Source organism: Ovis aries, chromosome 1 (genome assembly GCF_016772045.2).
Source record: "Ovis aries strain OAR_USU_Benz2616 breed Rambouillet chromosome 1, ARS-UI_Ramb_v3.0, whole genome shotgun sequence".
In the NCBI taxonomy this organism is placed as follows: Eukaryota; Metazoa; Chordata; class Mammalia; order Artiodactyla; family Bovidae; genus Ovis; species Ovis aries.
The window spans coordinates 143,096,614-143,168,702 of NC_056054.1; the positions used below are offsets into that span (position 1 = coordinate 143,096,614).

General features: G+C 38.7%; 1 long non-coding RNA gene and 1 other non-coding gene across 5 annotated transcripts; one reads left to right on the plus strand and one right to left on the minus strand.

Moving 5' to 3' along the window:
• Positions 1 to 473: 473 nt before the first annotated feature.
• LOC106990868 (uncharacterized) lies at positions 474 to 35,368 on the plus strand. Of its 4 annotated transcripts, XR_009600820.1 has the most exons (5): positions 474 to 673; positions 1,964 to 2,037; positions 2,885 to 3,019; positions 3,463 to 9,765; positions 17,108 to 35,368. It is a non-coding gene; the product is annotated as an uncharacterized LOC106990868 (long non-coding RNA). The 4 variants fall into 4 exon arrangements; XR_009600818.1 differs by lacking the exon at positions 3,463 to 9,765; XR_006055728.2 differs by lacking the exon at positions 3,463 to 9,765 and having other exon boundaries at positions 1,964 to 3,019.
• Positions 35,369 to 48,319: 12,951 nt separating this feature from the next.
• Positions 48,320 to 48,391, minus strand: TRNAC-ACA (transfer RNA cysteine (anticodon ACA)). Its single transcript has one exon. It is a non-coding gene; the product is annotated as a tRNA-Cys (tRNA).
• Positions 48,392 to 72,089: the final 23,698 nt, after the last annotated feature.

Consider the following 72,089-nt stretch of genomic DNA (forward strand, 5'->3'; position numbering starts at 1 on the left):
TGTTTAAATGTGGATCAGAGAACAAGGGTTTCTGTTTTACAGTTCAACTTTTGACCTTGGGGGATGAATGGGTGGAGGCTAAGAGGAAAAGTCCACTGTGTTTTTACTGAACTTTTTACCCTTAAAAAAAATGAGCAAGTTTAAAGTTCACACAGTGTACAAGAGGTCTCCACTGGGGATTTCTGGTATTATTAACTTCCTGACCTCAGATAATTAAAAAGAAAGAGCAGAGCCACCTCAGGCTATGACTCAACTTTGAACTTTTAACCTCCCAAGTAAAGGATTTAAATTGTAAATGGTAGACCCTGGAAGCTTTCTTATTGCTATTAACTTCTTTCATCCCTGGTCATGAAGTTATAATTTAGGCCAAAAGCAGAACCCAATCTTTCCTTTTTATTTACTTAACCTCCTTTAGCAGAAAGACTGAGAACACCACTTACCTAGAAATGACAGGTATCCTGGTGAAAGAAGTTAAACTCAAAGGGTCATTGGATTTTGGAACTAGAAGCCACCCTAGATGGTCTATCCGGGCTCCTCAGCTGTGAAGAGAATAGAGGACCAGGGAGGCCAGCAAATTCCTTACGGTCAGGCGCTTCACAGGAGAACAAAAGAGCTTCCCTCATTCAGTAGATGTGTTTGCTTCTGCTGCAGAGGGATTCCAGCCTGACTGGGGGTAAGAAATATTTCCCTAGGTAGCATAGGGGTCTAGAGAATCTGTGGCTTTTATTTTTCTGTTAAAATTCATAAAGTGATATGGTTGCCTGCTCAGGGAGAGGGAAGGATGGGGGGAAAGGATAGTTAGGGAGTTTGGGATGGTCGTGTACACACTGATATATTTAAAATGCATAACCAGTAAGGACCTACTGTATAGCGCAGGGAATTGTGCTCAATGTTATGTGGCAGCCTGGATGGGAGGGGGTTTGGGAGAATGGATGCATGTATGTGTATGGCGAGTCCCTTTGCTGTCCACCTGAAACTATCAAAACATAGCTAACTGGCTATGCCCCAATGAGAATCCCAGGGACAGGGGAGCCTGGTGGGCTGCTGTCTATGGGGTCGCATAGAGCTGGACACGATTGAAGTGGCTTAGCAGCAGCAGCAGAAATACAAAATAAAAAAGTTAAAAAAGATAGATAAAAATCATAAAGTGGAAAAAAAAAAAAAGTACGCGCACACACTAGTTAGAGAGTCCAGAGGCCAGGGTTCTTCACTATTGTTTTGTGTAAGCTTGAAAACTTATTTAACTTTCCCAAGTCATGATTTGCTTTGCTGTCAGATGGAATGTAGTTGGGAGGAGGTAATAACTCCCCAAGACTCCTTTGTGTTATGACATTTTTTGGTTCAACGGCATCTTAGCCTTAAGAATTCCTGCTACGTTCATGTGTAAACACTGTATAGATACACAATTCTGAGCAACAGCTGGGTTTTCTTAACACAGAGGGCAGGGCCTACATGGTTGTGATTTTTGGGTGATTGGTTACATGATGCTGGGTTTGGCACTGAAGATGAGGCTCTCCTTGCTTTAAGAAAAGACAAAAATCCCATAGGAAAAGTGGGAATATCATGTAATGAGACATAAGGACCAGGGAAAAGAACAAAGGAACCAGGACAAAGAGGAGGGAAGACCTGAAGAATAGGCATTAGAAAGGAGGGCAACAAAGACATGGAGGCCCCCTCAGTTGGATGGGGGCTCAGCCAATGCTTGTGCTCCTGAGAAAGCCCACAAGGATGTTGCGAATCTGGGGGAGCCACATGCTCTTCACACCAAAGCTGAGACAGGCAGCTCTTGCTGGTGCCCATACAACACACCGCGTGTAGCAGAGCCAGTCATCCCGGGGGCCGCTCTTCCATCCTGCTATTTGCTAACACCTTTATTGCCTCCAGTTAGTTACTCACACCGCTCTCATTCCCATCTGTCAAGGAGAGCTCCCTTCCAACATTCTGTCTTTCTTTGCTTCTACAGAAGAGATCCTCCTGGTGTGACTGCAAAGCTCAGGGCTGATACAGAGCTTTGAGATGAGGCAAGTTTGGAGTGGGGTGAGCAATGATTTTCTCATTTCCTGGTTCCAAGAAGCAAGGGGGATGTGACTGTAAGAGCCTTCCTGAGGCCCTCATGCTGAGATAGCTCTAGTGGGAGAAGGGAATGAGAGCACCATGGCTGGCTGGCTAGAGGCCTGTCTGTTCAGCCTGGTTATAGAGGGCCTGGGGTCACTGCCTGGATAAAGTGTCAACAGCTGTAATTGACTCCGATCACGTCACAGACGTTTACCCACCCAGCTCTCCCGCTAGCCCTAACCTACTTCTGCTTCACGACTTCCTCTCTTCTCTCTCCTCCGAGGGCTGGACAAGGCAGGTGATTACTATTTGAGCAAGAGATGGCACTAATATGAATATCTCTGGTCAGGTGATTGACGTCACAGACCAGTGGGCTGCAAATAACTCTGCATCGGGGCTTTTGATGGGCAAAATAACCCAGTTGTTTTCCCTGCTCGGTAAGGCCCATACATTCACTTAATTCTTGCCACATTCCTGTGTAGACGTCCGGTGTGCCTTCATGTTAACCTCAAGATCCCCTGAGGAGGGAGGTCACAGGTCACCAAGCAGAGCAGGGACTGTCATCATGAAACAAGTCATATTGCCTCACTGACACTTTGATCAACATCTAGAAAGGAAAGAAATAAGGGCTGGGTTTTGTCTGCCACCTACTTCTGCCTACAATGGAAAACATCACAATGCAAAGAAGAAATGTTATACTTGTGAAATTTAAAAAAAAAAAGTTTATGCCACTATTCTCAGTGATGGGCTAAAGCAAATAACTGATGGCTCAATTCAGGGTGATGATGATAATGTTTGTTGAAATTTACTTATTTTTCTTTTTTAAAAGTATCTGTACCTTAAGGCAACAGAAGAAAAACAAGAGAGTCAAGCACAACCCAGAGATCCAGTGCCAAATGAATCAGTATGTAAATTATCTGCAGTGACGACTCACCTCAAGACAAGCCCAAAGATCCCCCTGCAGGTAGGAGAGTCTGAGTGCTGTGATGTGCAGTGCCCCACACCCCATTTCTGAGCTGCTGCAGCCACACTCAAGGTCAGTGGGAGGGCAATGGGCACTAAATACCTTTGCTGCCTCTCCCAACAATCCTAACTCAACTGACAAACGAAGACCTTGCTCCCAGAAGCAGTGGAAGCCTGATGGATTCTCTATAGCTGCCTATTGTCTCTGGCAATATGACCTCTTTTGGTATGATTTTTTGAATTGATGATAACAATTTTTTTTTAAGTTCTTACTGAACTTTTTACTCTTAAAAAAAAGAGCAAAAGTGAACAAGGGTAAAGTTCACACAGCACACAAGAGGTCTCCCCAAAAAGTCCTTGTTCTCTGTCTTCTTTCTCTATACATTTAGAAAAAAAAAAAAAAGATCTACATTTATTTGTCTGATATTTTTCCTTTGGTTGTAGGCACCCAAAGCTGGCAAGCAGAAGTCATCTTTGGTGATTAAGTAGAATATCTACCCAATTGCCAGGAGCTTCAGAAACCTTAATGGCACTTTGGCAAGCATGGCAGCAGTAATTGTACAGCAAGTACAATGGGTGGGGGACGTTGGGAGTGCAAAGAGCTGTAATCTTCTCCCTTCTTTCCCCCAGCAGCTCTGAAAAAAGTGGACTAGGATCTAAATTAGGTGTTATTTTAGATTACAACTTGTCACACCTAGTGCAAGTGACACCTTCAGACTGCCAGATTCCAGCTGGAAATTTGTTGGTGTTTAGAGATGGCAGTAGGCTCATTGATTCATTGGATTGGTCATCCAAATAACATGGATCATGCCCATCAAAAAGATCTGTCAGTCTGTGGACACAGGGATCGTTGGGTGATCCCTGAGATCTAAAAGAGTAAGCTTGGGATTATCACTGCTAAATGCCTGTTTATTAACGACTTCTAGGCAGAGGGCATCGGAAAAGGCAATGGCACCCCACTCCAGTACTCTTGCCTGGAAATCCCATGGATGAAGGAGCCTGGTAGGCTGCAGTCCATGGGGTCGCGAAGTCACACACAACTGAGGGACTTCACCTTCACTTTTCACGTTCATGCATTGGAGAAGGAAATGGCAACCCACTCCAGTGTTCTTGCCTGGAGAATCCCAGGGACGGAGGAGCCTGGTGGGCTGCCGTCTATGGGGTCGCACAGAGTCAGACACGACTGAGGCGACGCAGCAGCAGCAGCAGCAGCAGCAGCAGCAGCAGCAGCAGCAGGCAGAGGGCATGCCCTAGATGTTTTCCGACCTTTACCTTTGATAGAGTATTGAAAACTAGATTTGATGTTCCTTGTGAAGGATCAAAGAAACTGGTTCATTATACCCCCAAGAGGAAAATTAGGAGATCCCCCTACAAATTTATAGTAGCCATATAGATGGACCTTCGTCTCATCTCCCTCTCACTGCCTTGAGCTGAGGGAAATGGAGTTGGGCTAAAGTTGTGCTAATTTATGTACTGTGTGCATGCTAAGTGTCTGACTCTTTGTGACCCCTGGACTGTAGCCCTCCAGGCTCCTCCGTCCATGGGGTTCTCCCAGGCAAGAATACTGGAGTGGGTTGCCATGCCCTCCTCCAAGGGATCTTCCTGACCCAGAGATCGAACCCATGTCTTTTACACCTCCTGCATTGGCAAGTGGGTTCTTTACCACTAGCACCACCTACAGATGCAAGGCATCACAGGGATAAAAGATCAATTGAACATGGGCCATCCTTGACCTAAAGGGAGAAAAACCTTTTCACATGTAATTGCAATATAAGGATAATTCTGGTAAGAGTGGTATGAGAAAATGGAAGGTCTATGGTAAGTTGTTTATAAGATCCCAGAAAGAAAAATTATTTGCTGAATATAAAAAGACAGATATAAACATATATTAAAGATAATAATATAGATTTTTAAAAAATGTAGGCACTGCTTTATAAATGTTAGAAAGCAATTGAGACAAGAATTTTAAAAATCGAGCAAGCAAGATGGATTAAGCTAATATAGTAAATAGTAATTCCTTAGACTCTTAAAAATGGTAGTGTTTGAAGTTTGCTTTTTTTTTTTTTATTAAAGATTCCAGGAAATTAGAGGCTTTTGGGTAATGTTTAAATCATTGGGAATTGATCTGACATTTAATGGCAAAACGTTGACTGTCTAAGGTCAATGGGTCAGGGCACCTCCATTACCTAACCTTAGCTGGTCTTTCTTTCCATGACATATCAGAGTATTGATCTGGGTTATTATATGAGGTTGGGCGTGGAGTTCTCTATCTTTATTTTAAACTTCTTAAAATGCAGAGTCTAACTAGTATATTATATCCTGCCATGATTTGCATTTTTATGTGATCCCACTGAAGGGATGTGCTCTGTCTCTTATTTATCTTTCTACTTCGCCTGTACTCCCTGGACAAAACTTGAGTCTTCTTCTGACATTCTCTATCCAATGTCCATTCACTGGGAGTCTTTCTTAACATTCTGTAGGCTTTTATTTTATGTTTTGCCTTCAAACTTAATTGATCCTCCAAACTTCAGTGATGCTACAAGAAGTGAAGTCAGTTCTGGTGTTCACTGAGCTGTGATACTGACTCAGATAAAATCTGCTATCTATATTGATAAACCTGCCTTTACATTTCAGACCCATTTTCAACAAAAGTGTCCTAGCTTAACTGTGATAAATATTCGACCCTTACTTACATACTTTCTGTTTGGACTCTGTTTGAAGATTAATTGTTTTTTTCAGTCTACCTCTTAGTTGTATTTTATTTGAATGTGGAAATGTTGGGCACTGGCTTCATAGGTTCAAACTTATTCTTAGATTTAAACAATGAAGGAATGATATTTTTTATATTGAAGTATAGTTGATTTACAGTGTTTTGGTATACAGAAAACTGATTCATTTATGTGTACATATATATGTGTATGTGTGTGGCTGTGTGTATATATATGCATATATACTATTTTTCACATCCTTTTCCATTATAGGTTACTACAAGATATTGAACACAGTTCCCTATGATGTATAGTAGATCCTTGTAGCTTATTTATTTTATATACAGTAGTGCATATCTGTTAATCCCAAACTCCAAATCCATCCCTCCCTCCCACCCCTGCCATTTGAAAACCACAAGTGAGTTCTCTGTGTTTGTGCATCTGTTTCTGTTTCATGAATAAGTTCATTTGTATCATATTTTAGATTCCACATGTAAATGATATCATGTGGTATTTGTCTTTGTCTGACTTTACTTAGTATGATAATCTCTAGGTTCATCCATATGCTGAAAATTTTTTATAACTGAGTAATATTCCAATGAAAGAATAATTTAATTTAATTTCTAACACTAAAATATAGTGTTAGACTAAATAGAGACTAAAATATAGTGTGAGTATTAGACACTAAAAATATAAATATTTTTATCTTTTCCAAACAGCTTTCAGATATATTTTCTTACTTTACTATCATAACTCATCTAGGAAATAAGAGTATACACTAATTTATGAGATCAAGAAAATACATTCTCATTACAGATGAATAATATATAGGAATAGTTTGCTCTGCAAAGGGCCCCAAACAATTGATTGTTGAACCTGCATCTTACCCTGTGCTGTGCTCACACTCTCTGTTGTGTTCGAAGCCCTCTGGGCTCCTCTGTTCATGGGGTTTCCCAAGCAAGACTACTGAAGTGGTGCCTTTCCCTCTTCAGGGATCTTCCACACCCAGGGACTGAACCTACGTCTCTTACATCTCCTGCATTAGCAGGTGGGTTCTTTATCACTGGTGCCACCTAGAAAGGTATGGTAGAGATTACAAGTTGGCCACCCAAATCTGTGCCCTACTGCTTCTGAAGTAAGATAATGTCATAACTGGGATGAAGCTTTCCGGCCAATGACTGTATTTTCCTGTTCCCTCTGCAGCTAGTTGTGACCCTAACACTAAGCTCTCTCCGGTGAAGTGTGAGCAAAAGTGATAGACACCATTCAAGACTTGTCTTGATAACTTGCATGCTCACTTCTACAGCTTTTATTTTTCTTTCCCATGGGCTGAAATAGTCATGACAAGATGGACCTTAAGAACCACACGTTGAAGATGGAAGGATTAGCCTCATTCTGGGTGGGGTTCCTGCGTGACTGAGTGGAGCAGGGTCTCCCCGCTATCTCATTTCCCTCTCAGATTGTTAGTTAAAAGATAAATTTACTTGTATTTTATTTCAACCACTACATTTTCAGGGATATTTGTTTAGTAGTTTAAATAATATGGACAGCTACTTGATCTGACTGGGAAAACCTTCAAGAGCATTTAGATCAGGGCTGATGATGAGACTGAAAATGATCAAGTCCTGACTTTTCACCCTCTCTCCATCATATATTTGATGGGGAGGAAAAAGGTTAGGAGCACAAGAGAGAAGGATGAAAGATAGGTAGGTCAAAGGTGAGGAAGGCAGTGTACAGCAAGAGTTGAACTACCGAGATGTTTTCACTTCCTCAGAAATGAGTGGACTAAAAACGTTTAAAATTTGAACCAAAGAGGGAGGCAGCTGGGGGAAGTATGGAGCTGGAGATTGGGATTAGCAGATGTAAGTTTATAGAATGGATAAACAGCAAGGTCCTTCTGTATAGGCAACTATATTCAATATCCCATGATAAACCATAATGTCACTTTGCTGTATGACAGAAATTAATAAAGCATTATAAATCAGCTATAGTTCAATTTAAAAATTTAATTGAACAGAAACATCCCCCCTCCCTTTTTTAAAAAATACATATAGTCCTCATCGAGTATTCTAAACTTATGAGATGTTACCAGCTAATAAATTCTAAATTCCTTGTGTTTGATTCACTCTTTGTTCCAGTGAGTCAAACACCAAGAATTTAGCCAGGGTTCTAAAATAAGCACCACGAGAGCAGTTTCACCGGACTGCTAGTGCTGCAGAAAGTAACCTCCACGTTTGCTTCTTAAGTCTTTTCCAGTCAAATTGTGCCTTTTTTCTGTAACACGTGTCACTTAGATTTTATCTTAGTAGGTCATCTCAAAAGTCTCGCGTGCTAAAATCCAGAGAAATAGAGATAAGCATCACCAACACTTATTGTTGATAGAACTACTTAATATTGTCCAGAGATTGCTCACACATGAGAACAGGGCCAGACAGAGACTTTAAAGGGCTCTCACAGGTGAAACCATGGCAGGAGTATGTGCCATAACCCACAGTCATCACTGCCCTAATAGTATCTGACCTGAACCTGGCAGAGCTTCAGAAAAAGCCATGTGTTCAGGCTAAAAAGGAGAAGGTTGCTCTTTCCTAATGTGGTAAATAGGGCATGAAAGTTTTATAGTTTGCTAGTAGAACCAGTTTTACAACTTTCCTACTTACCCATAGGGCTTATTTAGCCTTAAGGGAGAAAAAGATGTTTTTAGCCAGAAAATGCCTGAAGATTTTTGGTAGAATGTTTGAATTCGGTATACAGAATGAAGAACTAGATTAAAGTTGTTATGTCTGCATTTACTGGGACAAAGTTGAAACTAGAACTATTGCATTAAAATTTTGTTCATGTGTGCCATGCTTCCCATGTCTGTTTTTGGCAAGGGGAAGTGATAAAGAAAGCTTCTTATGTGTCCCCTTAAACTGTGTAGAGTTAGGGGGGGTCTAAACCCTCTCCATTGAAAATCTGAATATAACTTCATAGCTGGCCTTCCATATTCAGGGCTCTACATCCACAAACTCAACCATCATGGATCATGCAGCACTGTGGCAGTGGTGTAGTTGCTAAGTCATGTCCTATTTCTTGTGAACCCCATGGACTGTAGCCCACCAGGCTTCTGTGTACTAAGGATTTTCTAGGCAAGAATACTGGAAAGGGTTGCCATTTCCTTCTCCAAGGATCTTCCCAACACAGGGATCAAACCTGGGTCTCCTGCATTGCAGGCAGATTATTCACCAACTGAGCTACCTTAGCACTGTAGTATGTATGTATTTATTTATTTTTTTTAAGATTCACTCATAAGTGGACCTGCACAGCTCAAACCTGTGTTGTTCAAGGGTCAAATGTATTACTTTGGTAGAATCCTCATATTCGTTTAAATTGCTCTCCCAGATTGTTCACTTTAAATATTAAGAAGTGATCATTCGTTTAATGGATCTGGGTCATTGACTTCTCTCAGTTTGGAGAAGAAATAACTTTAAGATATTCCCTTGCTGCTGCTCCTGCCAAGTCACTTCAGTTGTGTCCGACTCTGTGCGACCCCATAGACGGCAGCCCAATAGGCTCCCCCATCCTTGGGATTCTCCAGGCAAGAACACTGGAGCCAGTTGCCATTTCCTTCTCCAATGCATGAAAGAGAAAAGTGAAAGTGAAGTCGCTCAGTCGTGTCCGACTCCTAGCGACCCCATGGACTGCAGCCTACCAGGCTCCTCTGTCCATGGGATTTTCCAGGCAAGAGTACTGGAGTGGGGTGCCATTGCCTTCTCTGAGAAATTCCCCACCAGGTATCAATATGTGTGCCCCTCTGGGTGAGTCTGTGTGAGAAAGACAATGACAGAGAAATGACACAGAAAGAGGAGACAGAAACCGTGATGTCTTAAGGTAATAAAATCATCTGCAAAGCTATTGAACAATACTATATTTGCACATCTCAAGTTTCTTTTTCCTCTGAGTTTCAGTATCACTCAGCTGAGTTGACTTCTCAGTATGTCTGCTATTGCCGACGGTTCTGAGAGAGCAGTGCAAGAGACAGACGAGGAGAAAAGGACTCTATGTGAGTTTATATGTAAAGTTCATCTTATTCATTCCTCTGTGTTCATTCAGTTATTGGGAAGAACTCTATCAGTTCTTTCCTTTAACAACTTCTCTGTTTTGACGAAGATGAATCAACGTCAGCTTTTTGTGACCCTTAGGGAAATATTCTATATCTAGTGATGAAATTGATTTTATTAAAGCTAGTGTGAAATCTCTGATTCCCCAGGAAGAAAATTATATTTTTCCTCACTGAAGATTGAATCAGAAAAAAATAACCTGAATAAATATTATATTCAATTTCAAAAGATATAAATAGAGAGTATGCACAGATTATCTTTAAACTTCAAGTTGGGAACTAAATACACTTACGCATTGACCTAGTCCATGGCATTGCAGAGTCGGACACGACTAAGCCAGTATTTTATATATTCTTAATTGATAATAGTGATAAAATTTATAAAGATTCACTAATAGAGTGTTATCTGCTCAAAAATTTCATTACACTTAAACAACATTTTTTCTGAATCAAGAACAAAGTGTCTTTCTTCCTTCCTTCATTTGAGAAGCTAAAATAAGTTTTTGTCCTTAACTTTTACCTTAAAGCTCTGGCTATGCAGCTTATAGCCGGTTTTACAAGATATCTTTACATCTTCTTCCACAAGGACCTCTCTGATATTTAGAGCCAATCCTGGCAGGAGTTTTGAGGTTTTAAAACAATCACAAAGTTTTCTTGTTTCTAATGATTCTCCAGGACTGTGAGAACTCAGGTATGCTGGAAAGGTACTTGAAAAGAACAAGAAGTTCAAGATGGCTTTGTTCCATTCAAATTAGGGTAGCTGCTTTACTGCTACAAATATTTTCTCCCCCAGTAAAGCTGTTTCTCTGTGTTTTTCCCATCCCCCAAACTTAGCATTTTAGATCACATATGCACACAAGGAATGTAGCAGTATTATCAACAAGTAGTCCATATTTTTGTTAAGTAAACTGGGGAAATTAGAACTGATTTCTTATTACTGAAAAGATGCTGTTGTCAGAATAAATGACTGCTTGAGCAAGAAGGGGAAATTCAACCACTTGTCAACCCCCATCTCTCAGGGCAAGGTTGCATTCAGGCTAAAAATGAGAGGCTAACCAGTTGAAAATGAAGACTCTTTACATACTCTTTTGGACTCAATTCTTATTTCATTGTCTCCTAGGAAGGAGACTGGAGAAGGCAGTGGCACCCCACTCCAGTACTCTTGCCTGGAAAATCCCATGGACGGAGGAGCCTGGTGGGCTGCATTCCATGGGGTCGCTGGGAGTCGGACACAACTAAGCGACTTCATTTTCACTTTTCACTTTCATGCACTGGAGAAGGAAATGGCAACCCACTCCAGTGTTCTTGCCTGGAGAATCCCAGGGACAGAGGAGCCTGTTGGGCTGCCGTCTATGGGGTCGCACAGAGTCAGACACGACTGAAGCGACTTGGCAGCAGCAGCAGCAGTAGGAAGGAGACTGTGTTTTCCCTCCCAAGCAACTAGCAGCAGAGGGTATCTTTTCTTGGACAAGCTGAAATTTGTCTCCTTGTCAAAGGACATGGACGAGGTCAGAGAAGACGTCTGCCTCCCAGAACCAAAGTGCAGAAATGGTGATTCTGGTTCATGACAAGAATGACGAGTTCTTATCGGCAGAGCAATCAAGCAAGATGCCATCGTGCTCACTGGACCAAAATTGCAGCTTTGATTGAAAAATTATATAGAGGACTTTTTGAGCCATGCCAAGAACCCCTTTCCCATTTTAGTGTCACCAGTGGTTAGTTTGCTTATTACGTGTGACATCATTTTTTAAAAGCCACGAAACCATGCAAAGAATAGAAAGACCATAATATGAACCAAGGGGATACCACTGCTCAAAAAGCAAAAATGCTAGTGCATTAAACATGTCCTCTGCATGGGCAGAGGAGCCCAGTGGGCTACAGTCCGTGGGGTCGCAAAGAGTCAGACATGACTGAGCGGCTAACACACTGCAGGGATTAAAAAGAGTAAACTATTTGAAACCGAATGAATGTGATTGGAATATTTCTACATGTCTTTTCGCTCCAACTTTTTATTTTGAAAAATTGAAAATGTACAGAAAATTGCAAGTACATGCGTATGCCCTTAATGTTGGTGGTGTTGTTTAATTACTCAGTCATTTCCAACTCTTTTTACAACCCCATGGACTGTAACCTGCCAGGCTCCTCTGTCCACGGGATTCTCCAGGCAAGAATCCCACTGGAGTGGGTTGCCATGCCCTCCTCCAGGGGATCTTCCTGACCCAGGGATTGAACTGCATCTCCTGCACTGTCCCCTGCATTGCCAGGCAGGTTCTTTACCACTAAGCTACCAGCAAAGATACAAATAGGGTATCCTCTATCCATAGTGGCTATTTGGCACTTGGAAGCGACTAGTCCATTCTGAGCTGTGCTGTTCTATATGCCTTTCTAAAATTAAATACTTTTTAGAGTTTTCTGAAAAGTGAATAGAATCTTGGCCCCTAAACCAAGCAGATAAAAATTATATATATATGTACAACATATTATATATACACAAATATACATGGATTTATATTAATAAATATAAAGAACATGTATTTGTGTATCTCTGAGTACATATGTTTCTCCATGGATCTAGTCTTCATTTTCAGTAAATCACTGAGAAAAAGGTGATTGTTTAGAAAGGCAGGATGAAAGGGTAGTCATCCAGCTTTTAAAATGTTATTCATGTTTCTCCTAAGGAGTAGATAGAAGCTTGATGAGAATTTTATTTATTCTCACATGAAGTATATAATAAAGTAGAAATAACAGAATTTTTCCTTTTTGTAAAATAAAAACATATATCAAAAATGGAAAATTTAAACACCAAGACAATGGTGATAGTGATTTTACAAGAGTTTAGATCTAAAACTTATCTGTTTGAAATACTTTTTCTTCCTTCTCCTGCTCCAATGCAAGCTGAAACATAAATATAGAATTGTTAAATTCATTTGTAACGTGGTCTAAATCCAATATTCAATATTCAAAGATTCAATACACTGTTGGTAAAGGGGGCTTCCCAGGTGGCGCTAGTGGTAAAGAACCTGCTTGCCAATGCAAGAGATGGAGATTTAAGAGACATGGCTTTGACCTCTGGGTTGAGAAAATCCCTTGGAGAAAGGCACGGCAACCCACTCCAGTGTTCTTTCCTGGAGAAGCCCTTGGACAGAGGAGCTTGATGGGCTATGTTCCGTAGGGTCACTAAGAGTTAGATGTGACTTAGCAAGCATGCAGTTACATGCCCAAAGGAATGCTGTTTGCTTCTAATTAATCCCTCTCTTTGCAAGATGATTCTTTCACGCTTTTTTTTTAAAGCATACTTTTATTACTATCCACGGAAGTTTTATGTCATGCTTCTGGGTAAGTAGATTTGAACCTGACAAACTTGTTTAAAACCAAACAGGATGATAAGATTGATAAAACTGCCTGTATTAATCTGCTTAGGCTGCCATAATAAAATGTCATAGATTGAGTGGTTTACACAACAGAGATTTATTTCCCACAAATCTGGAGGCTGGAAGGCTCAAGATCGAGGTGCTGTCATGGTAGGTTTCTTTCTGAGGTCTCTTCTTTAGGTTGTAGGGGTCTGCCTCCTGGCTGTGTGCTCACTTGGCCTTTTGGTGTGTAAGCTTGAAGAGAAAAAGAGAGAGAGAGAGAGAGATTTCTCTTCTTATAAAGCTACTAGTCCTATCAGATTAGGGTCCCACCTAACATTTGAGTTTAATTTCCTCCTGAAGAGGATGAGATGGTAGGATGGCATCACTAACTCAATGGACTGAGTTTGAGTAATCTCTGGGAGTTGGTGATGGATAGGGAAGCCTGATGTGCATGACTGAGTGACTGAACTGACCTGAACTGAAGTCCTCCTGAAGACTTATCTCCAAACATAGCCAGTTTGGGGAATATGATTACAACATGTCAATTTTTGAATGATACAGTTCAGTCCACAGCACTATCTGAATTTTTGACCCTCCAAAAGGCACTAGTCATTAAAAAAACAAGGCCAGTTCCATGCATATGTTTGTTTATGGCAAAGCGAAAATATGTTATGATATGCCAGTGTTGTTTGAGAAAATATTCTAACCACTTCTCTTTTAGCTTTAAATCAATAAGGTAAGATATTTGTTTTGCGGGAAACTTGAAAAATGGAGAAAAAATGAAGAAAATTGAAACTATAGTATATTATCAAAACTCTCTGAGAAGCGTTTTTGAGAGTGAAAGAAAGTGAAAGCGAACGTGAAATCGTTCAGTTTTGTCTGACTCTATTGTAGCCCACCAGGCTCCTTCTCTGTCCATGGGATTTTCCAGGCAAGAATACTGGAGTGGGTTGCCATTTTCTTCTCCAGGAGATCTTCCCAACTCAGGGATCGAACTCAGGTCTCCTGCATTGCAGGGATACTCTTTACCCTCTATGCCACCAGGGAATTTTGACAGTACCTTTTCTAAATATATATAAAATATATACGTTTATTTCTAAATATATATAACACATATTTATATATCTTTCTCAAGCTTGGAATCATATATATGAGAAATATTACATCATGTTTTTTGTACTTAAAGTTTTATCGTGAAATTTTTTCAGAAAAATAATTTGGGAAATTACTGTTGTTTTCATTTTTCATTGTTTTACATGAGACCATGGGTTTATTCTTGTTTTCATTTACTCATCATTGTGCATAAATATTTGGTGCAAGTCTGATTATTTTCTCAGCATAATTCCCAAAGAGGAAAATTACTAGGTCAGAAGATGTCAATAATTTTTGATACTTGACTCATATTGCTGAATAGTTCTCCAGCAATATTGTATCACATGAAACTCTTACATGATATTTGAGAGGAACAACTTCATTTGCCAGCGCTAGTCATTATACTTAAAAACATCTTTCTCAATTTGTAAAGGAGTCTGAATCTGGTTTCATTTTGCAACTGAGAATTGACTCTGTGTGTGTGTGTGTATCAGACTTTTTCTCCATTTGGAATTGTCTATTCCCATTTTTGCCTGTTTTTCTTCTCATGGAGTCTAAGTTTTCTTAGTCATTTGTTTTTCCGTTGATTTATTATTATTCAACTGTTTGTCATATAACACCGCAGTTTATTTTTGCCAGGTTTTCTTTATATTTGGCTGTATCGGGTCTTAGTTGTGGCATGCCGATATTTGTTGAGTCATGTAAGATATTTTGTTGCCATGCACAGACACTAACTGTGGTGAGTGGGTTCAGCAGTTGCTGCGTGCAGACTTAGTTGTCGTGCAGCACGTGGGTGGAATCTTAGTTCCTCGACCAGGGATTGAACCTGTGTCGCTTGCATTACAATGTGGATTTTTAACTAGTGGACCACCAGGGAAGTCCCCTGCCAGGTTTTCTTTTGACACTTGATTTTGTGTATTTATTTTATAGAAATTTTCACAACTGTAGCAAATCTATCGATCTTATCCTGCCTGGAAATGATTCTCAAATTTAATGTGCATCACGATCTCTTAGTGTTTTCACTAAAACACGGATTTCTGGGCTCTACTATCAGGGAGTAGTTTTCAATAATCTTTTGGTATGGCCCTGGCAACCGTTTCAGCAGTAACCCAGCTAACTTTAAATGAAGTAGTTAATGAATCATACTGAGAAATACTGCCTTGCAATTTCTTACTTTGCATTAATACTTAGATAAGGCTTCTCATGATAATATCACATATAAATGAAAGTGTGAAAGTGTAGGTCACTAAGTTGTGTCCGACTCTTTGTGACCCATGGACTGTGGCCCACCAAGCTTCTCTGTCCATGGAGTTCTCCAGGCAAGAATACTGGAGTGGGTAGCCATTCCCTTCTCCAGGGGATCTTTCCAACCCAGGACAGAACTGGGGTCTTCTGCATTGCAGGCAGAGTCTTTACCATCTGAGCCACCAGGGAAGGCCAATAGCTATCTGTATTTTCTCCTGTTTTCTCATTTAGCCACTTTTCTGCATCAATCTACTTAGTACTGCTGGAATTTATGTTACTATGTGTTGTATCCCAAAACATTGAACCATTTTCCTAGCACAATTCATTGAACAGCAACACGTTTCCTCAATAATTTATAATTCCAATGTATCCTTTACTACAATTTTATAAATATTTGAGCCCTTTGCTGTGCATGTTTTTCTGTCCCACTGAAATGTCTATTCTGGATACTGTTTTCATTACTATATATTTTTAATGTAACTGTTACTATGAAAAATATCCTGTTCTCAGGATTCTTCTTACTCAGAACTATTTTGGCAATTCTTACCTGTATAATTTTAAAACAATCAGTTTGTCATATTAAAATAATTTTTGAAAGTTTATTGGAGCTATATTTAATATATAATATATATATATATATTTTATATCACATCTGTGCAGCATTATAGCTTCTCACCTAAAACTAAGCCCCAAAGGTCACACTTACTAATACTATCATCTTTGGGAATGAAGATTTCAACACATGAATTTTAGGGGATAGAAACATTCAGATTATAGCAACCATAAAGGAAGCTTTGCAACCTGTATGGAAACCCTTGTCTCTTTCCAGCCTCTTATGGTTTGCTGGCCAACTTTGGTGTTCCCTGGCTTGCAGTTGTATAAATTCAATTGTCATATGGCATTCTCCTTAGTAATGTATATGTGTATATATATAATTATTAAAACTTTAGAAAATTAGGATATGTTTTTATTAATATAAACTCCTAAGCTATTCCAATCAATATTAAAACATGGATACTGATACAGGTTTGTGAGATTTTCTCTGCGTAGTCTCACATACATACATATATTCGTATACATGAAAATATAAATTTTTTCATGCTTTGTACTATTTCCCAAGATTCCTAATACTCCACAGTTACTAAGGTAGGCAATGTTGTCATAAGACGTCACAAGAGGTCTGAAATGAGACAAGCATTTGAAGTCTATGACCTAATATATCTTTTTCCTTCAGAGTTTAGAAAATGATTTTATTTTATTTTTTCTGTGATTGAGTAAAAAGCTGTTAAAATTCTATTTCCCTTCAAAAACTTCCAGTATAATGAAGACTTCTGAAAATTTTAAAATTTTCTCTGCCAAGCAGTTTCCCTGTATTTAAGAATTTATGAGTATGTGCAATATATGTCCCCTCTAAAACACAAATAGAATATATTTTATTATTTATTAAGAAAAATTTTGATTAATTAAATAGATATTAGAATTGTACATCGTTTTAAGGTTGTTTGATTCAAAAGAGTATTTGGTTTCAGTGATAACTTGCATTATGAAAATACTTCAAAATGTGATCTTATTTCCTTCTCATAATCTCTCCTCAGCAAAGTAAACAGGAACCGTTAAAGACGAACCTAGTGCTTCTCAAGGGTTACTTCACTGACTCAATCCAACTTGCAAGTGTGCTGGCCTTTTTCCTTTTAAGGACAGTGAAGTCCTGTCTACGAAGACCATGGTGTCATGCACAGGGAAGCCGCAGCCAGGAAGAGGAAAATCATCCCCTGACCAGGTTCAATATTGCCCCCATCAGGAGCATCTTGGTAATGGAAAGTTGCAATGACTTGTCCAGCCGTTAAAAGAGCAGGAGTTATCTGTTTTGTATATTAAAAAAAAGACTTACTGTGTATAGCACAGAAACTCTATTCCATACTCTCGAATGACCTATATGGGAAAAGAATAAAAAAAAATGTATATACGTATACGTATAACTGATTCCCTTTGTTGTACAGCAGATGCTGACACAACAGTGTAAATCAACTCTACTCCCATAAAAAATTTTTCATAGGTTATATTAGCTAATAGTGTAATCTCTTAATGAGGAAATGGTTGCTATAAACTAAAAATAAATGAGCTTTATTTTCAGGACCAAAATAAATAAATAAATAAATAAATAAATAAATAAAGAGCAGGGGTGCAATCAGGCCAGAGAAAGAGCTTTGACTTTCATAAACCAACAGACAGCAAATGTAGGAGAGAAATTGTTATTTTCTATCAAAACTGGAGGCCCAAATAAACCCTCACTGATTTAATGTGCAGATTCTGCTACAACGGTTGCCAGCCACAGGGGTTTTCCAACTGTCTCATGATTCTTGGGCAACCTTGCCTTTTCGTTTGGCTCTTAGTTGAGCAGGCTGTAGGCTTTCTTGTTTAAATTAGGGAAACTCCCCTCTCCTGGGCACTGGTTGGTGGGAGAACTCCCGGACTTAGGAAGAGGAGCTGCTGTATTTGACTCTAAATGACCCTGAGACTTTGGAACCTTTTGGATAGCACAGTTGCTTACTCTTTTTTTTATCAATCTGAAAACCCAGTCAAGTGATACATTTCCAATCCCCTGACTGTCTCATGACCAGCTTGTAGGTATTAGGTCAAACAGTCCAGAAGGACTGTCATAAAGATGTTGATTGGACTCTGTCTCAGGAAAAGTTTACTGTGTCCTGGCAACCTTTATGCTCACATCACCAACTCTGCGAGGTCAAAGGTATTATGTAGAATCATAATGTACTTAAAACTAAATCATGAACTGGGTTATGAGTAGTCTGCTTGTCCCTGGTCTATCAGAGAGAATGGCAAATGGCCCAGCTATGTATGCATTTCCCCAAAGTTAAGACAGTAGAAATGAGAAAAGAGTTAGTCAAGGAAGAGAAAGCTTCTACAAAAGCCAAGTCAATACCAAAGAAGCTGTCTATCTCTCTACAGTTATCACATGTGCCCAAACATTCAGCTAGGTTGATCTGGAGCAAAATAAAGACAAATAGTTATATATGTAGTTTGTTCTAATATAAATGTCACTGTTACAGGGCACAAACTCTCTAGGAGAATACTTCTGTTTCTATTTTATTTTATTTTTTTATTATTATTTTTAAATTTTTAAATTTTACTTTACAATACTCTGTTGGTTTTGCCATACATTGACATGAATCCACCACAGGTGTACATGAGTTCCCAGTCCTGAAACCCCCTCTCACCTCCCTCCCCATTTCATCTCTCTGGGTCATCCCAGTGCACCAGCCCCAAGCATCCTGTTTCTATTAATCACACTTTCTTTCGAGATGATAACTAAATGTAAGTGATGTCATTCTACTGCAGCTTTTGCTTTACAAATAGGCTTTGAGCATTTAATTATATATGATGGATGTTAATACTTCTCTGTTGTATGTGAGAAAGGTTATTATAGTACACAATGTAGTAAAATATTTGTTTTATGGAAAGAGAGAAATACTCAATCATTTTTATTTACATTCCTGGGCAACTTGGGTCATTCTGCCCCAAGAAGTTCTATTTTCTAAAGAATAGTCTATGGGGTGACTTCCTCATAGATTCAGGTTACAGCATGAAACACATACAACCAGGAAACTTTTGCTATGGCATAGTACCTTAGTTTTCTAGAACAGGACAAAAGACAGTTATAATAAATAAATGTTAATAAAACTCTGATTTACTATATTATTTTTAAAGACCTCTGTGAGTTTGAGATAATTAGCCCAATTGTTATGCCCTGATATGGTATGAAGAACAAAAAGGAATCTGCTAGTGATATAGTTTTAAGTGCAATTTTAAAACAAAACATGTAAGACACTATTTTTCTTATGATCAAGGAAAGACAAAATACCAAGTTGTCTTTAGGAATATGTGTTGGTATGAATGCATTTATTTCAATTAAAGAGAGAAATGATACATAAAAAATAGTGATAGAAGATTAAATGATATCTTAAATACAGGTAAAGAAAGAGGTCTTTCTCCCTGTCTCTTTTATTTTTTTGAGCCAATAGGGGAGAAATTAAAGTGGCCAGCAGGGGGCGTCTTTTTGTTTTCTCCTTTAAGCACTAAACCGAAAATATGTTTGAGTCTTGAGTTTTATACACAGGGAATAAAGTCTAAACAAAACATGTTTTTCTTCTCTTTATTGTCCTTTCTTACTTCCCTTCTCGCCACTATTCTTTCTCAAGACCTGTAAAATGTGATTCACGATGTTTAGGTTGACCACTGCTGGCTCTGCATCCACCCCGATACCCAATTAAAATTTTATTTTTGAAAACTTCCTGGCAGGCTGGGAGATTTGGATGATAAGATTCGGCTTCCAAGGAGATATAAATTAAAATTAAATTAAGAGCAAAGGAGTATAGTCTGGTTTGATGATTTAAATGATAGTTAGAGAAACTAGTTTCACCCTGAACCATTTGGGAAGGACTTTCTGAAATGATGGGCTTGAATAATAGTATAAAAGTTAATGAATGGCCATGTAATGTGACATTTTAAAAGAGTATTATGTTTTCTCAGGAACTTGAGAGTGTGTGAAAGGCCTCCAGAACTAATAAGCAGATTCTGATCCATTTAGGAACATAGCTCCAAACCATCTTCCCATCCTGTTTGCTTTGCATAAAGTTTTGCTTGTTTTTTACCTTCTTTGGGAGGCCCATTTCATAAATGTAGGCTCAATAACTTCACTGATAGTATATAACAATATACCAGAGAGAGAACTGGAGGGAAAACTGTGGCATTTTTGTGTTATCCAAGTGAAATCTCAAGATAAATTGAAACTGACCTCTTATAATTTTTCAAATAACCATTGGGTCCTGACAGAGGAGGCAAGCAAGATATCTATAAGGACTTTGAAGTCAGTAATTTCAGGTTCAATACCCACTGAACAAAATTATGTTAGGATTTTGTTTAACCCTAAGAAAATGAAACTTCAATTGTCAAGGTAATACAGGAAATACAGAACATTTATGTCATATTTCCCAGACTAGGACTTGGGTTTCTGAAACCTCAGGATGAGCCTACAGCTTCTTTCTGTTGTACTGAATTACATGGGGATTTGGAAAAAAGAAGATAAGTAATTTAACTGTTAGAAGATTTCAGACACTTTTATTCTAACCTAACAATACTATGATATGTAGTGTGATATAAAATTTAAATGATTTGTCTAAGATAAAGTATGAATCTTCAAGAAGTTTTGAACTTGCAGTCAGTTCAGTTCAGTCACTCAGTCGTGTCCGACTCTTTGCCACCCCATGGACTGCAGCATGCCAGGCTTCCCTGTCCATCACCAACTCCTGGAGCTTCTCAAACTCATGTCCATCATGTCAGTGATATCATCCAACCAGCTCATCCTCTGCTCCCCTTCTCTTCCCATCTTCAATCTTTCCAGCATCAGAGTCTTTTCAAATGAGTCAGTTCTTTGTATCAGGTGGCAAAAGTTTTGGAGTTTCAGCTTCAGCATCAGTCCTTCCAACGAATATTAAGGATTGATTTCCTTTAGGACTGACTGGTTGGATCTCCTTGCTGTCCAAAGGACTCTCAAGAGTCTTCTCCAACACCACAGTTCAAAAGCATCAATTCTTCAGCACTCAGTTTTCTTTATAGTCCAACTCGCACATCCATACATGACCACTGGAAAAACCAAAGCTTTGACAAGACAGTCCTTTGTCAGACAAGTAATGTCTCTGATTTATAATATGCTATCTAGGTTGGTCATAACTTTTCTTCCAAGGAGTAAGCGTCTTTTAATTTCATGGCTGCAGTTACCATCTGCAGTGATTTTGGAGCCCCCCAAAATAAAGTCTGTCACTGTTTCCATTATTTTCCCATCTATTTGCCATGAAGTGATGGGACCAGATACCATGATCTTAGTTTTCTGAATGTTGAGTTTTAAGCCAGCTTTTTCACTCTCCTCTTTCATTTTCATCAAGAGGCTCTTTAGTTCTTCTTCTGCCATAAGGGTGGTGTCATTTTCATATCTGAGGTTATTGGTATTTCACCCAGCAGTCTTGATTCCAGCTTGTGGCATTTTGCATGATGTACTCTGCATATAAGTTAAATAAGCAGAGTGGCAATATACAGCCTTGACATACTCCTTTCCCAATTTGGAACCAGTCTGTTGTTTCATGTCCAGTTCTAACTGTTGCTTCTTGACCTGCATACAGATTTTTCAGGAGGCAAGTAAGGTGGTCTAGTTTTCCCATCTCTTGAAGAATTTTCCACAGTTTGTTGTGATCCACATAGTCATAAGCTTTGGCTTAGTCAATAAAGCAAAAGTAGATGCTTTTTCTGGAACTCTCTTGCTTTTTTGATGATCCAACAGATGTTGGCAATTTGGTCTCTGGTTCCTCTACCTTTTCTAAATCCAGCTTGAACATCTGGACATTCACGCTCTTGCACTGTTGAAGCCTGGCTTGGTGAATTTTGATCATTACTTTGCTAGTGTGTGAGATGAGTACAGTTGTGAGGTAGTCTGAACTTTCTTTGGCATTGCCTTTCTTTGGAATTGGAATGAAAACTGACTTTTTCCAATCCTGTGGCCACTGCTGAATTTTTCAGATTTGCTGTCATATTGAGTGCAGCACTTTCATAGCATCATCTTTTAGGATTTGAAATAGCTCAACTGGAATTCCATCACCTCCACTAGCTTTGTTCGTAGTGATGCTTCCTAAAGCCCACTTGACTTCACGTTCCAGAATGTCTGGCTCTAGGTGAGCAATCACACTATCGTGATTATCTGGGTCATGAAGATCTTTTCTGTATAGTTCTGTGTATTCTTGCCACCTCTTCTTAATATCTTCTGCTTCTGTTAGGCCCATCCCATTTTTGTCCCTTATTGTGCCTATCTTTGCATGAAATGTTCCCTTGGTATCTCTAATTTTCTTGAACAGATCTCTAGTCTTTCCCAGTCTATTGTTTTCCTCTATTTCTTTGCACTGATCTCTGAGGAAGGCTTTCTTATCTCTCCTTGCTATTCTTCGGAACTCTACATTCAAATGGGTATATATTGCCTTTTCTCCTTTGCCTTTCACTTCCCTGGTTACTCATCTGTTTGTAAGGCCTAGTCAGACAACCAGTTTGCCTTTTTACATTTCTTTTTCTTGGGGATGGTCTTGATCACTGCCTCCTGTACAGTGTCGTGAACCTCCGTCCACAGTTCTTCAGGCACTCTATCAGATCTAATCCCTTGAAACTATTTCGCAAGTCCATTGTATAATCCTAAGGGATTTGATTTAGGTTATGCCTGAATGGTCTAGTAGCTTTCCTTACTTTAATTTAAGTCTGAATTTGGCAATAAGGAGTTCATGATCTGAGCCACAGTCGGGTCCCAGTCTTGTTTTTGCTGACTGTATAGAGCTTCTCCATCTTTGGCTGCAAAGAATATCATCAATCTGATTTTGGTATTGACCATCTGGTGATGTCCATGTGTAGAGTCTTCTCTTGTGTTGTTGGAAGAGGGTGTTTGCTATGACCAGTGTGTTCTCTTGGCAAAACTCTGTTAGCCTTTGACCTGCTTTGTTTTGTACTTCAAGGCCAAATTTTCCTGTTACTTCAGGTAGCTCTTGACTTCCTACTTATCCATTCCATTCCCCTATAATGAAGAAGACATCTTTTTTGAGTATTAGTTCTAGAAGGTTTTGCACATCTTCATAGAACCGCTTGGGCTTCTCTTGTGGCTCAGCTGGTAAAGAATCTGCCTGCAATGTGGGAGAATTGAGTTCGATCCCTGGGTTGCGAGGATCCCCTGGAGAAGGAAAAGGCTACCCACTCTAGTATTCTGGCCTGGAGAATTCCATGGACTGTATAGTCCATAGGGTCGCAAAGAGTTGGACTTGACTGAGCGACTTTCGCTCACTCATACAACCGCTCGACTTCAGCCTGTTCAGCATTACTGGTTGGGGGCATAGACTTGGATTACTGTGATATTGAATGGTTTGCCTTGGAAAGGGACAGAGATCATTCTGTATTTTTGAGGTTGCATCCAAGTATTGCATTTTGGACTCTTTTGTTGACTCTGATGGCTACTCCATTTCTTCTAAGCACTACTATGGATTGATCATCCTCTGCTCTGCTCCCTGGAGGCAGATATTTCATTTTGGCATAGTGGTTGATTCAGTAAACTTTTATACATCAGTGAAATTGGTCCCAGATTTTAACAATTAAAGAATTCTTAGAAAATTAAAAGTATAAAGTTGAATATTGCCTTACATCATTTGTATGGGCAAAGTATAAGTACTGCTGTTGCTGCTGCTGCTGAGTCACTTCAGTCGTGTCCGACTCTGTGTGACCCCATAGACGGCAGCCCACCAGGCTCCTCCGTCCTATAAGTGTTTTTGTTGCAAATCTTGGCATCTACCTGAGAGGGAAAGAAGACAGAGGGGTTGAGAGAAGAGATATCAGGACTATGACTAAAACATAACTCTGATTTATATGTGCTGGCATAGCTTTGTCCTCTACCATACCTTAGTTCTTGGGGTTATCCTTCAAAACAGGGAAGAAATGCATTTTTATTACTGGATGATTTAACCAGTGGCCAAGATTATGACTTATAACCTTGGATTTTAAGATTGTCTATGGGCATAATTTGAGCCTGAAATTTAATAGATTTCCTCTCTGGTCCTAAAAGAAGAGGTCAGTAAGGGAAGACTTCTTTGATCTAGTTGTGGTTTATAAAACAGTTTCTGAGAATGACTTTGCAGTGCCACTTAGTCGAAATTACTCCTCAATATCTATCAATACAACTACCCTAAGGAAAAGATGCTTTTTATTTTGAGTCTCTTGATGAGCATTAAGAGAAATGTGCAAAAATAAAACTCTTAATATTTTTTGTTTTAAAAAATACTCTGTTTCCTCTTCTTAAAATTTTGTTTTCTTCTCTGAATAAAAATGAGAAATGAAAGTTAATGTATGTAATCATGCATTCATTGAATGGGTTATCCTTTGAATTTTTCTTGCCTGATTATTATATTGTTTTGATAAAAATATTAAGAGAAAAATGAATGAAAGGTGGATCAGTCAGTTGTAGGGCACTATTTTTTAAAAAAAATTTTTATTGGTGTATAGTTGCTTTACAATGTTATGTTCTTTTCTGCTGTATAGCAAAGTGAAACATATATGCTGCTAAGTTGCTTCAGTTGTGTCTGACTCTGTGTGACCCGATAGACGGCAGCCCACCAGGCTCCTCCGTCCCTGGGATTCTCCAGGCAAGAACACTGGAGTGGGTTGCCATTTCCTTCTCCAATGCATGAAAGTGAAGAGTGAAAGTGAAGTCGCTCAGTTGTGTCCGACTCTTAGCGACCCCATGGACTGCAGCCTACCAGGCTCCTCCGTCCATGGGATTTTCCAGGCAAGAGTACTGAAGTGGGGTGCCGTTGCCTTCTCCCTTCTTGTCTTTAAATTTCCCTCCCATCCAGGTCACCAAAGAGTAGAATTCCCTGTGCTATACAGTAAGAGCTCATTAGTTATGTTTCTGCATTTCTGCTTCTTTTTTGGATTCTGCCATGAGAATGTACCCTGACTAGCTTGCAGGAGAGGTATATGAGAAGCTCAGTGAAGGACCAATGAAGGAGAGTTTTCTCAGGGATACTATCAAGATAAACTAACCACAACTGATCAGTTCATTGACAACCGAAGCACGAGTGAGCATAGCTGAGATCAGCCAACCCATTTTGGTTGAAAGAAGGGAATAAGTGGCTGTTGTCTTCAGCCACTAAGTTTGGGATGGTTTGTAATGCAGCAATAGCAGATTGATAAAGGATCATTTGTTCCAGACTTCCCATTTCAGAGATGAGATAACTGAGACTGGGGATTTACATTTCACCCAACTTTATGAAGTTGCTGCTATTGCTGCTGCTAAGTCGCTTCAGTCGTGTCTGACTCTGTGATACTAGATTTTAAAGTTTTATGAAGCCCCAGATTTTAAAGTTGATAATTCTAGTGATCATTTATGTAAAAGCTCAAACAATCTAATTATTGACAAACTATTTAAAGCTTACTAGATAATTCCAGATAACAGAACAATAAATAATGCTGCTTGGAATTATTTTGATTAGTATTATTTTTAAGTTTAAAAGAGTTTGTTTTGGCTAAGCTGTAGTCTTGCAGAAATTTTCATTCACACAAGTTCATTCTCTTGTGCAATGGAAAAGATTCATTTAGTGTGCTGAATAGTGGCTGCTTTTGGTACTTGAGGGAATAGGCCTGTAAAGTGCCTTGCAGCTGTCCTCTAGAGATTGGACTAGTTTCCAATTGATTTCAAGTTGCAATTCAAATTATTGTCTTTTGTATATAACAACATTGTTTTAATTCTTGACCTTGCAAAAAATATTGAAAAGAAAAAAATTTTAACTTTGGAACTGGAAGAAATGTTGCTGTGGAATATATGTAAGTGTAACACCATATGGGTCAGAAAAGTTCTTTTCAATTGTAAGTCAGGCTTTTGGATCTAAAATATAGGGCTTTTTACTGAATTACACCTTTCCCATGGCATTGCATTCGTATTGAGAAGTGTATATTCAGAAACCTAAGAGCTTGATATTTAACATGATTTCCTTTTGTTAAGCATATGTCCTTTTTTAATCTTTACCTAGTAGGTTATTAATTATGTCAATTATTTTTTCTTTTTGGTCTTTTTGATGATTGCGTGCATACTTAATTGTTCAGTCATATCCGAATCTTTGTGACCTTTGGACTGTAGCCCACTAGGTTCCTCTGTCCATGGGATTTTTCAGGAAAAAATGCTGAAGCAGGTTGCCATTTTTCTCCTCCAGGGGGTCTTCCCAACCCAGAGATCAAACCCACGTTTCCTGTGTCTAATGCATTGCAGGCGGATACTTTACCCACTGAGCCATTGGGAAAGCCCTAGGAACAGATTAATAATCTTTAAATGAATTTTTCTTTCTTCTAATGCTGAGTTGCTTTAAGGACCAGATTTTCAAAGTATATAGCACTGGAATTAATTCACTCTGATGTTCATTAGTTTACTTTTTTGCCAATGTCATTAGTTGGCAACAATAAATCTATATTCATGTTCTGAAATAACTTTATTTCTCTAGTCTTCCTCTCTACAAGCCTAAGTTATTGTTTTATGCCTGTGACAAGGTTCAAAGGATTTAAAGGGAAAATGTGTAAAGTAAATAGTTTGGGGATGAAGAGATCTACCTTAAAATTTAAAGAGCTATGTTTTTCTGTCACCAGAATTCAGAATAGGCCATATTAATATCATTGTAATTATTTAAAACATTTATTGTAAAGATCTTGTGAATGCATTGGGCCTATCCAGATAATCTTGTATAATTTCTGCATTTCAAAAATTTTAACTTAATCAGCAAAATCTTTTTTGCACGTAAGCAACATTCATGGGTTCTGGGAATTAGGATATAAACATCATTGGAGACATGTTACCTACTATATCCTTGGATTTAGGGGTTTGTGTGTTATCATAGCATACCATAGTGTATAGCTGAGTACCAAAGAACTGATACTTTTGAACTGTGGTGTTGGAGAAGACTCTTGAGAGTTCCTTGGATGGCAAGGAGATCCAACCAGTCCACCCTAAAGGAGATCAGTCCTGAATATTCATTGGAAGGACTGATGCTGAAGCTGGAACTCCAATACTTTGGTCATCTGATGCAAAGAATTGACATTGGAAAAGACCCTGATGCTGGGAAAGATTGAAGGCGGGAGTAGAAGGGGACGACAGAGTATGAGATGGTTGGATGGCATCACCAGTGCAATGGACATGGGTTTGAGTAAACTCTGGGTGTTGGTGGTGGATAGGGAGGCCTGTTGTACTGCAGTCCATGGGATCACAAAGAGTTGGACACGACTGAGCAAATGAACTGAACTGAAAAGTATATACTAAGTAATATATTAATAGAAGCCACTGGAAACTAACAACAGAACTTCATTGAGCATTAGCTACAGAGGTATAAATATGCTTAAATTGGTTGTTTAGTAGATTCAGATTCCTTTATCTTTATAAGTTTACAAATTACAGAACTCACTTATGGAAGATATGCACAAAACGCACAAAACTGATAATTATGTATCATTCTCATGTTTTTGGTTTCTAGGCTTGCCAGACAAAGAAAACACCAAATAATACCAAAACAAGCTTTATTCCTATTTGGGTATTTTCATATTACACACTACTTACTGTATAACTGCATCTGAAGGAATTATAACAGACATTATGTAAATTTTATGAAATGAGTGAGAATGTATTTCTAAAGTGTATTTAATTATATCAACAATCACATTTTATTTAATGGGTTGTTTTCTTATGTGGCCCCAAAGACCTTTTAATCTATAAATAATATCTTATGCTTAGCTAACATTATGTAATTACTTTCAGGTGGAATCTTGTGACGTGGAAGCCGTCATGAAAAAAACAATTTTTTTATGAGGCAGTTATATTCAAGATATGAGCAGATCAAGTCAGATGATTAGGGTACAAGTAGCAAGACTGCAAATGAAATTTTGTGGGTTCAGATATTATTGTTTCATATAAGAGAGGAAGCTAATGAGTTGTGGGGCCTGCCCGAATTTTTCATTATTTCAACTCCAGTAGATCATAAATTCAACCATTCATTTATTAATTGATTCATCCATTTGTTATTTTAACATACCTTCAAGACCCACTAGAATCAGTGTAGTTCATTTATAAAGATATAGGCTTTGGTGACAGATTGACATCTAAGTTTTAATCTCAGTTTAACTACTTACCAACTGTATCCAGTTGGGTAAACATGCCCTCTCTGATCTTTAGTTTTGTGACTTATAAGTATAATAATAATGTCTACATCTGAGGACAAAATCACTCCAAAACCACTGTAGACGGTGACTACAGGCATGAAATTTAAAAGACCCTTGTTCCTTGGAAGAAAAACTATGACAAATCTAGAGAGCATATTAAAAAGCAGAGACAGCACTTTGCCGACAAAGTTCATATAGTCAAAGCTATGATTCTTCCGGTAGTCATATATGGATGTGAGAGTTGGACCATAAAGAAGGCTGAGTGCCAAAGAATTGATGCTTTTAAGTTATGGTTCTGAAGAAGACTCATAAAGAATCCCCTGGACTGCAAGGAGATCAAACCAGCCAATCCTAAAGGAAATCAACCCTGAATATTCATTGGAAGGACTGATGCTGAAGTTGAAGCTCCAATACTTTGCCCACCAGATGCAAGAACTGACAGATTGGGAAAGACTCTGATGCTGGGAAGACAGAAAGCAATAGGGGGAAGGGGGTGGCAGAGGATGAGATGGTTAGATAGCATCACTGACTCAATGCACATGGATCTGAGCAAATTCCAGGAGATAGTGGAGGACAGAGGAGCCTGGTGTGCTGCAGTCCATGGGGTCACAGTCTTGGACACAACAACTGAACAAGAACAGCACCACCTAAAGATTCTGTGAAATTTAGAGATGATATGCACCAAAACCTTTATAAATTACGGGCATTCAACACATAATAATAGAAACTGCGATTGTTATCTACCAGCAATCAAGATTCAAAGATGAAGACCACGTAACTCCTAGGTAAAAATAACTAAGGAGAAACAAATAACCACAAAGCACTTAGAGGTATGAGCAAGCTCTGGATCAGGGAGAAGAAAGAGATTTAGTTTTGGGGGGGGTGTCATAAAAGTGTCAGCATGATAGGTGACGTTTAAGAAGGTTCAGGAAGAGTGAATTAGGTGTCCAAGAAAGAAGATATAGCAGCAGTATGTGTAGAGACAAATATGAAAAAGCAGGGAACATACAGGAAACTTTGAGTAATTTGGTTTCTCTAAAGCACAAGGCTTTCCAAAACTCTCCCTCCTCCACCATTTTGCTTTTTTCAGGATTTATGCATAGTATCATTTGCCTAAGGATCTTCTAATATACGTCACTCAGAAAAACTACCTACTTTTTCTCCCATGCTCCTTCTGTATCAATATATATCCCAACCTCATAGTTTCTACCACTGTTTCCAAAAACTGTTAAATTAGTTTGTCTTTCTTCTCTACTAGGTTGTAAATTTTACAAGTTCATTGACCATGGCTTATTCATCATTATATTTAAAAGAATAAATATTCAGTAATTAGAACAAATATTTCTCGAATGAATGAATGAATGAATGATTGGGCAATGGCAGGAGCCTAGAAGAAGTAGGAATGAGTTTGCTAAGCTAAGTACTTTGTATTTTTTCCTATGGGTAGTGGAGAGGCATGCTCAGGAAGGAGAATGAATTGAATAGCTTCAAAAAATGAATTTTAAGGTATCATAATTGCCCAAGATAAGAATTAAGGGGGAATGGTGGAGATCAAGGGGGAAGAGACATATTCAAGACATATTTATGATTTAGAATAGACAAATCTTTGGAGTTATTTGGTAATGGACATAATTTAAATTCCTGGCAGATGATAATTTTTTGATAAGTGGTTCATACTGAACATGCTGAGTTGGAAGTTTCTATGCAGTTCCTGTCAAGAAGCAGTTGTAAGTATTTCATAGGAAGTCAGGAGAGTGGCTAGCATTGGAGAGAAACGTTTAGCAACACAGGTGAAATTTAAACTGTAAAGATGACTGTGGTCACCACGGAAAGTACTCAAATTAAGACGAGAAGGTAGTAAAGCAAAGGATCATGAGCAACATCAACATTTAAGGGGCGAAAGGAGAAAACAAAGCCGGAAAAGCAGATTGGGAAGGAAAATGTCAGAAAGCAAAGAACACTGGGAAGATTTTGTGTAATTGAAACTGAGTTTCAAGAAAGTCGGTGTCATTAAACAAAATAAAATAAAGAAAATCATATGACTTTTTTGAAGAGCAGCTCCTGAAATTAGTGACTAAGTTTGTGATGGTCTTTTCTGCCATAGTTTTGGTAAAGAGAGAAGCCAGATTAAAATGCTTGGATAGAGACATTCAGAGAAGGAGGATTCTTCATACAGACTGCTCTTTAAAGAATACTTTGACTGACGGATGAAGATAGGGTAGTCAGTAAAAGATCAGACAGGGCCAAATATGGATCCTTTTAGTACGTGTGAGCATGTGTGTGTGTTGGCTCAGTTGCTTCAGTTATGTCTGACTCTGTGCAACCCTACGGACTACAACCTGTGAGGCTCCTCTGTCCTTCGGATTCTCCAGGCAAAAATACTGGAGTGGGTCGCCATTCCCTTCTCCAGGGGATCTTTCTGACCCAGGGATGGAACCCGCCTCTCTTGCATGGCAAGCAGGTTCTTTACTGCTGAGCTGCTAGGGAAGCATTTTGATCATAATCATGACCTGAGAGAAAAAGCCTTTGTAAAACAAGTGGTTGAAAATCCAAGATAAATACAGGATTATTGATGAAGCAAGTGTTATAAGGCAATGAAGCAGGATAACTAGAAAGAATTCTGACAGAACTTGAACTTCTCCATAAGCCTAAGGAAAAGGAAAGAGAATTGTACAGGTAACATTCGTTATGATGTGGTCATAAAAATGATGACTCTCTCTGTAACTGTTTAGGGCATTTATCCGGAGGTCATTTTCCCAGTAAACATTTATTGAGGATGTGCTATGTGACTAGCACTAGGATAGGTGTTTTCACATTTATTCCCTTATTTAACCCGAAGATAGATCTTTGATCCCAAAGACAGGTTTAACAGCGAGGCTGTAATGCAGATGTGGGCATAAACTTTTAGAGGAAAATATCTCAGAAATGTTTCAAATTGCACCTTCCAGCTGTATTTCTTGGTCTCTGGATAAGTTGGCCTGTCTTCTGACTTTAAGAAATGACACACCTAGAGTGATATGTGCATGTACAGATACGGTAGTTAGGAAGGATTGCATGGCATGACCATATTTTGTGGCCTTTAGGTCGCAGTAATTGCCTTTTCTTTAGGGCCTGGATGCCTAACAAGTTTGCTTCATTGGGCTGGTTCCAGAAAGCCATTCATAATGGCAAAGAGCCTAAGAAAACATAGACAAAATATAGACATATACTGTGAAGATGATGACCAAAGTTTCTTATTCAAGTTTCTTAATTCTTTTCAAGAGGTCATGGTCATCTTCAGGTGAGATTTAGTTTGAGCCTGAAATCAGAAAATTCTAGTTTGCACCTGAAATTTCATTTTGTTCATGTTAGGACATTGAGAAACATTTATGAACTTTCTCATTCAATTGAATACAAATGAATTAATAGATGAGAATCCTATTTCCTAAATAGTGTTTGGGCTAACATATTCTTATTTCAGAGTTTACTTTTCAGTGATTTATTTAAGATAAAGAATTGATTTTAGCTTACTGAGCCGTATACTGCCATATTTATTTGTGTAATTGTTACTTTTTTAGGTTTGTTTTAATTCAATGAAAGAGTGTTTTTCTTCTATTGACCTTTTTGCCTTTTCTATATTTCTCCTCTGTTCTTTTGTCCCTTTTCCCCCTTTCAGTATGCATTCTCATTTATTTACTATCTTTAAAACTTCTGAGCCCATTAGTTTTGCAGAATTAAGTGTTTAATCACTGTATGTAATCCACTTAATAAATGGCTAGACTTGGAGACTTATATGTCTAACTTAAAAGGGGAAAGTGAAGAGAAAAGGAAGAGAAGGGGAAAAGATTCCTATGGGAAGAACAACTGGGTTTCTTTAGGAAAGATAAATGGGTTTTTAGGAAAACAAATGGGAGATAAGGAAGTTTGTGATGTTTGTTTATTCAGGTGTGAGTGGTCTTTTTCCTATTTTCTTCCTAGCCATAAAACTCTCCCCTCACCCTTGTAGAGGAGGGATTTATGATAAATGAATTCTTTGGGGAGAAATCTTTTTAGACAGAGAAGGGAAGTTCAGAAAAAATTCTACACATTGGTATATTCTGGATCCCTTAATTCTCTGTTTGAAACTTCCCATAAGTTTCATAAATAAACTGAGCTGTCTGATTGCCCCATATTCTACTAAACCAGTCTTTCAATCCTGGACATAGGACTCTCAGTACAGTTAAACAGTTGTATCTCATTTTGGAAGGCAGTGGTTCAAGTGGGGTGGGAAACCCACTGAAGTTAGGCCTTTAAATGGTGCAAACATTAGCACTTAATGAGGGATATTGCTATGGAAACAAAAGGAATATAAACATCAATGGTTAGAATAAACTATAAACCCAAGGATTTCTTTCATTTTTATTTTCTATTCAAAGTGTCTTTAGACGGTATAGTGAGGATGTAGTGACGGCGTTGCAGTCATGGTTATCTCTTGGAGCAGAGTATGGAAGATGCTGGTGTTCTAGTAAAATTTATGAATGATCTTCACTATTATGATGATGAATCTTTTCTAGTAAGTCATTCAGCTTCAGCTTTCACTGCTTTGGGAAAAGGGAGGTTTTAGTCCTCAGTGATGCCAAGTCAGGAGGGTAGGAGTAAAACTAGAAATATTAATTGTTGACAAAATATGCAAGACTGAAGGATCCACTTTAGAAAGAGGCAAAAACAGCTGAAAGAGTATAAATAGAACACTGGAATCTAATAACCCACAAGCATGCATTCTAGATTTTCACCGAAATGTACATTTTTTCTCTACAGTCACCCAATTTTGATAAAAAATCTGGTCAAAGTAAAATCACTTTGTTTACAAAATAAGACTAATCTCATTCCCATATGGCATTTGCTAATTCAGCAAGAAGCTGCTTGCTAATTCAGATGTTAAAGACAGGGGTTTGATCTCTGGGTTGGGAAGATTCCTTGGAGTAGAGAATGTCAATCCCACTCCAGTATTCTTGCCTGGAAAATTCCATGGATAGAGGAGCCTGATAGGCTATAGTCCATGGGGAAGCAAAGAGTCAGACATTAACTGAGTACTCACTCACTCATTAAATTTGGCTTGGTCATTTGCATAAATGTGGCAAGAATGGAAATTGACTACAGAGACCTTTTAAAGTTTGCTCTACTGAAACTTTCAAAAACCTCCTGACTCTAGGAAGTCAAGCCAAGAACTCACCATCAGACTTCATTGGCAGTATCAGCAGATTTGGGTGTATTTGTCTCTTTATGAGGTTCCCCAAGTAGTCTACATTTTCAGAGTCTGTTAATAAGTGACCATCCTAATTCATTGGTAAGGCTTGAAATCCTATGAATCAGATACAACACCAGTTTCTTGTGTGTGTGTGTGTGTGTGTGTGTGTGTGTGTGTGTGTGTGTGTGTGTGTGTTTGAAGACAGCAGTGCAAACACTGGCTTAAAAGTCAAACTAGTTTCTTAAGACTGTCTTGTTATAACTGATGTTATGCACATTATTCTCAAATATGACATTCTTCTCAAAATCTTGGCAAATAACTAATGCTTTCAATTATTCCCTGTTACAGAGAGAAAATACTCTTATAGAATTTATGCACACAACTATATTGCCAAAGTTTCTGCATTATGAAGAGATCAGGCAACAAGAAAAAGATAATTGCTTCATTTTTACTTACAAAGATATAATCTATTCAATTATTAAATATAGCTTAAGAGAAAAGAGAAAGAGGTTCTTTATGTCAAGAAAACAGAACATTAAAGAACCAGTAATATTCTGAGAAAAAGTCATAAAAGAAACCATAATCCTTCTTCATCAATTCTTTCAGTTCCACATAATTAATTCTTATTCTGTTTGATCTTGGGTTAGTGGTTTTATGAACTCATTAGCTTTTCCATTAGTTGTGGAAATTCATACTTAATCCAGTGTATGATCTTAAAGTTATTTAAGCAATACCATTAGATGCTTGTACCTCAGAGTACCTGTTATAGTCCTTTTCTTGAGTCTCTGAGACAGTCCGTTTTCAGGAAGACAAAGCACTTCAGCCAAGATCTGGCTATAAGAGCTTTCAGAAAAGAATCAGGGTAAAACAATAACTAGCTGTGAATCACGAAAGGCTTATAATGACTGTGGTTAAAGATCTAATCACAGTTTATTATAATTGAAAAGGAAATTTAGATAATTTTTCACATATAACTTTTTAAAACTTTTAAAATTCATGTTGGAGTATGAAGTGAAGTTGGTGTGACTCTTTGCGATCCCATGGACTGTATTTCTACCAGGCTCCTTCATGCATGGAATTTTCTAGGCAAGAGTACTGGAGTGGGTTGCCATTTCCTTCTCCATGGGATCTTCCCGACCAAAACACAGGTCTCCAGCATTGCAGGCAGACTCTTTACCCTCTGAGCCACCAGGGAAGCCTACCCATATTAGAGTATAATTGATTAACAATGTTGTGAAAGTTTCAGGTGTACAGGAAAGTGATTCACATATACATATACATGCATCTATTTAAAATGATAATTGGAATCATGACTGATAAAACTATATCAAGATATATCGTAGACAGTAAGGACATTGTCAAATTTAAGGAGATTGTAAAATTTCTAAAAAACTTTTTATATAATTTCAGACATTCTTGCATGAATAACATATACACATACAGATATAACCCAGGAAAGCTAAGTATCTCTACGTATTTGACAATGCTTCACATCAGACTTAGTTTTCCAAATAGACCTAATTAGTTTACCATCTCTGTTTTTATAAAAGAAGAAAAAAAGTCTTTTGAAATTTTCCATGGACTTTCTGGGAAACCTCAAGGTCAATTTAAGATTAGTAAAACTTTATTTAAAATTTGATTTGGGGAAGTTATCAAAAGTGTCAAAAGATTAAAACACTTGATTAAACAGGATTACAGGTCAATATGAAATAATACTTAGTTATCAATTCAGCTAAAGTGATAATAAAATATTTTAAAGAAAGCATAGGAGGTGATATGATTATTCAAACAAACAATTTAGCTCTTTTAACTTTTAGATAACTTAGAAAATTTGGTTCTCGTGTGAAAAGAAGCAAAGCAAAAAGCAAAGGAGAAAAGGAAAGGTATAAGCATCTGAGTGCAGAGTTCCAAAGAATAGCAAGGAGAGATAATAAAGCCTTCCTCAGAGATCAGTGCAAAGAAATAGAGGAAAACAACAGAATGGGAAAGACTAGAGATCTCTTCAAGAAAATTCGAGATACCAAGGGAACATTTTGTGCAAAGATGGGCTCGATAAAGGACAGAAATGGTATGGACCTAACAGAAGCAGAAGATATTAAGAAGAGGTGGCAAGAATACACAGAAGAACTGTACAAAAAAGATCTTCACTACCAAGATAATCACGATGGTGTGATCACTCACCTAGAGCCAGACATCCTGGAATGTGAAGTCAAGTGGGCTAGGAAGCATCACTGCAAACAAAGCTAATGAAAGTGATGGAATTCCAACTGAGCTATTTCAAATCCTGAAAGATGATGCTGTGAAAGTGCTACACTCAATATGCCAGCAAATTTGGAAAACTCAGCCGTGACCACGGGACTGGAAAACGTCAGTTTTCATTCCAATCCCAACGAAAGGCGATGCCAAAGAATGCTCTAACTGCTGCACAATTGCACTCATCTCACACGATAGAAATGCTCAAAATTCTCCAAGCCAGGCTTCAGCAATACGTGAACTGTGAACTTCCTGATGTGCAAGCTGGTTTTAGAAAAGGCAGAGGAACCAGAGATCAAATTGCCAACATACTCTGGATCATGGAAAAAGCAAGAGAGTTCCAGAAAAACATCTATTTCTGCTTTATTGATTATGCCAAAGCCTTTGACTGTGTGGATCACAATAAACTGTGAAAAATTCTGAAAGAGATGGGAATACCAGACCACCTGACCTGCCTCTTGAGAAACCTATATACAGGTCAGGAAGCAACATTTAGAATTGGACATGGAACAACAGACTGGTTCCAAATAGGAAAAGGAGTACGTCAAGGCTGTATATTGTCACCCTGCTTATTTAACTTCTATGCAGAGTACATCATGAGAAACGCTAGGATGGAAGAAACACAAGCTGGAATCAAGATTGCTGGGAGAAATATCAATAACCTCAGATACGCAGATGACACCACCCTTATGGCAGAAAGTGAAGAGGAACTAAAAAGCCTCTTGATGAAAGTGAAAGAGAAGAGTGAAAAAGTTGGCCTAAAGCCCAACATTCAGAAAACGAAGATTATGGCATCTGGTCCCATCACTTCATGAGAAATAGACGGGGAAACAGTGGAAACAGTGGCAGACTTTACTTTGGGGGGTTCCCTAATCACTGCAGATGGTGACTGCAGCCATGGAATTAAAAGATGCTTACTCCTTGGAAGGAAAGTTATGACCAACCTAGATAGCATATTCAAAAGCAGAGACATTACTTTGCCAACAAAGGTTTGTCTAATCAAGGCTATGGTTTCTCCAGTCGTCATGTATGGATGTGAGAGTTAGACTGTGAAGAAAGCTGAGTGCTGAAGAATTGATGCTTTTGAACTGTGGTGTTGGAGAAGACTCTTGAGAGTCCCTGGGACTGCAAGGAGATCCAACCAGTCCATCCTAAAAGAGATCAGTCCTGGGTGTTCATTGGAAGGACTGATGCTGAAGCTGAAACTCCAGTACTTTGGCCACCTCATGCGAAGAGTTGACTCATTGGAAAAGACCCTGATGCTGGGAAGGATTAGGGGAAGGAGGAGAAGGGGATGACAGAGGATGAGATGGCTGGATGGCATCACCGACTCGATGGACATGAATTTTTGTAAATTGCGGGAGTCGGTGATGGACAAGGAGGCCTGGTGTGCTGCGATTCATGGGGTCGCAAAGAGTAGGACAGCACTGAGCGACTGAACTGAACTAAACTGACTTCAGGACATGATATAGACAACATAAAGCCCAGAAAATTATTCTGGTAAGACACAGTATATTTATTCTTATGTGAATGACTCAAAAAGTAAGGAAAAACTTTTCATAATCTATTAGAAGCAGATCAGTAATCCAAGAAAACTTTGTCATTTTAACAGATAAGGAAACTAAACTTCAGTTTTGCACTGGATTAATATTGATATTAAATCTCCTTATAATAAATCCATTTAATCTTGATTAGGTCAACCAAATAATCTATTCTCTCTTGCTCTCTTATTTCTCCTATTTCTTTTCTCCCAACTCTTTATAACTTTCTATTTCCATTCAGGCATTTGTCTTTTATTTTCCTCTTTCTTGTTCTGGATCAACCTCATGAAAACCTCTAAAAAATTATTTTAGGAAGTGATTTCTCTTTCTGTTTTTTAAATAACAATCTACATTCTTTAAATATTTTGCATAGAGATTTTTCCTTCAACCTTATTAGTCTTAGTTTTATCTACACATATTGATTATGATGCTTAACTCTTAGTAACTTCAATTTCTAGAAAAAAAGAGCATGTAGGCAATGTGAACTGTCTGTTGTAAACCAGCATCTTTTAGTAGATTGACAAGTTTATGAGTATAGTTTCAGTTCAGTTCAGTTCAGTCACTTAGTCGTGTCCAACTCTTTGTACCCCATGAACCGCAACATGCCAGGCCTCCCTGTCCGTCACTAATGCCCGGAGTCCACCCAAATCCAAGTCCATTGAGTCAGTGATGCCATCCAACCATCTCATCCTCTGTCGTCCCCTTCTCTTTCTGCCCTCAATCTTTCCCAGCATCAGGGTCTTTTCAAATGAGTTAGTGCTCCACATCAAGTGGCCAAAGTATTAGAGATTCAGCTTCAACATCAAACCTTCCAATGAACACCCAGGACTGACCTATATGTTCAGGCATGTTCAATTGCTTCAGTCCTGTCACGACTCTTTGCGACATTATGCACTGTAGCCTGCCAGGTTCCTCTGTCCATGGGATTCTTCAGGCAAGAATACTAGAGTGGGTTGCCATTTCCTTCTCCAGGAGATCTTCCTGATCCAGGGATTGAACCCTGGCTTCCCACATTGTAGGCAGACGCTTTATCATCTGAGCCACCAAAGAGTCAATTATCTCAAAGTGTGACTCAGAACCAACAAGCCTTATGGCTTAACTATGGTCAAGAGGTACCCTCCTTAAAGGATGCAGCCCCTATATCCAAAGTTACTTCCCAAAGATGACCATAGAGAAAGAAACAGACAAACTCAAGAGCTGACAATGTTCTATAGGACACCAGATGTAAATGGGATGACATTACTTTGCTGTCAAAGGTCTGTATTGCCAAAGCTATGGGTTTTCTGGTAATCATGTATGAATGTGAGAACTGGACGATAAAGAAGGCTAAGTGCTGAAGAATTTCTGTTTTCAAATTGTGGTGTTGGAGAGGACTCTTGAGAGTCCCTTGCATTGTAAGGAGATGAAACCAGCCAATCCTAAAGGAAATAAACCCTGAATATTCATTGGAAGGACTGATGCTGAAGCTGAAGCCCAAATACTTTGGCCACCTGATGTGAAGAGCTGACTCATTAGAAAAGACCCTGATGCTGGGAAAGATTGAAGGCAGGAGGAGAAGGGGATGACAGAGGATGAGATGGTTGGATGGCATCACTGACTCAATGGACATGCGTTTGAGTAAATTCTGGGAGTTGGTGATGGACAGGGAGGCCTGGCATGCTGCAGTCCATGGGGTCACAAAGAGTCGGACATGATTGAGTGACTGAACTGAACTGAGCTCAGTCAGATAGTTGACCACTTCTTAGTGCAAATCCAGCAAATGGAAAACTAGAGAGATAATGCTTTCACTAGATTCAAGCCAAGCTCTCAATACTCAAAATGAGACAAAGAGAACACATTAGCTCTCTCTGGAAGGAAAATGATCGATAATAAGAGTACTCAAACCAAGAGGAAAATACCAAAAGTAGTAGTCATCCAGGTCTTTTCTCCAGCTAATCTAAATTTTGGAAAGAGAAGAAAGGGGCGGCTCTTATTACCTTTGCTCACTTGGTCCCTGAGCAGAAATCTAGGAGTCTGACTTGTAAGGAAAGATACTTTTTTTCTGCTTGGTCAGAGGTCCCAAAATCTTAACTGCAATTTCCAGAGTGATCAATGGGTCTCAACAATTGCATCTTCATCATCAAACTGTTGGGGAGGAAGGCTTTTTCCTCTACCTATTTTCATTATGGGACTGAAAGCGAAAATGTTAATTGATCAGTTATGTCCTACTCTTTGGGGCCCCATGGACTGTAGCCCACCAGGCTCCTCTGTTCATGGAATTCTCCAGGCAAAAATACTAGAGTCGGTTGCCATTCCCTTCTTCAGGGGATCTTCCTGACCCAGGGATCAAACCTGGGTCTTCTGTATTGCAGACATATTTTTTACCATCTGGGCCCATCAGGAAAGTCCCATTAAGGGACTAGGGCACTGCAAATTTAACTGACAGAAAAAAAAATTAGCAAGAGGAAAAAAAAAGCTTATTTGTATGGACATGCATGAGAGCACACAAATGAAGTGGCTCATTAAACAGCTAAGATTAGGGGCTCATATATCTAACTTAAAGAAAGGAAGAGGTGAGAAAAGGGTTCTGGGAAAAATGGATGGGTTTCTTTAGAAAAATATATAAATGGGTTCTTAGAGGAAAAAACCCAGGAGATAAGGAAGTTTGCGATGTTTGTTTACGCTTATGCAAGTAGTCTTTTTCCACCTTCTTCACTGCCATAAAAATCTCCTGGAGGAGGGATTTATGATAGTTTAATTCTTTGGGGAGGATCTGACTTTAGGCAGATAAGAGAAGTTCAGAATAAAGGTTCTTGACAGAGGTATATTCTGGATCCCTTTCCACAGTCCATTTCAGCTTTATACACATGAACTTCCGTGTCTGTCCTACTCCATAATGCAAGACATAATTCTTGAAAGTCTCATACCTGCCAGTGGGCTTCCCTGGTGGTAAATGGTAAAGAATCTACCAATGCAGAAGATGCAAGAGACATGGATTTGATCACTGGGTTGGGAAAATCCCCTGGAAAAGGAAATGGCAACCCACTCCAATGTTCTTGCCTGGGAAATCCTGTGGACAGAGGAGCCTGGCAGGCTACAGTCCTTGGGGGATGGACACATCACAAAAGGGCTGGACATGACTTGATGACTAAACAACAAATAACAGGGACAGTGAGGCCTACTGTATTACATATACCTTGTAGTTATATTATATATAGCACATATTTTTTAAACCACTGGATAGCTGAACTGATTCAGTTTTCATTTTATGTTTATGTATTGCTAAACCAAAGGACCTGAATTTAAGCAAACTCTGGGAGATAGTGAAGGACAGGGAAGCCTGGTGTGCTGCAGTCCATGGGGTAGCAAAGAGTTGGAAATGACTTAGTAACTGAACAACAACAATTTTTAAACAATTGTGTGCTGTAAGAAATACATGAAATACATCAGAAACCCTGGTTTACTCTGGTTTCTGGGTCTGACTCTTTGAGACCCCCTGGACTGCAGCCCACCAGGCTCCTCTGCCCATAAGAGTTTTCAGGCAAGAATACTGAAGTGGGTTGCCATTTCCTACCACCATTCCTTGCAGGCAAGCTCTAGTGATAAAGAACCTACCTGGCAATGCAGAAGATGCATTGTATAATCTAGTCTTTTCTTCAAAAGTTATTTTTTTCTTACATAAAATGGAGATCAGTCAGTTCAGTTCAGTTCAGTCACTCAGTCATGTCCGACTCTTTGCAACCCCACAATTCGCAGCCCGCTAGACCTCCCTGTCCATCACCAACTCCTGGAATTTACCCAGACTCATGTCCATCGAGTCGGTGATGCCATCCAGCCATCTCATCCTCTGTTATCCCCTTCTCCTCTTGCCCCTAATCCCTCCCAGCATCAGGGTCTTTTCCAGTGAGTCAGCTCTTCTCATCAGGTGGCCAAAGTACTGGAGTTTCATCTTCAGCATCAGTCCTTCCAATGAACACCCAGGACTGATCTCCTTTAGGATGGACTGGTTGGATCTCCTTGCAGTCCAAGGGACTCTCAAGAGTCTTCTCCAACACCACAGTTCAAAAGCATCAATTCTTCAGCCCTCAGCTTTCTTCGCAGTCCAACTCTCGCATCCATACATGACCACAGGAAAAACCATAGCCTTGACTAGATGGACCTTTGTTGGCAAAGTAATGTCTCTGCTTTTGAATATGCTATCTAGGTTGGTCATAACTTTCCTTCCAAGGAGTAAGCATCTTTTAATTTCATGGCTGCAGTCACAATCTGCAGTGATTTTGGAGTCCCCCAAAATAAACTCTGCCACTGTTTCCACTGTTTCCCCATCTACTTCCCATGAAGTGATGGGACCAGATGCCATGATCTTCGTTTTCTGAATGTTGGGCTTTAAGCCAACTTTTTCACTCTCCTCTTTCACTTTCATCAAGAGGCTTTTAGTTCCTCTTCACTTTCTGCCATAGTGATAAACTATTCCTATAAAACTGATGAAAGACAATGAGATACAGGAGAATGAAAGAACTTGGCATGGTGTTTGGTACACAATAGGGATGAAGCTCCAATATTTTGGCCACGTGCTGCTAAGAGCTGACTCACTGGAAAAGACCCTGATGCTGAGAAAGAATGAAGGCATGAGGAGAAGAGGGTGACAGAGGATGAGATGGTTGGATAGCATATGGACTCAATGACATGAGTTTAAGCAAATTCTGAAATATAGTGAAGTACATGGAAGCCTGGTGTGCTGCAGTCCATGGGGCTGCAAACAGTTGGACACAACTTAGCAAATGAACGTGCTCAGTTGCTTCAGTCATGCCCACTAGGTTCCTCTGTTCATGGATTCTCCAGGCAAGAATACTAGAGTGAGTTGTCATGCTCTTCTCCAGGGGATCTTCCCCACCCAGGGAATGAACCCAAGTCTCTTGCATCTCCTGCATTGCCAGGTAGGTTCTTTATCACTAGAGCTTGCCTGCAAGGAATGGCGGTAGGAAATGGCAACCCACTCCAGTATTCTTGCCTGAAAACTTTTATGGGCAGAGGAGCCTGATGAGCTGCAGTCCAGGGGGTCTCAAAGAGTCAGACCCAACTGACTGAGCACACGTGAGGTGAGGTAGCAACTGAACAACAACAACAGCAGGGATTCATTAAATTTCAGTTGAATCTAAACTAGTTGAACCCAACTCTTTATGATGTCATGAACTAAACCATTATACTTTTCCCCTGTTTCCATTCATTACTTGTCTTACTTTTAACAGCTTTAAATGTGGCAGAGATTTAATAGTGTATTTTACTTTTTCACCTAACATTGAAAGTGAAAATGATAGTCGTTCAGACTTGTCCGACTCTTTGTGACCTCATGGACTATAGAGTCCATGGAAATTTCCAGGCCAGAATACTGGAGTAGGTAGCCTTTGCCTTCTCCAGGAGATCTTCCAAACCCAGGGGTCACACCCAGGGCCCCCACAGGTGAGTCCTTTACTAGCTGAGTCACCAAGGAAGCCTGTTACCTAACATCATCTGATATATATTTACATCATCTGAATCATATATTTATCTGATATTAATTTTGTACCGTGTTGTCTCTCTTAAGGTCACTATGCCATGTTGTCACTAAAAATCAGTCAAGTGGAATCATGTACTCGTTTGCAAGTGCTAGTTATTTATTTGGCAGGCTAGAAGCTTATACTTTTAGATAGTAAATTAATGGCTAAGTTAATCTTCCTTTTTTAATTAAGAAAAGTCAACTAAGCATAAATGTTGATTAAACAGTGATGGCAGCAAACGCAGCATATAGAAAATATATGTTACACAAATTACTTAGCTTGTGTGTCTTCATGAAGAGTAAAGAGAAAATCAAGGTGATTATTTGAAATATATAGGAACAAAGTCTAACAAAACAACGTCTACTTCAACTACATTTGTGAATTTTTGCTGGGATTATCTGTGTAATTGCTTCAATAGTTCACTTGCTACTGCTGCTGCTAAGTCTCTTCAATCGTGTCTGACTCTGTGCGGCCCCAGAGATGGCAGCCCAACAGTGTCCCCCGTCCCTGGGATTCTCCAGGCAAGAACACTGGAGTGGGTTGCCATTTCCTTCTCCGATGCATGAAAGTGAAAAGTGAAAGTGAAGTCACTCAGTCCTGTCCAACTCTTTGAGACCCCATGGACTTCAGCCTACTAGGCTCCTCCATCCAGTACTGGAGTGGGGTGCCATTGCCTTCTTTGAATAATCCACTTAGGTTCTTAAAATTTTATCTAAACTCTGTTTGTTTCAGTCATTAAAAGTGATTATTTTCCCTTCACTGTTATAAAAGTAAATACTGAGAAGATAAATAACAGAGAGGATTACTCAGCTCGTTATAGAAGTACTGAGAATAAAGACAAAATACAAAGATGAAGTTTTAAATTGTTCGCATTATTTTGGATGGGAATGTTCTTGTTGCTCTTGGTCAACATTTCTTAGTCTTAGAATAAACTGTAGAGAATCAATCTTCTAAATCATTCCTACAGGATGTAAATTCATTTGCTCTTCCTCCAGTTAACTTATTTATTTTAGAGAAAATTCAATGTTGAATCTGAGACTTTATCAGGTTAAAAAGCAGCTTAAATCCAGTGATAAAAAGTATTATCTCTCATTTGCACTCACTATCAGTTTGAATTCAGGTATTTGTGAACCACTAGATGTGTTTGCTTGTCTTCCTGTTGATCTTATGATCAAAGAAGAAAGGGGTATAATGTTTATTGTCTAAATACCAAATATTAATTAAAACATTTGATAGGTACAGACACTAAAGGCAAGTAACAAAAAGAAGACATTTTGTTCTTCTGAAAGAATAAAATTGTTTGAACTCCACTCATTCGATATTCTCAGTTTGGTAAGGACTCTTTTCCTCTTACTTTCACAGTTTATATTCAAACATCTAGATACATTTTTCAGATTGCCTTTGGAGACTGCCTGTGAGGATAGGGATTTGCATTCAATTTCGAAGATCATAGAATCTTGTTACAGAGAACATTCATACTACTATGAAATGCAGCAGTCTATGTAGCTCAGACAGTAAAGACTCTTCCTGCAATGCAGGAGATCCAGGTTCAATCCCTGTGTCGAGAAGATCCCCTGGAGCAAAGAATGGCAACCCACTCCAGTATTCTTGTCTGGAGAATCCCATGGGCAGAGAAGCCTGGTGGGCTACAGTCCACGGTATTGCAGAGTCGGACACGACTGAGCGACTAACACTACTACTATATGAAAACTACTGTCACTTGAAATCTAAGTTCTTAAATAAGAAGGAGCACATCTGGTTATACTCCTTGTGCTCTCCTAATGCCTACTGTCTGGAAACTTGCAAACAATTATCTCAGCAAGTAACCAAACAGCTAACTAGTCAGTACTAAAGGCAATCAACCCTGAATATTCATTGGAGGGACTGATGCTAAAGCAGAAGCTCCAGTACTTTGGCCATCTGATGCAAAGAGCCAACTCATTGGAAAAGACTTTGATGCTGGGAAAGATCGAAGGCCAAAGGAGAAGGGGGCGGCAAAGGATGAGATGGTTAGATAGTATCACCAACTCAATGGATGTGAATTTGAACAAACTCCAGGAGACAGTGAAAGATAGAGAAGCCTGGCATGCTGCAGTCCATGGGGTCTCAAAGAGTCAGCAACAACAACAAAACTACAATAAAATCTCACCTGTCATTGATTCAAAGATGTAAAACAACCTGAAAGAGATGAAGCTTAGAGGCATTAGTTTTGTAATACAAGCTTGTAAGAATCTTGAAACTATGAGTAAATGTTATGAGAACAGTATCTTCCCAAGAATTTTGCAAAATTTCTAAGAAAATCAAATAATATACAATTTTTAAAGAATTGATGCTTCTGACCTCTTCATTACTTGGGAGTTGATACCTCCAAACCAGTAGGGAGCAGTTCATATTATGAAGGATTTTACTGCACATTACATTATCTGCCAGGGCCACTCTTCTTCCAGACACCCATGTGACCTGCTTCTTTATATTCCTTTAATCTCTACACAAATATCCCTAGATAAAATAGCATTCTTACTGTTTCCAGAGGACATTCTAGCTTTCTTCCTGTCTTGTATTTTTCACCCTTGGCCCTTAAGACCTATTTGACAATGTGTGTATTTATTCATTTACTGCCTCTCATCTTCTACTAAAATGTAAGCTTTATGTAAAACCAAGGACCTTGCTTGTTTTGCTTATTCTTTGTTCCCAGTGCTGATAGCAACTCCTGGCACATAGAATGCACACAATACATATTTGTGGAGCAAAGGAACAAAAGAATTTGCTTGACTCTGATGCAAAAAACAAATGGCTAAGGAAAAGACATAAATTGGTAAATAACTGGTAGAACATTACACAGTAAAAGGACTCTTTCTATTTGTGCCTGATGTTCTTAAATCTATTTGTTGTTTGCTTTTTGTTGGACTTGAAATGTAGGCATTCAGCCAGAAGCCTGCATGCTGACTAATGAGATAGCGATACAGATCTAGTCCAGTAATATTCATATATTTTACATGCATTAATTTTTCTCTAGTGACATTTTAATATATTTTGGTGAAGATATTCCAAAGGTAATGAAGATATGTAGAGTGAGCACTGAAAGTGATGAGTCTTTTTTTCCATTAGCAAAGACAAATACAGGTATGTTAATATATGCAGAGCATCGAAAATAAGGAGAGAAAATGAGAGAATCCTAAGTAATGGAAAGAAATTAAAGCTCTCCAGTAATGAAAAGAAGGCCAAACTGAAAACATAAATCTTTAGACTCAGCAAGGATTCAAACTGATGTGGAAGTGAGTGGACCAGTGGATTTCATGATGGGATTCATTTTGAAAAAATGTCATTTCCACTGCCAAATAGAGTTCATGATTTAGTGAAAATTCTATCTTCAGTCTAATAGCATGAGCCAACTTCTGCCCCCATATATTCTGATATGAGGAATGAACCAATTCCTGTGCTTATTTGTAAGATTCTAAGAATAATATCAAGAAGGGTGGTCACAGCTTAAGTGAAATCTTGGTGAATTTGTATTAGGTCTTATACTATAGACTGGAGCTTCTATGTAACATGACATTAACAGAATAAAGACTATTTAATTCAAGACTGCTATAGAATCCACCCAAATGACTGAGAAAGATATCAACCAACTCATAATGCACTCCTGATTGTCAGACTATGAGGTATGTATTGGTCCTAGCAGATAGTCAGAATAGCAAGGCAAGGGGGAATCTACTCAGGTCGAGCCAACTAAATCTAAGTCAATTCAGAGAGATATCACCAGTTTTGGGGTTCGGACTCTAAAAAACAACTAACACTGATCACTTTTTTAAAATTGACCATGTTAAAGTGAATCAAATTAGAATATCTCCTCTAATATTGGCTATATAATAGCAAAATCAGGGCAAATAGTTCACACAGTTTGTACCTGAGAGTACGGATCATTCAAATGAATCCAGCTACTTTATTGGGAGGATGGGGAATCTCTCTGGATGGTTAGCTTAGCAGTAGCAGCTGATACAAATAATGCTACATTGGTCTGTTATATATTGGGTTCCATATTTATACAGTAAAAATTAACTTCAGTCTCTTTTCAAAGCAAATCACTGCAGGTGGTGACTGCAGCCATGAAATTAAAAGACGCTTACTCCTTGGAAGGAAAGTTATGACCAACCTAGATAACATATTGAAAAGCAGAGACATTACTTTGCCAACAAATGTTCGTCTAGTCAAGGCTATGGTTTTTCCAGTGGTCATGTATGGATGTGAGAGTTGGACTGTGAAGAAAGCTGAGCGCCGAAGAATTGATGCTTTTGAACTGTGGTGTTGGAAAAGACTCTTGAGAGTCCCTTGGACTACAAGGAGATCTAACCAGTCCATTCTAAAGGAGATCAGTCCTGGGTGTTCTTTGGAAGGAATGATTCTGAAGCTGAAACTCCAGTACTTTGGCCACCTCATGAGAAAAGTTGACTCATTGGAAAAGACTCTGATGCTGGGAGGGATTGGGGGCAGGAGGAGAAGGGGACGACCGAGGATGAGATGGCTGGATGGCATCACGGACTCGATGGACGTGAGTTTGAGTGAACTCTGGGAGACAGTGATGGACAGGGAGGCCTGGCTTGCTGCGATTCATGGGGTCGCAGAGCCGGACACGACTGAGCGACTGAACTGAACTGAACTGAACTAAGGGGTTGGGCTCTTTAATTCAGGCACTAATAAATTGATTTCTAGTTCTTTTGGTAGGAATAAGTGAATATTCATAGAAGTATAGAAATAAAAATGAAAGCCGAAGAATAGATGTAGACAGACATGCAAAACTTTATATTGGTGATTGTCATGGAGCTGATATTTAGATCAGCAATGGAACTGCTTCATATTGTTTTAGGTGACAGCAGTCTCTTATATGGTTTCTGTTGAAAGTTGTCTACTCTATCATCTGAGGGAAGGGACTAAAAACCACAGTTGAGTCAACAGGTTTTCTTCAAAACTTAGTAGGCAAATTTGTCACACTCAGGAGGAATATATTTTATCAAGATTGTTGTAAATCATGATGTCACCCCCTTGAGAGAGTTTCTCTGAGTGTTTCTGCCTACAAATTTTTCAGTTACTTTTGTAGATTTACCCAGGCTTTGAAAAGTTGGCTTGACACTCAAATTTAAAAAAAAAAAAAAAAAGACAAAACTAAGATCATGGCATCTGGTCCCATCACTTCATGGCAAATAAATGGGGTAAAGTGGAAACAGTGACACATTTTATTTTCCTGGGCTCCAAAATCACTTTGGACAGTGACTACAGCCATGGAATTAAAAGACAATCCTTGGAAGAAAAGCTGTGACAAACCTAGACAGTGTATTAAAAAGCAGAGACATCAGTTGCCTACAAAGGTGAAGTGAAGTGAAGTGAAGTTGCTCAGTCGTGTCTGACTCTTTGCGACCCCATGGGCTGTAGCCTACCAGGCTCCTCTGTCCATGGGATTTTCCAGGCAATAGTCCTGGAGTGGATTGCCATTTCCTTCTCCAGGGGATCTTCCCAACCCAGGGATCGAACCTGGGTCTCCCGCATTGTAGACAGACGCTTTACCATCTGAGCCAGCAGGGAAGTCCGTATAGTCAAATCTGTGGTTTTTCCAGTAGTCACACATGGATGTGAGTGTTGGACCATTAAAAAGGTTGAGTGCTGTAGAACTGATGCTTTCGAATTGTGGTGGTAGAGAAAACTCTTAAGGGCCCCTTGGACTGCAAGGAGACCAAACCAGTCAATCCTAGAGGAAATCAACCCTGAATATTCATTGGAAGGACTGGTTCTGAAACGGAAGCTGCAATCCTTTGGCCATCTGATGCAAAGAGCTGACCCATTGGAAAAGATCCTAATGCTGGGGGAAAACTGAAGGCAAAAAGAGAAGGGGCCAGCTGAGGATGAGATGGTTAGATAGCATCACTGACTCAATAGACATGAATCTGAACAAACTCCAGGAGATAGTGGAGGACCAAGGAGCCTGGTGTGCTGCAGTCCATGGGGTCACAAAGAGTTGGATATGACTTTAGTGACTGAAAAACGACTGCACGTTGATGTAGCAAGATGCCACTTGTTTCAAGCTCTAGCCAATATTTCCATTTGCTCTAATCTGAATTTTCCCATAGTGATTCACTTCCCAAAGCAAATAGAGAGTATGAAATAATAAATCGTGATCTGAAATACAGTATACATTTGATAAGCTTATTCTTTTATTTTATCAAATGAGTGAAACTTTTGCCAAGATAAATAAAATATGTTTTCCACATGATATTTAATCATTATAATATTCTTTCTTAAGTTAAAGTTAATTTAATTTCATTGTTATTAGAATGAAATATACAGAATGCAGAATAGAAAACAAAATAGAACTAGGTCTCAATAAACTTCCAAATCTGCTTTCCTTACAGTTGCATATGAAAAGGGAAAAATAGCAATATAGAAGCTTGTTTTCCTGAAACACCATCTGTTATTTTTGTTTAAATTAAGCTCAGTGCTCTAAAGGTTATGGATACTGTACAGTAATTAGCACCATTATGGGAAATGTTTTTAATTTTATGTATTAGACTTCTTCAATTATACAAACATAGAATTCCAAAATGCTCTCTTTTTTTTTTAGTAATTTAATTCATATATTTATTTTTGGCTATGCTGAATCTTTGTTGCTGCTAACATCCCTAAGAATAAGGCTCTCTTTTTATTTTTACTTTGTAGTTGTGGAAACTGAGACACAAAGAGATGAAATCGGTTGCATATAACTGCACTTTAGAGGCAGAGTAAGGTTTTGAAGTCACGTGGTTTAATTCTAGATTCCATTCCCTTTGCTATTACAAGACACCATATCACGTTTTGGAAATTTAAAACCATTAGAAAATTATGGACAATATTCAGTTTATGGTAGTCAAGTTTGGGAAAAGGAGGAAGAAACATATGAAGTGTCACTTATTTATTTATTTATTTCCCTCTCCTCTAATTTATTAAACGGTTTTAAAAATAGATTTATTTATTTATTTATTTTTGGATGTGCTGGGTCTTCATTGCTGTGAGGAGGGTTTTTTCTCTAGTTGTGACGAGCAATGTCTCCTCTCTAGCTGCGGTGTGCGGGCTACTCATCGTGTTAATTTCCCTTGCTGGGAAGCATGGCCTCTAGGGGGCAGGGGCTGTTGAGGCTCTTCGGCTCAGTAGTTGCAGCTCCCAGACTCTAGGGCATAGGCTCAGTAGCTGCGGCACACAGGCCTAGTTGCTCTGAAGCATATGCGATCCTCCTGGATCAGGGATTGAACCAGTGTCTCCTGTATTGGCAGGTGGATTCTTTACCACTGAACCACCGGGGAAATTATACTAAACAGTTTTGAAGCAACTGATACATTATAAATATTTTAACATATTACAATTAATCTTTCTTAAAAATAAAGTGAAAAAATTGAGACCCCCCCAAACTTATTTCAAAACTTAATGAAATTTAATGAGAATGTCCCTTTTATGTACAACACTTTATTCATTTCACGCTATCATTAGATTCCCAGCTTCATGTTATACATTACATGGTGTGTGTGTGTGTGTGTGTGTGTGTGTGTGTGTGTGTGTGTATTAGTCAGTCACTTGCATCCAGCTATTTGCTACCCCATGGACTTGTAGCCCAACAGGCCATCTATCCATGGAATCCTTCAGGCAAGAAAACTTGGGTGGGTTGCCGTTTCCTTATCCAGGGCATCTTCCCAACCCAGAGATCAAACCCAGCCACCCACATTGCAGGCAGATTCTTATATCTGAAGAATATAAGGGAAGAATTCTTATACCGGAAGAATACCAGGGAAGCCCACATTACATGATATATTGTGCTATATAATATAGTCTAGAAATTCTAACCATTGTGCTCAGGAACATTTGTTACCTTCTCTGAAGGGTCTGCCTATATATGAGAATTATTTATCCAAACATGGTTTATACTAGAATAAACTTTACACAGACAGCTCTTCCCATGAAAATGAGATTCATCCCTAAATAACTGCTCCACACCATTTTGGATGCTTTGTCTTCGCCTTTGTACCTTCTAGCCATCACCACTGCCCTGTGCTACTATCCCTTCCCCTTAACTGCGTCTATAGAGATATCTCCTTTATTTTAAAAGTGTCTTTTAAAATTCAGATTCAAGGACTTCCCTGGTGGTCCAATGGTTAAGAATTCACCTTGCAATGCAGGGAATGCAAGTTCAATCTCTGGTTGAGGAACTAAGATCCCTTATGCTGTGGAGAATTAAGCCTGTGCGCCTCGACGAGAGAATCTGTGTGCAGCAACAAGAAAGATCTCACATAACAAAATGAAGACCTCACATAACCACATACCGTACACTGAGACCCCATACAGCCAAATAAATAAATTAAATAAATATATAACAATAAAAATTCAATAAAATAGAAGAAATATATCAAAAATGTTACCAATAATACACGGCACTCTACAATTTAATCTGCTTTACCCTTTGTTTTAATACTTGTTATAGGTTAAATTGTGTCCCCTACAAATTCATATCTTGAAGTCCTAAACCTGAATACATAAGACTGTGACCTATTAGAGAGATTTAGAGACTTAACAGAGATAATCAAGATAATCACTAATAACAGATTATTATCTGAATACATAAGAATGTGACCTATTAGAGAGATTTAGAGACTTAACAGAGATAATCAAGATAATCACTAATAGAATATTATCTTTTGCAGATAGTATCTGCAACAGACCATAATCAAGTTGCAGTGAGCTTATGAAGGTGAGCCTAGTCCTGTTGTAAGAACAGGAAATCCGGAAATAGACACACACTGAGAGAAGGCAATATGGAGAGATACAGAGAGAAGGTAGTCATTCCCAAGCCCGAGAGAGCGTATGGAACGTAGCTTTCCCTCAAAGCCCTCAGAAGAAATCAGCCTTACAGATGATATATTACCTCAGACTTGTCAGCCCCAGAACTGTGAGACGATACATGTCTGTTGCTTAAGCTACCCAGTTTGTGATGTTTTGTTGTAGCAGCCCAAACAAACTAAAACAGTCCTCTTAGATCAAAATGAGCAAAAACACATTTCAAACAGCTTGGCCAAAAATTAGAATTTAAGGAAGGAGACTGGGATCCTTCATAGATTCAAGGAAAGTTGGACAACAAAGACCTGACCTACAGAGACTAGAGCACCCCAGGAACTTGGGCAGCATCTTCCCCTCTCTTTGTCTCTGTCTTACAGACCATATCACCTCTTATCCCTGTTTCTATCCTGCAGACAAATCACGTTTTTGAACGCAACTTTGAGAAAGCCTACAAAAGGTACATGTCCCATAAACTAACAAATGCTTATTAATATTAAGCTTAAATCTCAGTTCCAAACCCATAGGAGACATACATCTGATGGGCATGATGTAAATCAGGCGTCTATCCCTGTTTCAATCCACTACAGCCAGAGAGGCAGAGCTACAGAGGTAAATAAGGCTTTGGGGAGCAGGACCACATTACCACTGTTACGGGGCTTGAGCATATATGTCTTCATGGGCCGCATCATCCTTAAGCAAAACTAATACAATTTTATGTTTGGGACTTCCTGGGTGGTCCAGTGGTTAAGAATCCATCTTGCAAAGCAGGGGGCATAGGCTCAAGCCCTGGTTTGGAAACTAAAATCCTGCATGCTGTGAACCAAGTAAACCCTGCAGCCTGTGCCCTGGAGAACCTGCCTGCCACAACCAGAGAGTCCCTGCGCTGCAACAATAGACCCCACAAGATGCAATGAAGAGCCTGCGTGCTGCAGCTAAGACCCGATGCAGATAAATAAATAAATGGTAGTGGTGGTTTAGTCACCAAGTCATGTCTGACTCTTGCAACCCATGGACTGTAGCCCAACAGATTCCTCTGTCTATGGGAATTTTCCAGGTGAGAATGCTGGAGCTGGTTGCCGTTTCTTCTCCACGGGATCTTCCTGAGCCAAGGATTGAATCTGAGTCTCAGGTAGATTCTTTTACCACTGAGCCACCAGAGAAGCCCAAATATATAAATAAATAATATTAAAATATGAAATGCTAGTATGAAGAATCTTTTTTAAAATTATGTTTTTAGGATTACATTGATTTATAGACTTTATTATACGTTAAAACATTTCTTTGTCATGAAATTAACTTTTCTCCTGATTTTAAAGAATTAAGACATTTTCATGGGCTTCAAAAATTACCGTCCTATAGTGTGCCTACTGTGCCTAATATGACTATTTTTCATGAAGTGAACTTTTTAGGCAAAGATAGGGTATGTATGTATAGCTACACATTTCTATTTAGGTAGGTTTTTCAAAGTCTTTTCTCATCACTTCTCCAATGAGACACAATTTGTGTTGTTGTTAATACAAGTAATATCAATGCTGGAGAGGGTATTTTTTCCTTGTGTGTTCTTCCATCTAATGCCTTTCAGATTTATAACTGACACTTGTTGACTTCCACCACTTGATTCCGATATGGTCTCAAGGGTATAGAATAACCAGGATGCTTCTGATAGAAAAGACGGGGTAAATTATTTAAGCTCCTGGACAGAGCTAAGTATTTTCAAATCTCTTCTCCAGGACATAGGGTTATATTTTATCAGCTATATCCATGATAACATCTCACTGAAGCATATGTCATTAGTCCATCCTTCATAAGTAAAATAAATCAAAAAGTCCATTGATTCACTAAAAATACATATATCTTGCCTTTTAGATGACATTTAATCATGGGTCAAATTGAACAACTGTAGAGGTGTATTTTCTGTGTTAGATGCCTGAAAGGGTTTTGAAGGCTTATTCGACTTCTGTATTATATGCCGCTTCTGAACTCTTTTATTTGTACTGGCAATGATGATAGAAATGAAATAACAAAGACAAGTGTGCGATTATCTCCTGAGTTTCAAATCTAATAGGTTGAGCAAATCTAATAGGTTGGACAGAGGTTGAGTATGACTATTACACCTAAGTGACTATTTCATGGAGCTTCTAGCTGGACTACTATCAAATGACTGAAATATCCAGTGAAGCATAGCTTTGGGGCAATTCACGGTTCTTACAGACATGTAGGTTACTGAAGTAGCAGTAGTGTCAAAGAAATTGGGTGACCAGTTTTGAGAAATCAAATCAAAGTAAGACTCAGTAGAATGCCACAAGTTGCTCAGTGGAGTCATTCCATATTTTAGTTTGTGCATGGGCTCAGTTGGGTCTGATGCTTTGTGACCACAAGGACTGTAGACTGCCTGGCTCATCTGTCCATGGAATTTTCCAGTCAAGAACACTGAAGTGGTTGCCATTTTCTACTCTAGGGGATCTTCCTGACCCAGGGATCCACCTTGCATCTCCTGCATCAGCAGGAGGATTCTTTACCACTACACATGCCACCTCGGAATCTATTGCTGCTGCTGCTAAGTCGCGTCAGTCAGGTGGCCAAAGTATTGGAGCATTAGCTTTAGCACCATGCCATACATTGCTGCTGCTGCTGCTAAGTCACTTCAGTCATGTCTGACTCTGTGTGACCCCAGAGATGGCAGCCCACCAGGCTCCTCCATCCCTGGGATTTTCTAGGCAGGAATACTGGAGTGGGTTGCCATTTCCTTCTCCAGTTCTCCAATGCATGAAAGTGAAAAGTGAAAGTGAAGTCACTTAGTTGTGTCCGACTCCTCACGACCCCATGGACTGACTGTAGCCCCCCAGGCTCCTCCTTCCATGGGATTTCCCAGGCAAGAGTACTGGAGTGGGGTGCCATTGCCTTCTCTGTTGGAAGCTCTGTTGTATTGGTTATTCATTGTCATTTTAGGCTATGCACACAAACGTACATTGCATTCACCCTGAGAACTGCCATCTTTGAGAGCATCTTTTCTTGGGTGTTGAAACTTTCTGCTTTAAAATAACTGGAACTATACCAACTATACTATCAGCTCTTCTGGGCCTCCAGCTTACCATCTGCAGATCTTTGGACTTTGCTTCTGTAACCATATGACCTAATTTCTTATAATAAATCTTTCTATACATAGACATATGTCTAACTGTCTATCTACCTACATTTCCGCTACTGGTTCTATTTCTTTGGAGAACCCTAATACAATGAGTATATGCTAAGTAAAGCTCAGTCTAAGTTTCTTTCTTGTAACATATTTGCTTTTCATATTTACTTTTAATGATTTACCCAAAGTGGAACTAGCTTATTGAAGGCTCTCAAAAGGACTTATTATAAGGAAATAAAATGAAAGAGATGGCAGCTTCCATGATCAGACATCTTTTCAGAGCAGATAACATTGTTTCAACCTAATCATCTATTTTATACTGGACTGGATTAGAGCTTTCAAACTAGTTGAGCAATAACACATTTCTTCATGGTGAATGAGGTACAATAAAAAGTTGAAACTTAAATGGCAGCTGAGGGCTTGTGGGGAGAGCCGGGCAGGATGGGGCACCTGCTCTAAAGATCTATAGGAGAAGTAGCATTCTCCAGCATTACTGGAAATGAGCTTTGTCCAGGCACAGGGATGCTCTTGTATGGTGCCCCAGGCCAAAGAGATGAACTTGTCACCCAGGGTACAAGTGGTTAACAAGGTGAAAGAATAGGGGACCGCTACTGCAGTGGTAGCTGAGGCATCATGGCACTCTGAGTACAAAGATGGCTCCTGGATGTTCCTGGGAAGACTTCCTTATGAGCTGACCGAAGGAGGTATGCTCTGTGTAATTCTCCCAGCATGGAAGATTGTTAGCATTAGTCTCATGTGGGGCAGAAAGACAGGGGTATCTAAAATATTCCACTTAATCTGCTATGAGGACTAGAGAAGTACAATTTTGGCCCTTTACAATTTTAATGGAATCAAGATAAAGGGAAAAATTATCTGAGTCAAACGTGTATCCAGCTACCATCCCCCTCAGGCCCCAGAGGATGTGGATGATACCACCAGAAAGCTCTGGGAGAAAGGCTGTGGGGCTCAGACATCCACATCAGGTTTATCCAATAGCTCAGATGATGAGGCACTCTCAGAAGGGCATGAACAGAAAAAATCCAGAGAACAAAGAAGATCATAGTGAATACTGCTGTTGGAGGTAAAGATGAGTATGGACAGATGAAGAAGCCATTGTCCCTGCCAACCAGAGCCCAGATTTTAAAAAAGAAGGATGCTCAGACTCTCATAAACATACCAAGGTGAAGTCAGAGAGTTTAGAGAGGGCTGCTGCTGCTGCTGCTGCTAAGTTGCTTCAGTTTTGTCCGACTCTGTGCGACCCCATAGATGGCAGCCCACCAGGTTTCCCCATCCCTGGGATTTTCCAGGCAAGAACACTGGGGTGGGTTGCCATTTCCTTCTCCAATGCATGAAAGTGAAAAGTGAAAGTGAAGTCGCTCATTCATGTCCGACTCTTAGCGACCCCATGGACTGCAGCCCACCAGGCTCCTCTGTCCATGGGATTTTCCAGGCAAGAGTACTGGAGTGGGGTGCCATTGTCTTCTCCACTAGAGAGGGCACAGAGCCCTAACAACCAACTACCCAGAGGCCAGCATGGCTGCTGCAAGTGACAGAGTCCTGCAGGGTTCAGAGGTACCTGGAGAGGGGGCTGAGGAAGGAGAATTCAGGTTCTGAGTTGTGCTCTTGATCAGTGGCCAGAGAGAAAGAGAGCCAGAAAGTGACAGAGGTGAAGCTCAGATAGATTTTAGCTGATCTGAAGGAATAGCCACACACATTCTCCAATCCCAGTAACCACAGGCCAGACCAAGGCTGCAACCTACTTAGATCCTCAGATTTTGAAATGAAAGGTTATATTTGAAATGCTCTGGAGCTGGAGCTTGCTATTAACATTATACAATTTCTGGGGCAGAATTTCTTTAAATATTTGAGCATCTGTTTTGGTTTTACTTTGTTTTCTTACAATCATTCAAAATTTTACAATGGTTGAAATTACATAACCAGATTTGTATGGCTCCTTTGTTGAACTCCTGAAGTTTTGATGCCTAAGATTTGAGTAGTGTTCTGTAGGGGTCCACCATATAGTAATCCCCTCCCAGAGTATTTAGCTTAAATATTATAATTTTCTATGTAGCAGGATGTGCTACATAGAGTTAGAAGCACTAGTTGATCTCTATAGTCTTTTATAGTTCTAAACTCCTTAGGTTACTATGGGAGAATTTCAACCAGCATAGAGGGAACTTGTTAATATCATGTGGTTTTTCTAGTAAGCAGTAAAATATATAGGAACTATTTAGGATTGTGCTTCTATACAGTTTTATGTATCAGTAGTCATAGATTTTTTTCTCACTGTAAGAATAAAGGGTAAATGATTCTTACAGAAAGCAGTATCACTTGAGATACATGACTAATCATGGTAGATTAAAAAGAGATTATCTCTGCACATTCTTGCTATTCTTCTCTACTTTGTGTGTGTGTGTGTGTGTGTGTGTGTGTGTGTGTGTGTGTGTGTACTTCAACAGGGCTTCCGTCGTGGCTTAGCAGTAAAGAATTCACCTGCAATGCAGGGGCCACAGGTTCCAACCCTGGGTCAAGAAGATCCCCTAGAGGGGGGCATGGCAACCCACTCCAGTATTCTTGCCTGGAGGATCCCCATGGACAGAGGAGCTTGGTGGGCTATAGTCCGTGAGGTCACAAAGGTTCAGACATGGCTGAAGTGACTTAAGCCTGCACACACACACACACACACACACACACACAAATATATAGATGTTCTAAGCAAGTATGATATTTTATTCTCACAAGAAGCTGTTTTATCTGTTAGGGAGCTTGGGATATGTAAAGTGATATAGCATAATTGGAAATGCAAAGTGTTTCTGGAATTCTGTTAGTATTTGATGTTTGATTGATGAGCATTTCATTCCCATTTGCAATTTCATATTCTGCATATGGACAGAACTGCATATATGAACTTGCAAAGGTTACTGCTTAGGATGGAAACCTTAAGCTAACGTTTCAGAAATTGCCTGTCCATTTTAAATAAGAATAAGTTCCCAAGATTCTAATATCTTGAATGACTTTGAATACTGTGACTTTGGACCAATCATTTTTTAAATATAGGAATTCTATGACCTGAAATTTTGTCAAAAAATTCTACTTATATTGCACTAGTACATATGAAGTTACCAGTGCTATAAGCAAAGAGCATATTGCTAATCTGCATTTACTCACCATGGAAATTTCTGTAGTAGGCATTTACTATGGACTGAAAGATCTTTATTATTGTAATATTTTCATAAAATAACTAAAAATAGAAAAATACTTTCAAATGAGTTATTAGAAATTAAAGACTTTATTTTTCCACATTTATTTCTAATCTTTGCTACATGCATGCATATTTTACATAGTTGTAGGCCTTCCATCTACCCATTTTACTCATTCATCCATTCTATAAGTATTTCTTAGGCCTATGCTAAATACCAGGGGCTATAACATAGTTGGGAATAAAAAATGAATACGATGCAGTGCCTAACCAGGGGAAGTCAAGATATAGTGGAAGTGATGCATGTTAACAGTTAAATTGGAAGTATATATGATCTTATTTGCAAAGCAGAAATAGAAACACAGAAGTAGGGAACCAATGTATGGATACCAAGGGGGTAAGGCGGTGTGGTAGGAACTAGAAGACTGGGATTGACAGATACCTGCTACTGTTACTATGCGTAAAATAGATAACTAATAAGAACATACTTTGTAGCACAGAGAACTCTACTTAATGCACTGTGTTGACCTGAATGGGAGAGAGGTCCAAAAGGGAGGGATATGTGTATATGTATGGCTGACTCATTTTTTTTTTTGTACAGTAGAAACTAACACAGCATTGTAAAGTGACTATACTCCAGTAAAAATTAATTAGAAAAAAGGTATGTGGAGAGTGCCCTGAAATAATAAAAGGAGATATGAGTGAGTCAGTGAGAGGAAGGAGGTAAGAAAAGACATTGCAGGCATGGATTCCAGTGGGGGCAGAACTGAGGGGAGATGCAAGTGGTTCAGTGTAAGTGGCAGCACATGGCCCTGTGAAATAAAGCCGTTGAGAAAAAGAGAGATGCAAGTCCTTGCATGTCCTGCAAATTATTCAATCTTATCTTAATTTGAAGACATCATTGGTTTTAAAGGGAAAGTGACATGGTGAAAAATATATTTATGGAAAGAGCACCTGGCAGGGATGTAGAGAATGAAGTAGACGGAGGAGGCCCTGGGTGCAGACAGATGAGTAGGGAGCCAATTGCAGTAGTTTAGGAAAGAGGTCGTGAGAACCTCAACAGAGAGGCACCTTGGGACACGAGATAGAGAGGAACCCAGGATTCTAATAGATGCTTAAGAGATAATTCCAGGGGAAAAGGGAATGAATCCCAAATTTCCCACTAGGGCATATAGGAAGAGGAGCAAAGTCTATGTTGTAGGGAGGAAATGGAGGAAGATTGAGTTCCTTCTGCCCCTTGTCGGTCAAACAGGTTGATGGTGGCCCAGAATTTAACAGTTAGGAAATTATTGGTAACCAGGGTGTGAGAAGTTCACAAGAAAGATAAGGAAGAAGACCAGGTAGCACTAAAAGTAAGAAAATATAAACAGCACTTTCAAATATTATCTCTTGCTTATTACATATAAAATATACAGCTTTCCATAATTCTAATGACTATATAATATGTCATATAGTGAATATAGAATAATTTAATTAAATATTCAGAAATATTTTCTTCCTGCGTTGAACATGTGCTTCCATATATTGAGCATGTTCTTATTTTACTATTTCTTATGTTATTTATTTTTTATGTAATTTTATGTTATTTTTCCATGGGATAAATTTTCAAGACTTGAGTCATTGGGTTGAGGAATACAAGTGTCTTCAGCTTTTCAGTTTTTCTAAACCATTGATCACCATTTATACATATGATATAAGTGAATTGGTTCAGTTCTAAAGAATTCGGTGAGTAAAATAAAATGACAAAATTCTTAACTGAAATCCATAGCTCCGATGAATATGGCCAGATATATACCATTTGTGTATGTGGTACGTGCCCAGTCATGTAGGGTAATCATTTTTCCCAAATATCATTCTTTTGAAATAAAGATAGGCCTAGAGTTAGCAAGACTTTCAACCAAAGCCATATTGTGAGTTCATAATATTCTTGTTTGTATATGTGCGATACACTTATCTTGTTATTTAAAATTCTAACAGAATGAACAAAAAGTACTTATTTTATCAGACATCGGGAGAACTAAACTTTATTCTTAATTCTGTGAGGTGGGAGTAAAATCAACTATATTAACTTGAAACGTCATCTATGGAGTCCTTGATGACTTCCTAGATCTCTTTACAATAGAGCTGTCTCTGATTAGAAGAGTAGGCAGGTTGCACTTTTGATGCTTTGTATTCATATTGTAGGGTTCACTTATTGTCTAAAGCATGTGACATAAATACCCATAGATTCATAATTGAAAATGAGCTATAAGTTAAATAACAAACTCTGTTATCAAAGATGATTGTTTTATAGGAGTACATAATTTGGGGTAAGTGCATTACATAAGACTCAATAATTTGTGTTTAAATAATTAAGCTGGCTTGCTAGGCCTAGTGTTGAGTTTATTGTATTATCTCTCCCATATCCCCCCAGTGTTTTGCTTTTCATTTATATGAGAGAAATAAGATGCATGATATGAGTTTGGCTCACGTGTTTGAATATGGTTCCACAGGGAAGGTTTGATAGAGCTGAATCTATTGCTTTTTAGAGACCTTTTATTTTGAGCAACTGCCTGAATAGCCTTCATTTTGTGACATCAAATGAGACGTATCTCTGCAACAGGAAGAGAGAAAGATACGACTGAGTGATGTTTTTTGAGTGAAACTTTAAATTGCGAGACCTTAAACTGAGATGGATACTCCTATAGTTACATTTTTGTAAAATGTGACAGACACAAAATTTTTTATCCTAATATTAAAGTGAAGTCACTCAGTCATGTCTGACTCTGCGACACTGTGGACTGTAAACTGCCAGGTTCCTCCATCCATGGGATTTTCCAGAGAAGAATACTACAGTGGGTTGCCATTTCCTTTCCCGGAGGGGCGGGGGGTCTTCCCAACCCAGGGATCAAACCCAGATCTCTGGCATTGCAGGCAGACTCCTTACCTTCTCTTATGTCTGAGCCACAAGAGAAGTCCATCCTAACATTAAAGTATTCTTTTAATACCCAGGGGTTCCTGTTTTGTCTCATTCAAATACATAGTCAAACTCTTTCCTTTCCATAGACAAGGAAATCATTTGGTTTAATCACTTCAGCTCTTATTCAGAAGGCATCTCAAAGGGCTCATCTACAAAAATAGATTTCAAGGCCACACATTCTGAAGGGCAATTCAGTCCCTCCTTTCCTCTCATGCTCCTGTGTCGAAATGAAGAACCTCAATTCATCAGTTGTTAATGTAATAAAAGGTACAAAATTTCATTGAATTGTGCTTCACCAGTAGGCCAGGATGGACTCACTCATAGCTTTATTCGTGAGATGGGGCAAGAGTAGTTTTTAGCCTATTCACATGGTCCCCAACCTATGGTGGTTCAGTTGACAAATTTTTTTACTTTACAATAATGTGAAACTGATAAAATATTCAGTAGAAATTGTACTTCAGAGCTCGAATTTTGGTCTTTTCCCAGGCTAACAATGTACAATGGTATTTTCACATGATCCTGGGCAGTGGTGGCAAGGCATACCTCCCAGTCAGCTGTGTCACAAAGGTAACCAATCACTGCACTTCAGCCATTCTGTACCCATATAGTCATTCTTTTATTTTTTTAATTTACTTATTTTTAACTGAAGGATAATTGCATTGCAATATTGGTTTGATTTTTGCCATACATCAACATGAATTAGCCATAGGTACACATATGTCCTCTTCCTCTTGAAATTCCCTCTCTCCTCCCACCCTATACCACCCCTCTAGGTTATTAAAGAGCTTCAGTTTGAGTTCCTTGAGTCAGACAGCAACTTTCTATTGGCAGTCTATTTTACACACGGCAGTGCATGGGCTTCTATGCTACTCTCTCCACTTATATTATGTGCTGTTTCCCTACCCCCATCCTTGTTCTTAAGTCTGGTCTCTATGTATGTGTCTTCATTGCTTCCTTGCAAATAGGTTCATCCATACCATCATTCTAGATTGCATATACATATATATATATATATATATATATATATATATACACACACACATTAATATATGATATTTGTTTTTCCCTTTCTGACTTACTTCACTCCCATATAGTCATCCTTTATATAATTTTCCATACAGTATTCAATACGTCTCAGGATATATTCAACACTTTATTATAAAATAGGCTTTGTGTTAGGTGATTTTAGGGGTCAAACTTGTGTCTCTTAAGTCTCCTACATTGGCAGACAGATTCTTTATCACTAGTACCACCTGGGAAGCCTCTTGCTTAGGTGATTTTGCCCAACTAAGGCTAATGAAAGTGTTCTTAACACATTTAAGGTAGGTTAAGCTAAGCAGTGTTCTTTGGTAGGTTAGGTGTATTAAGTGCATTTTTGGCTTAGGATATTTTCAATTTTGATGGATTTATCAGGATGTAATCCATTTCAAGTTAAGAATTTTAATACTGAAGTCAACTGGAACATAGCAATGACAATGTCAACACTCTTCAGGCATTCTTAGTGGCTTTGAGTTTAGAAATTCATAAGTTTTTCAAAAGCAGTGGTAACATACTAAAATGACACATGGCATTCCAACCTATATTTACATAATTACAGTGGATATGATTAATATCCATTGCATTAATGCTTGTTTTATCAATATCTCTTATGGCTGATTGACTCAATTTGCTAGTTGCTTGGGTATGTTCAAGAAATGATCCAAATTTTCTTTTCATTTCAGTTAAGGAACTAGTCAGAGAAAATTAATTTTGATTTGTTGAGAGGCTAAAGTTTTCTCTTAAGTGAAAATCTCTTTGGTCTTCTAGACTAAACCCTAAATTGAGTTGCAATACATTTTTTGATGCTTTGCCTCACTTGATTCTTTTAATTTTAAATTAAAGGACAATCTTGGACCATAAATACACAGAAGACAAAAATATATTGAGCTTAGGAGTTTTGTCTGCTCAGTGGTTGAGTATTTCAAATCATCCTCTATTAACACCTGGTGGGCTGCCATCTATGGGTTCGCACACAGTCAGACACGACTGAAGCAACTTAGCAGCAGCAGCAACAAGCTTAAGAAGAATAGCATATAATAGAGTTAGTAGTGGAAACCAACACAGGGGAAATCTGACTGCAACTCTGTCTGAATATCATTAATACCCTATAGGCCGACTCCAAACTAGCAATATTTTAGGAATGGGACATTTCTTTTGTGGCTTGTTTACTCCAATGAGATGAATTTGAAGGGGGTAGGTAGCCCTGAAGAATCTTTCTCTGACAAGGCTATCCTTTGGGGTCTGCTTACTTTTGAAGCCAGGCATGTTAGTAAGAAAAGCTTGAGCAACAGGATAAGTTTCATATTTAAACTCTGAAAAGTCTGATATGCTTTAATAAGTGTGAGCATAGATTAGGCTTGTACAGGGAGCCAAGTTTGAAGAAATAAAGGCACAGAGCAGAAATGGATTTGGATGAGGTATTTTTATATTTTAAGGGGATAGTTCTCAGGATTAGTTTTACTTTTTATTTGATTTAATATGTAATAAGTAATATTAACAAAGGTATCAGACTTTTGAGCTTAACTGATTACAGGTGACTCTTGAACAATGTGGAGGTTAAGGGCACTAACCTCCATATCTGTGGTTTTATACCCTTGGATTCACCCATGCTTGGCCTGTATTGTACTGTAGTTTGTATTTATTGGGAAAAACCCATGTATATGTGAACTCATGCAGTTTAAACCCATATTGTTCAAGGGTCAGCTATATTTTCACAGGAATGGGCATCATTTTTATCCTTACCAATTTTAGTAAGCAAGGATTAGCAGACAGTATGGTAATTCCTGAAATAATGTGTGAGTGCCAATAAAAAAGCCTTCTGTTAAAATGCTAAGAATTTATTGGATAAAGGGTTCCTGCATTTTTTATTGTCATTTTTTTCCCCACAGTGCTTTTGACACATGCTTGCCTGTTACTTCAGCTTCTTGCTGGATTTCTGTCAAATAGGATTTTTTTCAGTACAGGCTTACTTCACAATTATTTGCACTCTATTGCACATCACAGATAATCATAGTTTTATAGATGGAAGGTTTGTGGCAACCTTGTGTTGCGAAAGTATTGGCACCATTTTTCCAACAGCATTTGCTCACTTCAAGTCGCTGTGTTGCATTTTGGTTATCCTCACAATATTGCAAACTTTTTCATTATTATAATATATGTATGCTGATCTGTTTTCAGTGATCCTTGATGTTATTATTGTATTTGTTTAGGGGCATCACCAACCACTCTTATTTAAGATGAACTCGATTGATAAGAGTTATGTGTGTTTTGATAGCATCACCAGCTGGCTGTTCCCTGTCTCTCTCCTTTTTTTCAGGCCTCCTTATTTCCTGACACAATAATATTCAGTTTAGTTCAGTTCAGTCGCAGTCATGTCCCATTCTGGGACCCCATGGACTGCAGCATGCCAGGCCTCCTTGTCCATCACCAACTCCTGGAGCTTACCCAAACTCATGTCCATTGAGTTGGTGATGCCATCCAACCATCTCATCCTCTGTTGTCCCCTTCTCCTCCCACCTTCCATCTTTCCCAGCATCAGGGTCTTTTCCAATGAGTCAGTTCTTAGCATCTAAGCCATTGAATAATCCAATAATGGCCTCTGAGCGCTCTGGTGAAAGGAAATGTTGCTGTCTCTCACTTTAAATCCAAAGCTAGAGATGATTAAGCTTTGAGATGAAGGCATGTTGAAAGCTGAGTTATGCTGAAAGCTCAACCTCTTGTATCAAACAGTTAGCCAAGTAATGAATGCAAAGAAAGTTTTTGGAGGAAATTAAAAGCGCTCCTCTAGTGAACACACTAATGGTAAGGAAGCAAGACAGGCTTATTGCTGATAAAGAAAAAGTTTTAGTGGTCTGGATAGAAAACCTAACAAGCAACAACATTCCTATAAGCTAAAGCCTAATCCAGAGAAAGGTCCTAACTTTTTCAGTTCTGTGAAGGCTGATAGAAGTGACAAAGGTGCAGAAAAGTTTGGAGCTAGCATAGTTTGGTTCATGAGATTTTTAAAAAATTAATTAATTAATTTTGATTGGAGGATAATTACTTTATACTACTCTGGTGGTTTTTGCCACACATCTACATGAACCAGCCACAGCTGCATATGTGTCCCCCTATCCTGAACCCCCTTCCCTCTCCCTCCCCACCCCATCCCTCTAGGTTGTCCCAAAGCACCAACTTTGAGTACCCTGATTCATGTATCAAACTTGCACTGTTGATCTATTTACATATGGTAATATACATGTTTCAATGTTATTCTCTCAAAGTATCCCACCCTTGCCTTATCCCACATAGTCCAAAAGTCTGAGTAGTTTTTGTTTTTTTTTTTTGTAAAGGATGTAATCCTTTTCATTTGTGTCTCTTTTGCTGCCCTGCATATAGGATTATCATTACCATCTTTCTAAATTCCATATATATGTGTTAGCATACTGTATTGGTATTTCTCTTTCTGACTTACTTCACTCTGTATTATATTAGACGCTCCTGTTTCATCCATCTCATTGGAACTGACTCAAATGCATTCCTTTTTATAGCTGAGTAATATTCCATTGTGCACATGTACTACAACTTCCTTATCCATTCATCTGCCAATGGACATCTAGGTTGCTTCCACATCCTAGCTATTGTAAACAGCGCTGCAGTGAATATTGTGGTACGTGTGTCTCTTTCAGTTCTGGTTTCCTTGGTATGTATGCCCAGCAGTGGGATTATTAGGTCATATGGCAATTCTATTTCTAGATTTTTAAGGAATTTCCACTCTGTTCTCCGTAGTGACTGTAGCAGTCTGCACTCTCACCAATAGTGTAAGAGGGTTCCCTTTTCTCCATACCCTCTCCAGCATTTATTGTTTGTAGACTTTTTGATGGCAGCCATTCTGACTAGAGTGAAATGATACCTCACTGTGTTTTTTATTTGCATTTCTCTAATAATGAGTGATATTGAGCATCTTTTCATGTCTTTATTAGCCATCTATGTGTCTTCTTTGGAGAAATATCTGTTTAGTCCTTTGGCTCAAGTTTGAGTGGGTTGTTTGTTTTTCTGGTATTGAACTGCTTGTATATTTTGGAGATTAATTCTTTGTCAGTTTTTGCTATTATTTTCTCCCATTCTGAAGCCTGCCTTTTCACCCTGTTTATGGTTCCCTTTGTTGTGTAAAAGCTTTTAAGTTTAAGTAACACTTATTTGTTTATTTTTCTTTTTATTTCTATTACTCTGGGAAATGGGTTATAGAGGATTTTTCTGTGATTTATGTTAGAGTGTTCTGCCTATGTTTTCCTCTAAGAGTTTTATAGTTTCCGGTCTTACATTTAGATTTTTAATCCATTTTGAGTTTATTTTTGTGTATGGTGTTAAAACGTGTTCTAGTTTCATTTTTTTACTTGTGGTTGACCAGTTTTCCCAGCACTACTTGTTAAAGATTGTCTTTTCTCCACTGTATATTTTTGCCTCCTTTGTCAAAGATAAGGTATCCACAGGTGAATGGATTTACCTCTGGGCTTCCTGTTTTATTTCACTGATCTATATTTTTGTCTTTGTGCCAGTACCATACTGTTTTGATGACTGTATCTTTGTAGTATAGTCTGAAGTCAGGCAGGTTGATTCCTCCAGTTTCATTCTTCTTTCTCAAGATTGTTTTGGCTATTCAGGGTTTTTTGTGTTTCCATACAAATTGTGAAAGTACGTGTTCTAGTTCTGTGAAAAATATCATTGGTAGCTTGATAGGGATTGCATTGAGTCTATAGATTGCTTTGGGTAGTGTACTCATTTTCACTATACTGATTCTTTCAATCTATGAACATGATATATTTCTCCATCTATTTGATCATCTTTGATTTTTTTTCATCAGTGTTTTATAGTTTTCTTTATATAGGGCCTTTGTTTCTTTAGGTAAATTTATTCCTAAGTATTTTATTCTTTTTATTGTAATGGTGAATGTGATTGTTTCCTTAATTTCTCTTTCTGCTGTTTCATTGTTAGTGTATAGGAATGCAAGGAATTTCTGTGCATTAATTTTATATCTTGCAACTTTACTATATTCATTGATCAGCTCTAGTAATTTTCTGGTGGTATCTCTAGAATTTTTTATGTAGAGCATCATGTCATCTGCAAACAGTGAGAGTTTTTCTTCTTTTCCAATCTAGATTACTTTTATTTCATATTCTTCTCTGATTGCTGTGGCTAGGACATCCAAAACTATGTTGAATAGTAGTGGTGAGAGCGGGCACCCTTGTCTTGTTCCTAATTTTAGAGGAAATGCTTTCAAATTTTTGCCATTGAGGATAATGTCTGCTGTGGGTTTGCCATATATGCCTTTTATTATGTTGAGGTAAGTTCCTTTTATGTCTGCTTTTTGGAGAGTTTTTATAATAAATGGGTGTTGAATTTTGTCAAAGGCTTTGTCTGCATCGCTTGAGATAATCATATGGTTTTATCTTTCAATTCGTTAATACAGTGTATCACATTGAGTGATTTGTGAATATTGAACAAGTTGCATCCCTGGAATAAATCCCACTTGGTCATGATGTATGATCTTTTTAATATGTTGTTGGGTTCTGTTTGCTAGAATTTTGTTGAGTATTTTTGCAGTTATGTTCATCAGTGATATTGGCCTGTAGCTTCCTTTTCTTTTTTTTTTGTGGGGGTGGCATTTTGCCTGGTTTTGGTATCAGCATGATGGTGGCCTCATAGGAAGAGTTTGGGAGTGTGTTAGCTCTTCTCTAAATTTTTTGTAGAATTCACCTGTGAAAGCATCTGGTCCTGGGCTTTTGTTGGTTGGAAGATTTTTTATTACAGTTTTGATTTCTGTGCTTGTGATCGGTCTGTTCAGATTTTCTATTTATTCCTGATTCAGTTTTGAAAGGTTATACTTTTCTAAGAATTGTCCATTTTTTCCAAGTTGTCCATTTTATTGGTATATAGTTGCCCATATGCTCTTATGACCTTTTGTATTTCTGTGTTCTCTGTTGTGATTTTTCCATTTCCATTTCTAATAGTACTGATTTGATTCTTTTCCTTTTTTCCTTTTCTTGAGGAGTCTGGCTAATAGTTGGTCTATTTTATTTATCTTCTTAAAGAACCAGCTTTTCTTTTTGTTGCTATTTGCTATAGTCTCCTTCATTTCTTTTTCTTTTATTTCTGCTCTGAATTTTATGATTTTTGTTCCTTCTGCTAACTTCAGGGTTTTTCTGATCATTTTTTCCAGTTACTTTAGATGTAAAGTTAGGTTGTTTATGTGATGCTTCTCTTGTTTCTTGAGGTAGGCTAGTATTGCTATTAACCTCCCTCTTAGCACTGCTTTTACTGAATCCCATAGGTTTGGGGTTGTTGCGTTTTCATTTGTCTTCATGCATATTTTGGTTTCTTTTGATCTGTTGGCTATTGAGAAGTGCGATTTTTAGCCTCCATATGTTTGTGTTTTTCATAGTTTTTTTCCTGTAGTTGATCTCTAATCTTACCTCATTGTGATCAGAAAAGATGCCTGAAGTGATTACAATTTTTAAAAAATTTACCAAGGCTAGATTTGTGGTCCAGGATGTGATCTATCCTGGAGAATGTTCCGTGAGCACTTGAGAAAAGGTGAAATCCATTGTTTAGGGATGAAATGTCTGTAGATATCATTTAGGTCTAACCTGGCCCAGTGTATCACTACAGCTTGTATTTCCTTGCTAATTTTCTGTTTTGTTGATCTACCCATAAGTGGGAGTGGGGTATTAAAGTCCCCCACTATTATTGTTAATTTCCCCTTTCATACTTGCCAGCATTTGCCTTTATATTTTTGAGGTGCTCCTATGTTGGGTGCATATATATTTGTAATTGGTGTATCTTCTTGTTGGATTGATCCCTTGATCATTATGTAGGGTCCTTCTTTATCTCTTATCATGGTCTTTATTTCAAAGTCTGTTTTATCTGATACAAGTATTACTACTGCTGCTTTCTTGTGGTCTCCATTTCTATGAAATATCTTTTTTCAGCTCTTTACTTTCAGTCTGTATGTGTCCCTAGGTTTGAGGTGGGTCTCTTGTAGACAGCATATCTAGGGGTTTTGTTTCTGTATCCATTTTGCCAGTCTTTGTCTTTTGGTTGGAACATTTAACCATTTAAATTTAAGGTAATTATTGATAAGTATGATCCCATTACCATTTACTTTGTTGTTTTGGATTCATTTTTATAAACCTTTTTTGTTTTTCCTGTTTTTCCAGCATTTCTTGAAGAGCTGTTTGGTGGTACTGAATTTTCTCAGCTTTTGCTTGTCTGTAAAGCTTTTGATTTCTCCTTCATATCTGAATGAGACCCTTGCTGGGTAATGTAATCTTGATGGTAGGTTTTTCTCTTTCATCACTTTAAGAATGTCCTGCCATTACCTTCTGACATGATGAGTTTCTATTGAAAGATCAGCTGTTATCCTTATGGGAATCCCCTTGTGTGTTATTTGTTTTTTTTTTTTTTTTTCCCCTTGCTCATTGTGTGTTATTTGTTGCTTTTCCCTTGCTGCTTTTCGTATTTGCTCTTTGTGTTTAATTTTTGTTAGTTTGATTAATATGTGTCTTATGGTGTTTCACCTTGGATTTATCCAGCTTGGGACTCTCTGAGTTTCTGGGACTTGGGTGGCTATTTCCTTCCCCATTTTAAGGAAGTTTTTGACTATTGTCTCCTCTAGTATTTTCTCATGCCCTTTCTTTTCATCTTCATCTTCTGAGACACCTATGATTTGAATATTGGGGCATTTAACATTGTCCCAGATGTCTCTGAGGTTGTACTTATTTCTTTTAATTCTCGTTTCCTTTCTACTTCATATATTTCCACCATTCTATCTTCCACTTCACTTATCCTTTCTTCTGCCTCAGTTATTCTACTGTTGGTTCCCTCCGGAGTGTTTTTAATCTCAGTTATTGCATTCTTAATTATTGATTGACTTTTCTTTATTTCTTCTAGGTCCTTGCTAAACATTTCTTGCATCTTCTCAACCCTTGTTTCTTGTCTATTTATCTAACAAAACTCTGTTTTGTTTTCAAGATTTTGGATCTTCTTTTCTATCATTATTCTGAATTTTTTTCTTTATTTTTAATTTGCTCATTTATTTATACAACAAACATTTACTTTATTTTACTTTACAATACTGTATTGGTTTTGCCATACATTGACATGAATCCACCACGGGTGTATACAAGCTTCCAATCCTGAATCCCCCTCCCACCTCCCACCCCATATCATCTCTCTGGATCATCCCCATGCACCAGCCCCAAGCATCCTGTATCCTGTATCAAACATAGACTGGCACTTATTTTTTAGGTAGACTCCTTATCTCCCCCTTTTCTGTTTGGTTTGGTGGGTTTTTATCATGTTCCTTCACCTGCTTAATAGTTCTCTGCCTTTTCATTTTGTTTAGATTGCTATGTTTGGGTGCCCTTCCTCAGGCTGGAAGGTCACAATTTCTCTTAATTGTGGAGTCTGCTCCCTGTGGGTGGGGTTGGATCAGTGACTTGTTTAGGTTTCCTGGTTGGGGAACTTGTGTTGGTGTTCTGGTGGGTGGAGCTAGAGCTCTTCTCTCTGGAGTGCAATGAAGTGTCCAGGAGTGAATTTTGAGGTATCTATGTGCATGTATGGATGTGAGAGTTGGACTGTGAAGAAGGCTGAGCACCGAAGAATTGATGCTTTTGAACTGTGGTGTTGGAGAAGACTCTTGAGAGTCCCCTGGACTGCAAGGAGATACAACCACTCCATTCTGAAGGAGATCAACCCTGGGATTTCTTTGGAAGGAATGATGCTAAAGCTGAAACTCCAATACTTTGGCCACCTCATGCAAAGAGTTGACTCATTGGAAAAGACTCTGACGCTGAGAGGGATTGGGGGCAGGAGGAGAAGGGGACCACAGAGGATGAGATGGCTGGATGGCATCACCGACTCAATGGACATGAGTCTGAGTGAACTGCAGGAGTTGGTGATGGACAGGGAGGCCTGGTGTGCTACGATTCAAAGAGTCAGACACGACTAAGCGACTGGTCTGAACTGAACTGAACTAATGGGTTTGGTACGGCTTCTGGCAGCCCATCTTTTACTGTTCAGGGTTGTGTTCCTGTTTTTCTGGAGAATTAGTGTGGTGCATCTTGTGCTGGAACTTTTTGGCTTGGAGCTTGGTTTCAGTTGGTGATGCTTGGTTTCAAGCTTCAGTTGGTGGAACTTGGTTTCAGTGTAGGTATGGAGACTTTTGGGTGGGCTCTTGTCTATTAATGTTCCCTGGAGCCAGGAATTCTCTGATGTTCTAAAGTCCTGGAGTTGAGCCTTCTGCCTCTGGGTTTCAGTCCTCATCTTACAGTAGCCTCAAGACTTCTCCACCCATACAGCACAGAAGACAAGACCCCTAGGTTAATGGTGAAACAACTCTACACAGCCAGGAACACCCAGAGAGATTCACAGAGTTACATGGAGAAGAGAAGAAGGAAAAGGGAGATAGAAGTGACCAGGAAGAGAAAAAAGAGGGTCAAAAGAGGAGAAAGAAATGAAGCCAGTGGTCAAAGTGAAAGTGGATACTGAAGATTAGATTCTTAAAGGTAAAAAATTAATAACAAATATCAAAAAGCACAGATTAAAAATCTAGAATAGAGGTTAGACTTTCAAAAATACAATATAAAAATATAAAACAAAATCAATCACAGAAATTAAAAAATATATATGGAATTTATTTTTAAAAAATAGGTTTTTTTTTTAAGAAAGGTAATAGTAGGGTATAAAAATGGAAGTTGAAGGAGTAATAAAGAACTAAAACAAAAATTAAAAAGTGATAATAGTAAAACTGTATCTTGGAATTTCTCTGGAGCTTTTGTGGCCAGTGTGTGGTCAGAGCAGTGTCAGATAGTCCCTTGTTCCAGGTTGTACTTGTTCTCAAGGTCTATAGGTGCCTCTCAAATGTCTCCAGTATTAAATGCAAGGCTTTAATCTGTTGCACCTGTCACTTCTGGGGTTGTTCCCCCTTCTTTGTTTATTTTTAATTCCTCTGTTTGCAAGTCTCTTTTTGTCGAATTTCTGCCACCAATACAAGGGGGTGAAGGTGGCCATTTATTTAGGCTCACTTGCTCAGTTGTGCTGAGGAGAGGGAGGGACA